The sequence below is a fragment of the Schistocerca piceifrons genome, chromosome X, assembly GCF_021461385.2.
Source record: "Schistocerca piceifrons isolate TAMUIC-IGC-003096 chromosome X, iqSchPice1.1, whole genome shotgun sequence".
NCBI lineage: Eukaryota > Metazoa > Arthropoda > Insecta > Orthoptera > Acrididae > Schistocerca > Schistocerca piceifrons.
Genome location: NC_060149.1, coordinates 450,889,975 through 450,962,063, shown reverse-complemented (window position 1 = coordinate 450,962,063; position 72,089 = coordinate 450,889,975).

The following is a 72,089-nucleotide window of genomic DNA, read 5'->3' as shown; positions in this document are numbered from 1 at the left end:
CGCTCTTTTTACGTATGGAATCTGCTTGTGTCGCCTATAATCTGAAACCAAGTGCCAACCAGGACTGGTCATCTGTTGGTAACGCGGCATCTCCTGTGGCCAGTGTGAGGATAATTTCGGGTAACCAATGGCAGCTAGAAATTACACATAAGTTTTACCGTTAAGGCTGAAGTTTTGCTGCGGAAGACGGCTGTACAAACAAACATATTATGAATTTTTTTTGTCTTGGGCTTGCTCGTAGAGGTTAGCCTTAAACGATCATGGTTTTAGTTCTGCCGCATATAGTTGCGCCGTTTCTTCGGATACATTGCACATCACAAGGTCATTTGCTGCAGTTCAGTCCTTGGCCACTTAAAATCAACTGTCGACAGAGCACCACCCATTTCCGCCATACCTCGAGAGCACATGAAGCAACACTGTAGCGGCAAGTGATCGATGTCAACTGTAACACAATTTTAATCGGACTATAGTAAACGTGGGCTCTAAATTGCATGAGTTGAGAGCTAAGAGCACTTGTTCAGTAGAAGAAATGTGTTTTACAGTACCGAAGATGAAAAAGTGCTTACAGCTCTTAAAGGTATTCATTTTAAAGCTCGTACCTACTTCACATTTTTTCCCTCGTTTTGGCCCATACTATCTCTTCCAAAACATGGAACCCAAAGAGCTTGCAGCAAAGGTCTGTGTTTCACATTATCGAAGATGAACAAGTACTCATAGATTTTATGGTACACATTTTAGAGTCCACTTTTACCAGACATTTTTTTCTTGTTTTGACCCATACTACCACTTCTGAAAGCTGCCTATCCTACAGTGTTAATAACTTCAGTACTGGTACGTGTATTCCACTGTCTGCGGTATCAGAGTAGATGACAACTTTTATATCAGGCTTGTAACAACTAGTAACCATTGCGAATTATCATGGGATTTATTTAAACCCCTTTAGTTGGCGCTGTACCTGGACCAGGTGCTAGAATGTTTGCACGTTCTCGAATGTGAGAAAGCGAACTGTCTTAGTAACACGGGCTGTAACATAACTGACTGCATTCTAATATCCAGTCAGTTATGTTATTAATAATGGTCGCATACCTCTATCGAAAGTTGCAGACCGATATACATAAAACCGGCTATAATATTTACCTCTCGACAGGCAGGCCGCCACAAGAGCAACTTTTTCTTACGACATGTGTAAGATTACAAGTGTTTCCCTAAAGGTAAAAATAACAGTAAGAGAATGTAGCGCACAGCGTTTCCCGTGACAAGAGCTGGAAAAGTCACAACACTTGCTAATCATTATAATCTTACCAAAAAATCGATAAGTAAAAGGGGCAGGGTAACTTATCTCTTGAAGGATGTACACAGTCTTAGGCCCATGATTGCGACTATAAGGATGTATATTAATGACAGTTTGGATCAACGTACTGTCACTGACTTATGTACGATAAGAAGATGCCACACTGCAAGATCATTACTGTGTCCAAACGTACCAAACAAAATGAATAAGTTTATGGAGGTGACAAAGCGCATCTCCTAGAAATAAATCAACTGCGAGTCCCCTAGACCGTAATCCTACCGTATATTTGGCATAGCCTCGGTGAAAGCCTGTATGGTTCTGCGAACTTCTTCATGATTGGAAAACTGTACCTCGGAAATAATGTGTCACAAAAATTAATCAACATGGTTGAGGTGAAGTACTCACGATACGGCATCATGACTACCTACAACGTCGAAGAACAGTTTCTGATGGAACACTAAGCACGAGTGAATGGTAGAGCAAGGGAATAAGGCCAAAAAAATACGCGCAAACCAGATACCGGAAGTAATATAGAACGATGATGCTCATTATTCTATAATCCAGCATCTGAATGCCATCGCAGATAGGCATGCATTCTTTGCATGTATAGCGGAGAACGATGCATGAAAAAAATAAATAATATAAAAAAACGATCAATGTCCTACATTTTTCATCGTGCTATATAATACATTTTCTTGACATGATATACAATTTCGGATTCCTGACAGAAAATCGCAGATGTAATATGTAATTAATTTGTAAACGATTTTTCATTCAATCAGATTTTTAGCGGCACTAAATGTTCAGATGCATAGTGGCAACTCTTATGATCCTGGTCCACTCAGAGGAAATTAAGAGCCTCTTAGCCAACTGTTGTGCTCAGGGTGAGCAACAGAACTTCGATCGCAGTTAGTTAACATATTAAAAGGCATAGGAGTCCAAGTCATTTAGAAAGAGCGTTTAGATAATACCGAACATTATAGTGCTAATTGTGTTAATATCCATCGTTTTTCTTTTAACCAAGCGCGGATTACGTGAGTAACATTATCTAACAGTAATCTGCCATTGTCTCTTCAGCGACCCTTGAAAAATGACGAAATTTTTGCTCTAGTTTATTGAAGTTGAGGATTAGGATCCTCGTTGTTGTTTATGAAGTCAGAACGAAGAGTAAGTAGCACAGTGCTAGCATATCATCCTATTCGTTGCAAAATATCGTGATCTGTTAACAAAATTATTCCGGAACAAGTGGCTAACGATAAGCAATTCTTTGCCTTAATGTGTAGTGCTGGCGGCTTCTAGATTTATAAGGTGACATTAAAAATTATTCTAACACCTTGTTCCCCCCACTCCCACCTCTCCTCCCCACTCCCCTATGGTGTCAGAGTAGATATCCTCCATACCCTTAGAGTGAGCACGTGAAATGGCTCTGAGGTAGGCATTGAACCTATATTGACTGTGAGCATTTAAATGCTCGCCTGGCCATCTACATTTAGGTTTCCGGCGTCTCTCTAAACCACTCGAGTAAAGTGTTCGCATGGTTTCTTAAATAAGACCTCAATCTCTTTCGTCCCACATTTCTGTTTACTTCGATCTTGCGCATTACTCGTGATTACATCCAATCATGTTGGACTTTAAACAATAATCTTCCATGTGCTCGGATAATGTACCGTTATAGGTTCATTGAATATCTTTTGCAAAACGTAGCCGATACCGTATCTACGTCCGTTTCTTCTTAATGCAACAGAACAGAAGTTATTGTACAAGTAGTAAACAACTGCTCAATTGAAAATGGAAAGTTTATTAAAACCCCTTTACCATGGTTTCGACGTTTATGAAAACATCTTCTTCAGCAGGAAATACTGACAACAGCATTACATATTGTGGCAGAGGTACTTTAAAATACAGTCGAAAGGTTGTAGTCGCTAGGCTACACTCAAGCTCCGGGGATGAACAACTGAGCTACAACATCAACTGTAACATGTGAGTTCAAGTTGATTTTTGAGGTATTATGTATTCAAAACTAAATAATTTAGTTAAGGGTTAATTACAAATTTCTTATTAAACAACGATGGGAAGATGTGACATGTAAAATAATTCATTCAATCACTCATATTTTTTCAGTGTGCTCAACGATGCCAAAGACGTTTTATGAAATGTGACAGCAACGACTTAAAAATAACAAAAAAAATTGTAGTTCACTTAACTAGCGGTGACTAGTACCTTTTCAAAGCAATTATGCATGAGTGCTGATTTGAATGCCAATTCTGCATACCTTTCTATGTAAAAAGCAAACATTTTCAAGTTAAATCCATATGTTATCATCAGTAACACATGACACGTTTACAGTTAAGTAACTATGGTGTATGTACACTTTCCAATAAAAAGTAGAATCATTGTAGTTACATCAATGATTATTGAATCTGACATGCTGCGCAGGGTAGCCGAGCGGTCTAGGGCGTCTTGTCACGATTCGCGCGGCTTCCCCCGTCGGACGTTCGAGTCCTCCGTCGGCCATGGTGGTATGTGTCGTCCTTAGCGTAAGATAGTTTAAGTTAGATTAAGTAGTGTGGAAGCTTAGGGACCGGTGACTTAAACAGTTTGGTCCCATAAGATCTTACCACAAATTTGCAATCTGTCATGTTACTGACAACTTTTCCATCGGTATGTCATGAGCAGTCAGTCCACAATTTGTGCGCTGTAGTAGTTCTGTACCGGTACCGAATGAGATACGTTTGACTGTTACGCAACAAAGTTAGCGTAAACTTCGAACAACACCGCATTCTACGTTCTCCTCATTTATGAACATTGTTTTGATAAGGATAAATGCTAACTTTAGTGAAGGTTCTTAACAGATTAAAATATGGTATTCGTGAGAATGGTATCTATTTCTGGAGGACCTAAAATCACGTCTTCGTCTAGCCATCCTCGTCTAGGTTTGCCTGTACAGCCACGGTCGATTCTTACTTCATCGTTGCCTATGACTTTATGGTCTCTGGTGACCTATTCACTAACAGGACGTTAAAATACTACGTTGCCTGTCTTCTTCTCACAGACTGAGACTGTAACACCAATACTCATAACAGTGCATTTGGAAAATGAAATGTTTTAATTTCCTCTAGGGAGATATTCTGGTTGATCAGGTTGAAATTTACTTTTTGTTTATGCGCGAGTACCGTAAAATGAAAAACTGAATTTTACAAAAGTTCATAAGCGTTGAGCGTTGTCCAGCCTGTAACCAGCTAATAGCATCGTAGCAACAGAAATGGTTCAAATGGCTCTGTGCACTATGGGACTCAACTGTTGAGGTTATCAGTCCCCTAGAACTTAGAACACATAAACCTAACTAACCTAAGGACAGCACACACATCCATGCCCGGGGCAGGATTCGAACCTACGACCGTAGCGGTCGCGCGGTTCCAGACTGTAGCGCCTAGAACCGCTCGGCCACTCCGGCCGGCATCATAGCAACAACATACAGCAATGGCTACTTCCTCATATTTCAGTAGATACTGCCATGTGAAAAGTACTATTTATTTAACTGATGAGACATTCCACATATTTTAGTTTTTCTTCATTTGTAAGTGAATCTTGTACACCTAAATCTTTTCTACTGACTCCTTGGATTATAATCAGGAGAAAAGTAACGAACACCATTGTTAAGGGACGAGACTTAACTACAAAAATTTAATTTTTATCCCTGCCATTAATGCTTATATTGCCCTCGAACTTAAGTTCGCAGATATGACTAAATTTACATAAAATTTGTGAAATAAGCTTGCTGGATTCCGGTACGGTCATGTAAACACTACAGAAATTGCAATTTCAAGTTATGTGTAACTGTAATTCGCTTTTTAACGGCCACTGTACAGTTACGATTATTAATTTTTGCACTACATGTAATGTAATCAAGTATTTTCTCCCCAATTTGTGTAATATTATAAAAGGGAATCACTGTAATAAAATCGGAATCAACGCTTAGGGCAAATGACATCTCTGATTATGAAGAAATTTAATCGGAACCGTGAAGGCAGTCGGACCATGTGATCATCAGTTTATGGATAATCATACATATTTGTTTGCCTATTATTTTTCAAGTGATACGTTTGCACGGACATATTAAATGGGAGAAAATGACTCTCTTACAATGTGCGCAGTTAGAAAATAATTGTTCAAGAAATTGGAAGTGAATCTCTTGACATGAAAAGACGTTGACATCGGCGTTTCACCAACTCTTGTAACAGTAAAAATAGACTGCTTAATAATGCTGTAAATTTGCTTCTTTTTGCTTCTTTTTAGTTACCTACTTGGTTATTAACTGAGTTGAGTTAATCGTAAATTGATACAGATTCATATGTATTTGACAGAGAAGTGTATGGTAGAGAATGGGAATAAATTTAATTTTGTAAAATAAACCAAAGATAGTGGTTCACACAAATACAACTATGCAACAAACGACATAACTTCGTTCTTTGATGAGCTATCAGTATATGCATGATTTTTGCGTAGTCAAGTAATTTAAATTTGATGGGTAAGATTTGGAAAACTCTGAGACAGACATATGTGGGCATCCTAAAAGCGCTTATGGTCTGTATCCAACCATAGCTACACTGGGTTGGTCAGATGCCCATTAGAAACATATCTCACGTATATAAAACTGGAAAATATTTAGAATGAAAAGTCTAACGGTAACGTTAGCATCGCTTGCTCATTGCACTGACTATTGCAGTAGCTATTCGCCAGGCAGTCTACAACGAAGGCGAGTCTTGCCTATATTGCACTTGGCGCTAAATTCGTACCATTAGCGTATTCCATTAACCCCAACACGGCGTCAGAGGCAACCGGGGCTAGACTATTCTACAGAGTAGGCTACCCGGTGAGCTTTTGCAGTACTCCATACAGATTATCAATCCACAAGAGTGCAAATGTATTTCGATTTGGTTAGTCAGCACCAGCAGAGGCCAAGGATGTTTTGCTGTAAACTTCATATGATAATAAACAAGTATTATGCTATTTTGTCACTGAGAAATACTATTTTACGTGATAAGAACTCAGGAAAGAAACTCAATGGTATGAGTATGTTTTATTATTTGTAGAAGCGTTGGATTATAGTGGTTCTAATATTGAGACAAAATATGTTGTAACACTGAATGTGATTCTACGATTATATTCAGAAGTGTTACACATGTATGCTGGTTTGTTAACCAGTCCTGTTCCGAGTGCACATTTCATAACAGTAGTTAACGAGGAGTACAGTATTACAAATTGAAACGCATATTACTGTAAGACGTACCTTTCGGTAGTTAAATTTTCATAAAAAAGTCATATACTTACGTAGTCTTGAAAAATTTCCACCGTAACTGCTCTGACATTTAACCACGGTATGACTTGTTTGATTCTAATATCTTAATGTGCAAAAATCTTGAATTACGTTCCGGGAGAAAAGCGCTAAGCAGTAAGAGAGGAAGTCTGGTTGGTATCATACTTTGTTCTCATTCGTGAGAGTTAATTGAAAAGCTCATTCCCCTGGTGTGATAGCTTTTTGTCATTGGTTCTGACTATAGCACAATTTCCGATCTCTTTAGTTACACTATTATGTCTAGTTTGAACTTTAGAACATGGTGCGAAGTGGCGTGATGTTTCAGTTACGTTCAGTCACCATTCGCAGAGCCCAGAATGGCTGGCGGTAAGGCGTCCGAGCGGCGCACTCACCTCGAGGCGGAGCGTGGCGGCGCCGTGTTGCTCGCTGCTGTGCTGTCTGTTGCGTGGGTGGTACGGTACGGCTCGTAGCCACCCACTCTCCGCGCATGCGCAGTTCTGTCACCCTTCCCTTCCCTTCCCCGACCACTACCACTGCGTCGCCACACGTCTACTCATTACTGGATACCATCAAGCCGGGAATCCCCACCGCGGAGTTAACATGCTATTGTTTAACCCAACACGTCCGCAAAAGTACTTAGGGCGCTTGCCGTCATCGTTTGTAGTTCTGGGAATTATGTATGCGTTAGGGCAAACATACTGAAACTTCGCTGCAACTACCAGAGCTTCATAAACTTTTCTCGACTCAAAAGTAACATAATTACGAATTTTTCTTAAATCCGGTTACTCGGTTAACATCACATGAATTACTCACGAAAAACTAGCCGTAAACTGCGGACGTTCTAAAATTTTGTGCCACATGAAAACCATCCGCAGGATAACTGTTGCTAAAAGCATATCCCTTTCAACGCATGGTTTGTGACATTCATAAGAGCGAAGTGCGCTTGACGTTTCAAGCGACGTGAATTGTGTCCACAACACGTGCCACGTTCGTAGAGCGTGAGTTATTAAATCTCTCTCTCATGGAAATACAATGAAGAGCCAAGAAAACTCGTATAGGCATGCGTATTGAAATACAGAGATATGTAAATAGGCAGAATACAGCGCTGCGGTCGGCAACTCCTGTATAAGACAACAAGTGTCTGGCGCTGTTGACAGGTCAGTTACTGCTGCTACACCGGCAGGTTATCAAGATTTAAGTTAGTCTGAACGTAGTGTTGTAGTCGGTAGCGATGAAGTGGGGATTTTTCCGTACTACCACCACTTCACTGATGTACTGTGAATATCAGGAATGCGGTAAAACATCAAATCTCCGACATCGCTGCGACCGGGAAAAGATCCTGCATGAACAGGACCAACGACGAGTGAAGGGAAACGATCAGTGTGACAAAAGTGCAACCCTTCCGGAAATTGCTGCAGATTTCTACAACTGTCAGTGTGCGAACCATTCAACGAAACGTCATCGATATGGGCTTTCACAGCCGAAGGTCCACTCGTGTACCCTTGATGACTGCACGACACAAAGCTTTACGCATCGCCTGGGACCGTCAACACCGACATTGAACTGTTGATGACTCGAAACATGTTGCCTGGTAGGACGAGTCTCGTTTCAAATTATATCGAGCGGATGGACGTGTGCTGGTGTGGAGACAACCTTATGAATCGATGGACCCTGCATGTCAGCAGGAGACTGTTCAAGCTGGTGGAGGTTCTGTAATGGTATGAGGTGTGTGCAGTTGGAGTGATATGGGACCAGTGATACGTCTAGATACGACTCTGACAGATAACACGTAAGCATCCTGTCTGGTCACCTGCATCCATTTATGTCCGCCGGCCGGGGTGGCAGAGCGGTTCTAGGCGCTACATTCTGGAACCGCCCGACCGCTACGGACGCAGGTTCGAATCCTGCCTCGGTCATGGATGTGTGTGATGTCCTTAGGTTAGTTAGGTTTAAGTAGTTCTAAGTTCTAGGGGACTGATGACCTCAGAAGTTAAGTCCCATTGTGCTCAGAGTCATTTGAACCATTCATGTCCATTGTGCATTACCAAGAACTTGGGCAATTGCAGCAGGACAATGCGACTTCTCACACGTCCAGAATTACTACAGAGTGGCTCCAGTTACACTCTTCTGATTTTAAACACTTCCGCTGGGCATCAGACTCCCGAAACATGAACTTTATTGTGTATATCTGGGATGCCTTGCAACGTGCTGTTCAGAAGAGATCTCCACCCCCTCGTACTCTTACGGATTTATGGTCAGCCCTGCAGGATTCATGGTGTCAATTTGCTCCAGCACTACTTCAGACATTAGTCGAGTCCATGCCACGTCGTCGCGCGTCACTTCTGCGTGCTCGCGGGGGCCCTACACGATATTAGGCAGGTGTACCAGTTTCTTTGGCTCTTCAATGTACGTTGTTTTCACACACCTTCGCACCCATTCTCTTCACGCGTAGGCTCTTGTCTTGAAACCATTGTGTATAGATTCGAACAGTGTCTCTTCCATTGCACACCACCTCATTGTAACACACGGTCATATCAGTGAGCTGAAACAATTAACAGTCCATGAAGGGCCCAGAGCTTCACATCTGAATAACAACTGGCCAGCCACACTAAAAGCTTAAAAGCAGATAAACTGCCAACTCGAATGTAGAATGTTTTAATCTCCTGAGATACACCGTTGTGCCAGCATTATCTCGCTTGTTGCTACGTTTCTCCAGAACCCAAACTGATCTTCTGCTAGGCTGTTTCCCATTCTTCTACAAGTAATTAATGTCAGAATTTGCAGTCATGATTTATTAAACTCAAATTTCGGTAATATTCACACCAGTGAGCTTCTGTTTTCTTTTGTATTGGAATTATTGTGCCCATTCTGAAGTCCGATGGTGTTTCGCCTGTATCATGCATGTTGCACAACAGGTGTAACAGTAGTGTCATGGCTGGCTGTCCGAAGGGTGTCAGTAGTTTTTAGGAAATATTGTCTACTCCAGGGGCGTTGTTTCGACTTAGGTCTTCCAGCGCTTCACTAAATTCTACTAGCAGTATCGTATCCTCCATTTTATCTTCATATACTTCCTCTTCCCTTTCTATAATATTGCCTTCAATTAAATAGCTCCTCTGTATATTCCTTACCCTTTTCAACTTTTACTTGTTTGCTTAGTTCTCGTTTCCCATGTAAGCACTTCATATTCATACAGCTGCTTCTCTTTTCTCCGCTGGTCACTTTGACATTCCTGTCGATGGTATCTATCATTCCCCTAGTTACATATGCTTACAAAGCCTTGCATTTGTACCCTAGCCATTCCAACTTAGCCATTTTGCACTTCCTGAGTATCTCATTGTAAGACATCTGTATTCCCTTTTGCCTGCTTCATTTTTATTGCTCTGTCGACGGGGCATTAAACATTAATATTCCTTGCTCCTTCTTCATTTGAATTTAAGTAATGAAAGGGAAAATATGAAAATATCTTGTGACATCAAAGTATTTCTAATAGTCCTAGTCGTTTTACTAGTCTGATCCTCTGTCTTCGTTATTTCATCTCTCTTAGATACCCATTCATCTTCTCCTGTATTCCATTCCGTTTTTGTCAATCGCTACCTAATGATCCCTTTAAAACTCTTAACAGCCTCAAGTTCTTTTAATTGATCCACGTCTCACATCCTTAATTTCCTACCATTACCCAATTTTTTTCAGTTTTAATCTACGATCCATAACCAATACATTATGGACAGAGTCCACATCGGCTCTGGAAATGTCTTACAGTTTAAAATCTGATCCCGAAAACTGTTGTCGGACCATTATATAATGAATATGATAATGAATTGAAATGTTGCAATGTCTCTAGGTCACTTACACGTTTATAATGTTCTTTCATGACTCTTAAACCAAGTGTTGGCGATGAGTAAATTATGTTGTGTGAAGTCAGCTTCCTCTTCGATTCCTTCACCCCTCCTCGCTCCACCTCCCTCCCCCCCTCCTCCCCTCGCCTCCTCGCCTCCATATTCACCTTCGCTTCCATTTCCTGCTGTCAAATTCCAGTTCTTCAGCATAACTATAACACGCAACTTCCGGAATTCAGGGAGGTGAGTCTGCCCCGGATCGAATCCACCTCGCTGATTAACGACGATGGCTGTTGAGCTGGCTAGCCTCGATGTGGTGTCTAAGGCTATTTCCCTCAACCAACTATGTAAATACTGTGTTGGTATACTCATCTTGCCTAGGAAACAAGCTACGCAAACATTTCAGAATCGTTCTCACACTTGAACATGAGGTTTAGTCTAGACGCAGACAGTTGGTGTACACAGATTCCGTCCTGGCGGGGGGAAGGGGAGGGGGGGGGGGGGGGAAGAGCGAGGAAATTGGGCCACTGCCTCTATCACTGGTAAAGCCCTTATAACAATGACGAACCCGCAGAGGAATGGGAAAATGTAAGGAAGGAGGAAGATCACATATCAGTTTTCTGTCCTTCGACTATCCAAATAATTTCTTTTATCTCATCCTTTATTCTCTTTCCACGATATGCAGTGCTAGCTAGCATATAAGCTAGTACTACTGTTTTGGGTGTTGATGTCATGCCTGTGTTTGCTACGATTCACTGTATTGTTCATGGTGGTTTACCCGCATACCTAGTTTCTTATTCATTATTGGACCTACTCCTGCGTTAGCCTTATTTGAATTTGTATCTTAGAACCTTGTGCTTGTAAACAAGCCAAGTGGATTCTATCGCGGGACCCTTAACTGATATGCAAGTTAGGGGACAGAATCACAATGTTACGCAAATCATACCCATTTGGCTTTATATTGAATCTGAACGAGATGTGTTACGCAATCTTATAATGGCCCTGATATAAATCTTAAGTAGAGTGGCTAGCCTCTCACATCATTTATTTATAAAATGGTGATGGGAAAGGATTCTGGTGAGAGTGACCGATTAACAGGTAAATACCGTCCTATAAATTTAGAATTACATTTGCTTTCTTTAACTGGAACACAAAATTGATCAAGAATTTGTACAATAAACAATCATATACGTAAACAGTCATGTAAACAGACATGTAAACAGTCCTCACTTGATAGAGATGTTGGCAAGAACCTAGTACAGATGACACTGCAAAGAATCTAGCGTGCTTCTCTACCGCGAGAAGAGGGAGCAAAGAGAACAGGTGAAATGTATAATATAGATAAACAAATGGGTAATGTGATGCAGTACCCCAATACCACCTAAGGAGGTAGAGTGGTTCTAAGTACCCACCGCTGAGAAACCTCAATTCGAATTTTGGGCTGCTGAAAAGCCAACTGAAACCACACAGACCAGAGCCGGCAACCAACTCTCTTTCCATTCTGCCCCGCGGTGCTGAGAGCGACCGCTCCCCTTGTGCAAGAACTCGCCCAGTCGTCGCCGATAAACTAAACTTTCGCTAATTATGGCCTTCGTCTAGCCTCCCATTACCGTACTCCGTCAACCTGGGCGCCAATACCATTCCTTCCCGCCAATTCCCAACTGTGGCTGCAAATGTGTGCTGATTTAACAGTCCAGCAGCCTATCACAGCCTCCCCCAGAATTTTGCGCAAGAATCTTCCTGATGATGGGCGCCAACGGAATACGATAAATGGGATGCTACTTGTAGCGCTGTTCTGTCAACCATGTCCCAGAAACGTCCCAGACAGTAGCATACCCATGACACCCAGCTAGCGTGTACTATCCCAAAACATGAGGCTGCCCCCAGCCACTGCAAAAATATCTAATGCCCGTCGGTCTGACCTGTGAGACCCAACATCAAGAGAGAAAACCAGAAACCAGGGGTCTGGACTTTGTCCACAAATCTCAGTGACCGGATGACACTCCATCTCTTCACACTCAAAAAGTTTCCTACCCATCTTCTACGCCAAAATAACAGAATACGATATACATGCATGCTGTTCTCGATCTTGTGAATGCCGATACAGTTGATCCAATTACCCATTTTGCATGGTATTAATTTTCACGTATGCAAATTCAGATTTTGGAAATGCTGGCTTAATGGCCCTTAATAAGTGTATGAAGAGACCAGAGGACCTGCCATCTTGCATACCCACCAGACCAGAAATCATTTTCACCCTGCCACTGACTTTCACTAATTCTCACTACAAATTAACCCCAGTTCACCCGTTTCTGATCTACTTGCCCGGTTAAGGAATCTAACATTTCATGTTCCGACCTGCAGAACGAAAATTTTTCTTTTCATGAGGACATAACGGTGATCCGAATGGGAGATTGTTTACCTCCAGAATATTTTACAAACGAGGATACCATCATTTAACTATCCAGTACAGCTGCACGACCATGGGAAATATAACGTCTGTGGCTTCCCCTTGCTTCAGCTATTTGCAGTACCAGCACAGAATGGTCATGTGATGTTATGATGCCAGATAAGTCAGTCATCCTTACTGTTTCTCTTTCCACTACTGTAAAGGATGATGCGCCTCTTCAGGAATCACATGTTTGTCTGACGTCTCCGCAGATACTCCTCCATTGTGGCTGTAACTACTGTACGGATATCTGTATCTTTGAGGCACGCAAGCCACCCACCTCGGCAAGGTCCATGATTCATTTCTGTTCAGAGCAGATATAAGCTACACCATAGACATAACGTTCCTTGAGCTTGCAGACTATCAGTGATACAGTTTCCAAGAGTTATAAGACTCCATTAATAGTTATGTGTATCTAGCAGCACATTAATTGGCCAGCGGACACCACGGCCACAGTTAATGTAATGTACAAATGGTTCAAATGGCTCTGAGCACTATGGGACTTAACTGCTATGGCCATCATTCCACTAGAACTTAGAACTACTTAAACTTAACTAACCTAAGGACATCACACACTATGTAGGCCCTAATGTACAGCACTTACGCAGTTGAAATGCAACACTTCAGTTGTACGGTGAATGCCGAAGAGACCATGAAGAGGAAAGATTGCTTGAAATACTGCGCAAAAATCACCCAGTCAGAACTGTTGACCTGTACCAGGAAAATACTTACCTACGGCACGTATACGCTGCTACTGTGGAAAGATATGCTGCTAATAATGTTGTGTCTATAACTAAGTGGGCAACTTCGAAATGTTCTGCAAATTCGGTTTCAATTTCAATTCATTTTTTCCTTTTTTTTTAATTAAACGAGACATTCTTCTGACGCCACTAAGCAGCGTCTGTGATGGTCTCTGATATATTACATGAAACATACTCATCGTGTTCGAAAATGTGGGCTCAGTTTTCAGCGATAGAGCGAACGGTGGAATTAGTACAAATCGAAGAACATCACTTCTGGAGAAAGGTATGAAAAATTATCAGTAACTTAAACACTCAATGACAACAATGTTGTCTGTGTGGAATGGCTCCGATAGATACAAGGAATAATAATAGTAGTATTATACTAATCATGAAAGAATTACATCACGGTCAAGCAGTAGGTAGACCTGATATCTCAGGTTTTCTTGGCTTTACTGATTAATGGTATAATACTTTGGATATTCAGCCATTAAAGACGGTAGGCGACTGGCAAAAGACGGAATTCAGATTTCATAACAACAGCAGAACTAATAAGTAGAATCTTCCCGAATTTCGTTCAGACCATTTACCGCATGATTACAGAAAAGTGAATAAGAATTATTCAACTGATTATTACTGAAGCTTTTCCATGCCTGGAAAACTGCTATAGCACATGTCTAATGAGACACTGCTAACATGGACATTCTTTCATTTATCTAATGGTCGTTAAGATAGGCAGAAAGTGACATGAAATATAAGAGCACTTGTAATGTTAGTGTGGAGCCAACTCTGTGTCACATTTCAAGTCTGAATCATTCTGATGGACATGGATTTGACAGGAGACTACCAGTTGAACTAAGCAGAAGAGTTTTGCTCCGCACCAGGAAATCAATTTGGCGATAACACAGTTGCCGAACATTTCCAGTGCTTATGCTAAATTTCACCTCACTATTGGCAGAAAGTACATGTTCCCGCAGCGAGTCTCCTTCGTGAGTGGAACCGCATGTTCAGCGCTGCTAAGCGCAACCCACGCTGTCCAGGTGGGCGTCGAGGACCAGGAGCACTGAAATGGAGAAGGATACGCCGTTGAGTCTATTCCCGCTCATCAGCAGAAGAGTTTTGCTCCGCACCAGGAAATCAATTTGGCGATAACACAGTTGCTGAACATTTCCAGTGCTGATGCTAAATTTCACCTCACTATTGGCAGAAAGTACATGTTTCCGCAGCTAGTCTCCTTCGTGGCTAGAATTTGTGTTCAGATTCAAGCAGGACTAAAGTGGAGAAGGATACGCCATCGAGTTAAATTCCCGTTCTGTTATTACGACATGAAACAAAAGCTTGGCTGGGGTCTGCGTCCGGTTTGAAGCAGCACTGAAGTGGAGAACGGCAGGCCATTGAGTCTAATCCCCGTTCTATCATTAGAGGCAAAATCTTGGCTAGAATTTGTGTTCATATCCACTCACGGCAACCAACACCGAACATTTTGAAGATGGGGATTAATAAACTGAACTAGAAGCGCAGTTTCTGTGCAGAGCACTGCGGTTCGCACCGTTTACTCCTAATTTAGTTCCAGATAATTTCACAACTAACGGTGGTTTTCACGTTATCATATAATTTATCTAAAATTATCAAGTTTTAATTATTAGAGCAGGCTTCCTTCTTAAGCAGTGCTCTCTCTGTGTCTGAGCATAACTCGATGGGTAACCATAATGTTAATCCCAGACAATTTGAGCAATGAATAATTTCCTGTGTACAAAGTATACATCCAACCTGTTGTATGAGATTAACGTAAATACCGAAGGTTATCTTCTTCAGAAGGAAGTCTTCTTTAATGTTTTAAACATATTATATTTCTTTCCTTTACTGTTATTGTTGTCAGCGGTACAATACTCCGCTCTTCAGCCAAGAGCATTCATAAAGATAAACCAAAGACGATAGTAAATAAAAATATGAGGACTTATTAGTTTGAAATAAAAAATATTAATGACAGACTGCTAAGAGGATAAACATATATACAATTTAAAGAAATATAGTTGCAATGATGTGATATTCTTTTACAAAAGAAAAACACTAGAACACTGGACTTTCAGTTAACATCTGAAGGACCTGCACTGGGCGAGATGTATTGTGTGAGGAAAGAATATGTTCCTTAGAAGTTTGGGCATGTGAGTAAACAGATAGGTGTCTGTTAGGTGTGGAAACTATGCACATAATAGGTAGGAGGTGAAGCAGAGAGTGGGAATACGTATGGTAGGAACGACAGAGAGTGAGGAAGAGTAATGGTGTGTGGGCAGGGTAATAGTACAAGAAGAAAGGCATAGGGGTGTTGCAGAGGGAAAAGTACAGAGGAATCCAGATGCGAAGTGGGATAGTTGGGGTAGTGTTAAAGTCGGTAGGAGGGATCAATATCGAGGTGGATCTCATTATCTGGAAGAGGGAACTGATTGAAGAAACACATTATTTTTTTCTTTATTGTTATTTCATTCACCTCACCTCATGTAGCAGGGAGGTGGGTGGGTGGGGAGGGGTAGGAATGGCAGCGGTACAGCTAAACAACTAACCATCTCTTCAGCCAGCAGAATGTAATACTAACATAGATGCTAAAACCAAAAAGAAAACGAGGAGGCACACGTACTATGAATTTAAAAATAATTGTAAAGTTCATATGAATGGGGGAAATATAAATAATAAAATGCTGTCTTTACGAATCATTTTAAGAACAGTGATTAAAATGTGTACAGACAGCACAGATAAAAACACTTGAGAAATACTTGAGCATGAAAACAGTTGAGAAGGCAGTGGAAAAATACTGAACGCGACAGAAGAGTCATTGACCATTAAAAAACGAGAAACGTGCACTTTCACTATAACTGGAAAAGTACCTGCCCTTGGTGGATTGTAGAGGAAAAGAAGAGGGTATGGAGGGAAATAGGGGAGTTGTGATGAGGATGGTGAACTGGGAAGTGGTGGCGACAAAGACAGGGTGGCTGTGGGGGACACACAGAGAGGGACAACTGCTATTGGTAGCTGTAGACTGGAGAGTAAAAGCGATATGGAAGGGGAAAATGATGAGGCGTGGTAGGGGGAGAGGAGGAGGAGAGAGCAGTGGAGGGGGGGGGGAGGGTGGATAGGGTAGGATGGATTTGAAGTTGGTGATACAGCTCTATATTGGGCAGGGTTCTTGGTGCACGTTCAGGTGAAGCGCTGGTGAGATGTGCAGGTAGGGGTGCGGCAGCACACTAGGATAGGAAAGGAAAGGGGCCACAGTAGGATTGTTGGAGCTGAATTTATGGGTGGTGTAGATTACTCAGAGGTGTTCAATGTGAATGAGGAGAGGTGCGAATTTGATGAGTTGGTGAAGGATTCTCGTAGGGGAATGTAAGCGGATGTGGAAAGGGTGGCTGAGAGCATGACGTTCGTGGATCTGGAGGGACTTATAGAACTTAGGAGGGGAGAGTTCCATGCAACATTTGCATTCCAAAGGATGGGGCAGATCAGGGATATGTACCTGTGAAGGACAGTGGAGGGGCATACTCCTCATGTTCTGCCAGTTAGTAGTGTTAGTCTATTGCGGGTTTTCTGTGGAAGGGTTAGTAAGAGAGGCTTCCACGTTAGGTGTCGGTAGAACTTTAGTCCAAGGTATTTCAGGGTCTTAGTTTTCTGGATGGGACGTTCGTAAATGGTGAGGTAGAAGTCATGGGGACAGAAGGTGTGAGTTGTGCTTCTTATAATTATTGCCTGGGTTTTGGAAAAGTTTATCTTAAGGAGCCAACGCTTACACAGAGAGGTAGGACCTAATTCTTTTTCTGTATTGGATATCGATTCCCCCCAGAGGGGAGCGGGATGGCAGCAGAGTAATATGCCGGTCTGCAGCCTACATAAAAGATGAAAACATGATTATGAGATATCATAACAATAAAAACAGGCGATAAAATGGTGACTGTTTAAAACTGGCACATGGGAAAAGCTGCGCAGAAAATATAAAAAGAAAAAATTAAACTGGCGCAACTGAAAAACACGGTGACAGTCTGGCTTCTGTTCGCAAGAGTTAATAAACACAGTTAGCGACAGTGTGGTGACTGTTCACAACACATAAAAAAGGGGTCGCACAACACTGAACACTGACAGAAGCACTGCACTATAGAGTACGAAGGCACATGAGGGGGGGGGGGGAGACCGACGCAGATGAGGGGAAAAGGGGGGAGGAGAGGACCCAGGATAAAGGGGGCGGGGGCAGGGCAGACACGAGAAGGAGTGGGGAAGGCAGTGGAGGGAAAAGCTAAAGGACTCTGGAGAGAGAATGGAGTAAGAGAGACGGTTGACAGGGAAAAAAACAGGATGGAAGGGGGGGCGAAGGAGCCCAGGAAAATGACAGAAGAAGGGAGGGGGAGATGAGGATCAGAGTTAATAGGAGGGATAAATAGAGGGAGAGAGGGCATCATCCGTGAGGGGGAGTTGATGGGAGCCACCTTCGGAAAGGAGATGAAGAATGTAGAGGTGGAGGGTAGGGGGGACATAACAGTGAAGGCGCGACAGTGGGCGGGGTTTGGAGAGGACAGGAGCAACCAGAGGATGAGGGGGATCAAGTCGGCAGGAGGTGTACAGGACGCGGATATGTTCAAGGAAAAGGAGGAGATGGCAGAAATAAATCAGTTCATAGAGGATCCACATGGGGGATTGGTCCGATGCGGAGTGCATGGCTCAGGAGGATCTGGAGGGACATATAGAATTGGGGGGGAACGGATATCCAGGTGGGCAGGTGGGACTGGCATAACAGAGGAGGGGATGAATCAAGGATTTGTAGGTGTGGAGGATGGCAGAAGGTTCAGCGTCCATGGCTGGCCAGGGAGGAGTTTAAGGAGATGGAAGCAGTTGTGGGCTTTGGATCGGATAGAGAGGAGATGAGGGATCCAGGTGAGGTGATGGTCAATGGTGAGTCCAAGATAGATGAGGGTAGTGGAGAGGCGGACAGCATGGGTGCAGATGGTAAGGGAAAAGTCAAGGAACCGAAAGGAGCGAGTGGTACGACCTACGATGACTGCCCAGGTCTTGGAAGGATTGATCTAGAGGAGCCGCTGGTCATACCATGTGACAAGTAAAACCTTATATAAAATAAACGTCTACAATACTTAATACTTGACAACAATTAAAACGAGAACATGGAATAAAACTGGTATTTATATAAATTATAAATGGCTCTGAGCACTATGGGACTCAACTGCTGTGGTTATCAGTCCCCTAGAACTTAGAACTACTTAAACCTAACTAACCTAAGGACGTCACACACATCCATGCCCGAGGCAGGATTCGAACCTGCGACCGTAGCAGTCGCACGGTTCCGGACTGCGCGCCTAGAACCGCGAGACCACCGCGGCCGGCTATATAAATTATATTTCGTTAAAACTGTAAACATACATCATGAGGTACGGAGCTCAAGTCAAACAGTAGAAAATATGGGGTAAAGTCCTCCATGGAAGGAGCTAAAATTGTTACAATAGATCACATTGGTAAAAGAGCAGACACAAGACTGAATATGTGGCAACAAGCTACAGCACCAGGTAAACAAGTTATAGAGCGTGCCACTTGCCGGGAGCCAGTAACGTGATAATCGCTCAACTGTATGAAATACGCAACTGTCAGAGTAATACATGAGCGTGATACATATTTGGAAGTTTTAAATAAAGTGGTACAAAAACAGGATATATGAAAGATACAAAAGGAATAAAATAATTTTTATGAAAATGACTAAGACAAGATGTAGCAAAAATGGGTAAAACTGTTAATTACAAATACATGCTGAGAATAAAGAACGTACTCTAGCAAGATTTTATCAAGATGTTACAACACGCAAAAATGGGGATGGGGAATGCTTTACACAAAAGCTCTTCAAAGCAAAATGTGGACGACGATTCGAACCCGCTCCCGGCAATTCTGAGTTAGGATTTCTGTGATTCCCCTGAATGGCTTTATGTAAACGCCAGGATGGTTTCTTAGAAAGGGCACGGCTGACTTCCTTCCTCATCCATACCTAATCTGATGGAATCGATGACCTAACTGCTTGGTCCACCCCGCAAATCAAAGAATCAACCAACCAACCAGCAGAATGTAGTGCACAGTGCCGTTTGGCGAGCAATCAATAAGGAAGTACAGAGTCAATAAAGGAAAGGGAGAAACACCGGTTCCGAAATGGTAGCGACGAAAACACGAAAAAAACCATCACATAGTTTCGAGCAATGACCGAAAGTCGTGAAAGAACATTTGTTTCGTAACTCTAGTTGTTCGTTTAAGATTGAGACCATCGTTGGTGACCATGCGTTTAAAGTCTCAAGTAACACCACCTCCTCCGTACTTCACAGTTGGCAATACACACGATGGGACGTAATGTTCTCCAAACATTCGCCAAACCCTAACACCTTAATCGGATTGCAAAGGATATAAAGTGGTTCTTCACTCCGAATCACTTGTTTTCACACTTCGTCTGTCCAGTGGCGTCTCTCGTTACACCATAACTCCCTACGCACAGTCATTGAGCTAGCTGGCCTTCTGATGAGCCCTTCCGTTTAGTTCGTGCAATTTTTTACAGTAACCCTCCACAGATCTTGATGGTCACGGTCTGTCAGTACACGAGGTTTGCCTGGTACTTGTTTATCTGTGGTTTTTACTTGCGTTTCCACTTCATAATCACATCACCAACAGTCGACATGGGCAGCTTTACTTGGTTTGAAATGTCCATGATGAATTCGTTACTCAGGTGACATCTACGTTGGAATTTCCAGAGCTCTCCTGGCTGCGCCATTCTGCTGTTACTGCTTCTCTACTGAGAACGCAATAATCCTCGCCTCTTTTTATACTGGCAGGCACCGCCCTTCGTGACAGCTAGTGATCAATTCTGTATTACACAGGTGTGTCGGGATACTTTTTATGAGGTATTGTAAAAGTCTAGGAAACCTAGGCTGAATACCTTATATACATGAATTTTCATTGATTTGTCTAGTGGTAAAAAGCGTTCAACGTGCACAACTACAAATTCTCTCATGTAAAGAGTTGCTATACTCACTTTTTAACATATAGATTGATACTGTGTGTTATGATGTAATTTGTCAGTTAGGTTTCTTTATACGTCTTTTCTCATTACAGCATATTTTAAAAGTTTTGTTATTATTCTCAGCCCCTCCTAAAATCTGACAAACACTGCACGTGTGTGGAATTTGCTTTGAGGTCCAAATTGTGCAACATTTTGCTGATTCATGACGTTTCCTGTAAGCACCATCTCCAGTTAGCTAACAGTGATAAATACGTAAGTCATTAGAAATTCTAGGAAAATTTTAAATCCCGAATGCTGATCATAAACCATTTAAAAACAGGTTTATATGGTCATATGGACAAACGTGTAGCGACAAAAGTGCTATGATTCCTTACAGGGTCAACTTAACCTAAATGGATCGTCATGCTGTAACAGATTTTCTGTACAACAGCGTTTAACGTTAGAATGTACCCGACACCCGATGGACATATTCTGCCATGATGACTTGTGTATATCAAGGACAGGGATAAAACGATGGAAATGAATAGCAGCGAGAGTATCCCCACGGTTTCGTTAGCTATTGACTCCAATAGCCAACATTAGCATCTGCGATCCTACAGCCGGTGGTGCTGCGGAAGGCCACGTTATCCTAGGGAATCATAAAGTGGACCAATCAACATGCAGCCAGTCAGATACAGTAAAGGACCTGGAGGAGCAGCTGCATGTAATAGACACTGTATGTTCTAATGTGTGTGAAGTCTTATGGGACTTAACTGCTAAGGTCATCAGTCCCTAAGCTTACACACTACTTAACCTAAATTATCCATAGGACAAACACACACTCCCATGCCCGAGGGAGGACTCGAACCTCCGCCGGGACCAGCCGCACAGTCCATGACTGCAGCGCCTAAGACCGCTCGGCTAATCCCGCGCGGCGATAATCGAATACAGTCGAATTAAATCAGGGGATGCTCAGGTAATTAGCTTAGGAAACTAGACAATTAGAGTAGTACTGTATTTTACGGACTATAAGATGCACTTTCTTCTTCAAAAAGTTGCCTCAAAAATTCAGGTGCGTCTTGTACTCGAAATCAATATAAAAAAATCCAGTGTTTGATTTAAAATTCCCGCCAGTCTTAAAAATTGCCATATATTTGCTGCCGCGAGAATTCTACTTCTATCTGGCAACATTGGATTCAACTGCAAGCAGCGGTGCATACATGCGGTGATTGACAGGCTTCCTAACACTGTCTCCCTATCCGTTGTCTAGCATAGGCGCGTTGTTGTAGTCTATGGTTTCAGTGATTTTGAATAGAAAGTAATTTGTGTTATCGCTAACAGTGCTATATTTTTATTAGCTAGTTTTGTAATGAAAAAATGTTATTTTTATGATGTGGGCAATAAATTTAAAGTAATAGCTTAGACAGAAGAACATGGTAACAGATCAGCTGAGCGGCATTACGATCCACCAATAGCAGAAAAAAACATTCGCAATTGTCGGGCTAGTAAAGAAGAGCAGAAAAGTATTACGAAGACTAAATTTGCTAAAAGAGGACTGAATGCAGATTGGCCAGAAATAGAAGATGACGTATTGAAATGGATTAGAGGACATTGTCAAAATGGCACTGGAATTAGTACAGAAGTGATTCAAATACACACTCGTAAACTACCACTACAGTGGAACTTAACAGACTTCAAGTGTGAAGTTGGTTGGTGCTACAGGTTTATGAAGCGTCATGGACTTACGATGCGAACCAAAACCAAAATACCTTAGAATATGCCAAAAGAGTATGGAGAGAAAATATTATATTTCTATCGCTTTATTATGCAACATCGCAAGAAAACTAGTGTGGAGCTAAGCGAAATAGAGAATATGGACGAAACTCCTCTGACATTCGATGTGCCGAGTAATATAACTGTTTACATGAAAGGTGCTAGAATTGTAGCTATAAAAATAAGTGTACATGAAAAAATGCACAACACTCTTGTAATTTCACGTTGCGGTGACAGTACTACATTTAATCCAATGGTCATTTCCACAGAGAAAACAATGTCAAAACCTGAAATACCGTCAGGTGTTATGGTTCACGTACATGACAGGGTTTTGATAGACAAGGATGGTATGGAATTATGGATTAACAGATTGTGGGAGAGAAGGAAAAGTGCTTTACTTTAGAAGAAAAAATGGTTCAAATAGCTCTAAGCACTAAGGGCCTTAACATCTTAGGTCATAAGTCCCCTAGACTTAGAACTACTTAAACCTAACTAACCTAAGGTCATCACACACATCCATACCCGAGGCAGGATTCGAGCCTGCGACCGTAGCAGCAGCGCGGTTCCGGACTGAAGCGCCTAGAACCACTCGGCCACAGCTGCCGGCTACTTAGGAAGATTTCTCTTCTTGTGCTAGATCAATTTTGCAGTCATTTGAAAAATTATGTGAAAGAGAAACGGAGAAAGAGAAATACAGAGCTTGCTATTATTCCTCGAGGACCTACTTCACAATTGCAACCTCTTGATGTCTTACTACTTACACCATTTAAAGTATATGTAAGAGAGGAATGGAAAAAATGGATGACGGATGAAATCCAACATGAATTCACGCTGAAGGGAGCTCTAAAAGAACTACAATCAAAAAAGTGTGTCAGTGGATAAAATAGTCGTGATCTAGAGTGAGAGAAGAAGATACTGTTAAATCTTTCAAGAAGTGCGACATAAGCAACGCTCTAGATCTCAGTGAAGATTATCTTATATAAGAATAGAACAACGATGACGACGAAGAGGAAGAAGAAGAAAGTTCAGATGACGATTTTCAAGGATTTAGAAGGTCATTTAGGTTTCATAAACTAAAAATTTTTTGATCTGGCGTTGCAGTGTAACAATAAAAATTGTGCAAATGTAATTTTTTTGAAGAACTGCATAAAAATTAAGGTGCCTCCTATAGTCCGTAGCGTCTCTCAGTCCGTAAAATACAGCAAATGAGTCTTGCTATATGTGCAACAAAATAACAGACGATGGCCGAAGTAGAGATGACATAAAACGTAGACTGGCGATTGCAGGAAAAGCGTTTCTGAAAAAGTGTTAGGAAGACTTTTCTGAAGGTATTTGTCCGGAGTGTAGGCCATGTATGGAAGCATACACAAAAACAAACAGTTGAGACAAGAAGAGAATAGAAGCTTTTGAATTGTGGTGCTACAGATAAATGCTGAAGGTAAAGTGGGTAGATCACATAACGAATGAGGAAGTACTGAATAGATTTTCGGACAGAAGAAGTTTTTGGCACAACTCGAGTAAAAGAAGGGATCGGTTTATAAAACCAGTTTAGTATTGGAGGGGATTTTGATGGGTAAAAACGTACACATCCACAATAATTACCCTACAACTCAAATATTTGAGGTTACACTCGTCTGGTATGAGACCTTCCCATGGGGGTGCACTGGGGGCCTAACCGCACAATAACCCTGGGTTTGGTGTGGGGCAGCGGTGGGGTGGGTGGACTGTTGTGGCCTGTTGTGAACCACTGTGGGCTACGGCGGGACGAAGCCTCTTCGTCGTTTCTACGTCCCTTGTTCAATACACAAATACACACCAGGACGAACGGCTCCGATCAAGGTATTGGCTCTTCCTGTTACTAGGACAGTTGACGAATCAGACGCAGCCGAACTGGATCAGCTGGTAGAGCTGTCAGGAAAAAGTCTGAGAAATTCATTGTAGCAATTGTAACATATCATTTCTAACCACCCATGTGTGTTAGCTCTGTTCAGTAACGAAGTCCCCTGAGCCAGTATCTGGCAGCCAGGGAAAGAGGTTTTCTCCAGCCTGGAGGGCACCGAGCGAGGTGGCGCAGTGGTTAGCACACTGGACTCGCATTCGGGAGGACGACGGTCCAATCCCGTCTCCGGCCATCCTGATTTACGTTTTCCGTGATTTCCCTAAATCGCTTCAGGCAAATGCCGGGATGGTTCCTTTGAAAGGACACGGCCGATTTCCTTCCGCATCCTTCCCTCACCCGACCTTGCGCTCCGTCTCTAATGACCTCGTTGTCGACGGGACGTTAATCTCCTCCTCCTCCTCCTCCCAGCCTGGAGATAGTGGGCTAGTCTTTCTTAATCCACTTAAATGCGTAGGGGTCGGGCCATACGAGTCTCACTCCAGAAAGAGTGATTTATCCCGCCGGCATTTGCCAACACTGCAAAAAAAAAAAAAAAAAAAAAAGAGCCATGAGAGTCCTGTCAGAAGGCTGTACCTTAAATATGCGCTGTAAGTACTGGCAGGAAATGGTGAGTGAGAATGCCAGCATTCTTCTCGTGCTTCTGACTAGCTGGAAGGTTTATAAGTTAGATAATTTCGTGGAACAGTCTGGAGTTCGTGAATTCGAGGTGTCATCGTGAGTTGAAGAGGGAAGTCGTGGGCCCTCTAGGCGCAGTTTGTGTTTTAACGTACGAGGACATGTAGAAAACTAATACCTCCGATTTTTTTTTTTTGCGAAAACTCTTAAAGCCTTTGAAATAAAACCAACTATGTTAATATTCTACGTCCTTATTCTTCATATCTCTATATGTATTTATCAATGTTTCACCCAGGCGACGAATATATTTGTCCCAAAGAGTTGCCAGTTTCTTGAGACCGTTACTGTAGAATGTTTACTCTGTTGACAGAGCGACAACCTCACCTTTGCTTGCACCTTTTCATCACTGTTAAAGTGAAGTCCTCGAAGGTGTTCCTTATGTTTTGGAAAAAAGATGAAAATCTTCTGTCATAGTCTCGAACTTTTTTGGTGGAGCTGACCCTTTGTCGCGGAACTCTATTAATGCTCGCCTGATATCGAGTTCAAACTGGTCAACCTTGCTTCCGTCAACTGTCACAGTGTTATTATGAACTCATCACCCTCTCACAGTGTTTCATGTCTGTAGTGAGCGTTCGAGGCACACAGTTTTCTGCACCAGTGATGTGGCCTGTACACACTGTCGTGACACGTCACCCTTACGTAAGAGCTGTGTGTGTTATCGGCGATTTGCTCTTATGAGTTCATGAACCCGCTTCTGATGACACTCAGCGGTTGCCGTACGCGATCGTCCACTCCGAGCTCTGTCACAGAAGTTGAGGTTAGCACCACTGTTTTCTTTATAACGAGGACGAACGACTCAACGTCGCACATTACCGATGTCGATACAGTCATTCTTCTATAGATATGAATGATACAAGTTTTCTGCGGTTAGCAAGCTGTTTCTCACAAACCGACATAGTTACGTTACACACTGCATGTTATACGCTACAGTTTCGAACCCTCAGCTGGCAGGGGGTTACAACTTGGGGTAGCGAAGCGGGAAAGTCAGCCGAGTATTACGCATGTCATATAATATCAAAAAACCGATATTGAGAACAGAATAAAAAATTAGGAGGCACTGATTTGCTGTTAGCTCCAGTAACTATCATTTCGTAGTTCTCAAGTTAGTGATCATCCGTGATCTACGAGGGTAGTCGTTCGGTGCGACAGCCTACAAGTAGATTTGCGCTCTATCAAAACTATGGTTCCAGTCTGGAACCGCGCGACCGCTACGGTCGCAGGTTCGAATCCTGCCTCGGGCATGGATGTGTGTGTTGTCCATAGGTTAGTTAGGTTTAAGTAGTTCTAAGTTCTAGGGGACTGATGACCTCAGAAGTTAAGTCCCATAGTGCTCAGAGCCATTTGAACCAAAACTATGGTTCCGTAGTTTTGGTTGTTGTTGTGTTCTTCAGTCCAGAGACTGGTTCGATGCAGCTCTCCATGCTACTCTATCCTGTGCAAGCTTCTTCATTTCCCAGTACCTTCTGCAAACTACATCCTTCTGAATCTGTTTAGTGTATTCATCTCTTGGTCTCCCTCTACGATTTTTACCCTCCATGCTGCCCTCGAATAGTAAATTGGTGATCCCTTGATGCCTCAGAATATGCCCTGTCAACCGATCCCTTCTTCTAGTCAAGTATTTTTGATACACTTCATAAATGAGGTAGAAAGTGGTAGGATTACCTGAAGTACTGGCAGTATTGGTAGGGAAAGGAACTGTGGTGTCACCGCCAGACACCACACTTGCTAGGTGGTAGCTTTAAATCGGCCGCGATCCATTAGTACATGTCGGACCCGCGTGTCGCCACTTTCAGTGATAGCAGACCGAGCGCCACCACACGGCAGGTCTAGAGAGACGTACTAGCACTCGCCCCAGTTGTACGGACGACGTAGCTAGCGATGCACACTGACGAAGCCTCGCTCATTTGCAGAGCAGATAGAATAGCCTTCAGCTAAGTCAATGGCTACGACCTAGCAAGGCGCCATTAGCCTTACATAGCTTGTATCTAAAGAGTCTCACTTGTCTCATCAAGAGCGATGTACCACAAGGATGGATTAAAGTTAAGTATTCCAGAAGCTACGTACTTTTCTTTATAGCATTCATTACGTATCCTGTTTCAGACCTCACGCCATCCTGCGTGAGCTTATAGCGCGTGCCTTTCGGCTTCCTCTCATTGTGTCTAGGCTGTCTTGTCTAGACACAACAGAAACATTAATGAATGTGTAAGAGAAAGACTGGGAACCGACGACTTCCTCCGTTTTTATGTTCGTATAGTTATTTGTTTTGCAGATAATTAGAACCGCACGTCATTTAGTGATAGTCCATTATGTATTTTATTTTCTTACAGAATGTAAACTGCATTTTATGAGTACTAAAACTTAGTTGATCGCATAACTTCTGCGCTTTTCTGTAACCAAAGAAATTGCTTTTGATGCAAGTGTAGTTTCCGTGCACAAACACAAAGATATATATACAATTATTGTTGTTATTATGTACTCAATAGAACGATCTTTCTCATGATCAAAGACAAGAGTTTCCTGTTGTTATTGACAAATGTGAAAGTTGTTTATGAAAAAAAAATGAATGACATGATCGTGTGGTAGTGTAGGCCGGGAGGCCCCGTCCGGGAAGTTCTACCGCCAGGTGCAAGCCTTACTTCAGGGGACGAAACATTGGGTGACTTGCACGACGGTGATGGTGAGATGAGGATGAGGACAACACAACAGTCAGTTCACGGACGGAGAAAATCTCCAACCCGGCCGGGAATCGGACCTGGGCTCGCTGCATGGTAGACAAGGTCGGCTAAGCAGGCGGACTAGATATTTATAAGTGACAGAAACATGTTTTATGTAAGTTTTGACGAATATTGGAGCGATGTTTGATATACTTTTGTTCCGATATCTTTTTCTTAAATTTTACTTTCTCTTGAGGAAATTGCATTTCCTAAAATCTGTATTGTGTTCTTCAATTTTACTACAACATCCCTCTGTTTCATGTTACAGATCAACAGTTTTCGAATAAAACCAGTATTAAACACTGACAATTTCAGTTTTTCCTGTAAATACTGTTTACAGATATGTAACAGACAGGAAGATAAGTATGTAGAACAAACATGTTCCGACTGAGCGAGGTGGTGCAGTGGTTAGCAGACTGGACTCGGATTCTGGAGGACGACAGTTCAAACCCGTGTCTGGCCATCCATATCTAGGTTATCCGTAATTTCCCGAAATAGTTCCAGGCCAATGCCAGGATGGCCACTTTGGAAGGGCACGGCCGACTTTCTGCCCCATCTGTGACAAAATACGAGGTTGTGCTCAGCGTGTAATGTTCTAAGTGTCGGCCGGATGGTAAACCGAATCTTCCTTCCATTCCTTTCAAAAATGTTCTGCACGTTTCCTGGCCCTTTATATATCCTCACTCAGTTTCTAGACGGTTCGCCGCTTCTAGTTTTCAAGGGAACCTATTAAGACACTGATCGAATACATAAAGAAAGCGATCATTATGAGGTAATGCCTCATAGATATGCAACACACTCAACATACATGTAACGCTGGTGTGTCCTTAACTGACAAAAGCTACTGGAAAAAGTACCGTAGTCTACGCTTATTTATGATAATCATCGGTAGCGGCCGGCCTAAGTGGCCGTGCGGTTCTAGGCGCTACAGTCTGGAGCCGAACGACCGCTAAGGTCGCAGGTTTGAATCCTTCCCTGGGCATGGATGTGTGTGATGTCCTTAGGTTAGTTAGGTTTAATTAGTTCTAAGTTCTAGGCGACTGATGACCTAAGAAGTTAAGTTGCATAGTGCTCAGAGCCAAGCCATCGGTAGCAGATGATAGTTTTGCGATGCTACCTACAAAGCATTCGAAAGTGCGTTCCCCTGTGCGGTACTTGAATTCTGTTTTGTTGTTTTCCAGCTTTCCTCAATGAGTGTTGTATGTTAATTAACATGGTCTTGTTCGGTAGAGAAAGGCCACAGAGCTGAAGATGAAGCCATTAGCTACCTGAAGTCAGTGTTGGATGAAAGTAATGGACTTGGTTAGGGTTAACTGATACCTGTATATGTCATTCGTTTTTGAGAAAATGTGAGCGTGGTATTTTTGAATGATTTTTTCCATGTTGACTTTGAACTGTATTCCCGTTTATCATTATGCTAAATGTCAACGGAGATACCTGATAATCAGTTGACGACGGTGTTTGGAAATGTTGACGGTGATCAAATTCCAGTCCAGCGGCGGGACCTCGGAATCTTTCCTGAGAGTGGTTACGTAGGTACAGGGCTTTTAATTATTGACTTTTAAGTTTCGACGTTTGACCCTCTCTCCCGGATGAAAGCGAGGTCAGCATCCCCTATTTATACTAATTTTACATGTGTAGCAGTGCAGAGAATTAATCCGGGTCCGTCAATAAACGTTTCCAATTAAATCCATGGAGCAGTACGTCGGGTAATTTGTTTCGAGCGCCGCATATCGCCTATTGTGCGTGGATTCCGTCGCTGCCGTGACTGCGATTTCGCGCTAGGCTACAAATCTTCGAGGCATGAATTTATAGAACATGTCGCATTCAGTGCTTCAGATTGGTGAATCAGAGTTGCGCAGAAACGCAAATGCAAATCTTGCGAAGCAACGGTAGTGCACAGCCTAAACAATGAAGATACTGACATCTTGGGTTGTCGGGTGTTCTGCCGGATATCAGCGTCGTACTTGCACGATATTTCGGTCACGTAGCTCGTGACCTTCATCAGGTGCGACCTGAGACTGCTCCTCGAGTGGACCTGGTCCAGTATTTATGCCTATGGCCTTCCCCCTCCACTAACGGCTGCAGGCGCTTCCTCTGTGGTCCGCGCCCATTCCCTGCGACCTAGAACCGCAGCGGACGGAAAACGGAGCAGCAACGCTCCAGCAGGTCGCAGGGAATGGGCGCGGACCACAGAGGAAGCGCCTGCAGCCGTTGGTGGAGGGGAAGGCCATAGGCATAAATACTGAACCAGGTCCACTCGAGGAGCAGTCTCAGTTCGCACCTGATGAAGGTCACGAGCTACGTGACCGAAATATCGTGCAAGTACGACGCTGATATCCGGCAGAACACCCGACAACCCAAGATGTCATTAGATCGCCGGGAAAGCCTGAAGAGTTACAATGAAGATACTACTGCTCTACGTCAGTATTGCAACAGGCTACTGCAGTCTGTGCATGACAGAGAAGTTGGTCCAGAAAATTTCTCCTTATTCCGCATCAACCACAGCTGCATCTGTCGGAGCATGTGGATTTCTAGAGCAATCAATGTTGAAGTTCTGAAAACTCATCAACAGCTACACCAAGAGTCTCGGCACTGTGTGAGAACAGTAGTGTGATGTGCTATTAATAAAACAACAGTTACTGGACTGATATTTTTCCACCACACATTAACTTCTGAGAAGAACATAATCAACGTATTGTAACAGCTTGCTCAGAGAACTAACAAGTAACGGAAGCCTTACGGTTATTTTATGCAGGACACCGCAAGAGTATGCATCGACAATGCGTCTCTGTCAGTATTACGAGGTGCTTTTGATTGTAGCAACCACACTAGTAATAAATTTAGGAGGTCTACGAAGATTTAACAGAAGTGTCTAGAAATTACAGTAGGACTCTGAGTGGTATTAGCAAATGCTAGATGTCAAGTGTTATCAGAATATGTGTCGAATGTCTATTATAAACATGTTCATTTAGCCAACAGTTGAGGAAACCAGCAATTAGTTTAATGAACTCATTAGGTGCAGATAATGATCAGGTATACAGAAATATGGAAGAGCAACCACTATGATAGGTCAAAAGTTGCTAACATATAGCTTCAATTTCTGCAATTTTAATATATAGTTATTAGCCAATTAACATGTTGAATAACGCTTCTAATTAATGCAATAACGAGCTAACGGTTTATGGTAGCTGTATTTTGCACGTATCATTAGAAATGTAATGGAAAATCGTACAAAGCAGATACCGTAATTGGGTAAGAGCTATTCTGATCAGAAACTTTATATACTACGCAAAACAATTAAACGGCCACTTTTTCGAAATCAATAGTTGTTATTTGAAATTTGGCTAAAAACTGCTTTCAACATTCCTCTGTAATAATGTAAAAGCGTGGCTCCCTGCTCAGTCAATATTTGGCTCGGCGACACTTCAGATAGCAAGGCGTCGAAACACGCGAGAAAAGCCAGGGTTCAGAAGTTCATCTGAGACATAAGGGGTGTTAATGATGTCACATTGGGACCAAATTTCTGCATAATTCTCCCCAAAGCCACTATCCTTGTGTCACACGATAGGAGGATGTCACGCCATTTCTTAACTACATTTCACCCCCTCTTTTGCCGTCTCTGAGATGTACACGATATGATCAAAAGTATCTGGACACCTGTATGAAAATGACTTACAAGTTCGTTGTGCCCTCCATCGGTAATGCGGGAATTCAATATGGTGTTGGCCCACCCGTAGCCTTGACGACAGCTTCCACTCTCGTACGTATACGTTCAGTCAGGTGCTGGAAGGTTTCTTGGGGAATGGCGGCTCATTAACCACGGAATGCTGCACTGAGGCGAGGTATCGATGTCGGTCGGTGAGGCCTGGCACGAAGTAGGCGTTCCAAAACATCCCAAAGGTGTTCTTAAGGATTCAGGTCAGGACTCTGTGCAGGCCAGTCCATTACAGGGATGTTATTGCCGTGTACCCATTCCGCCGTGCAGGATTAGCCGAGCGGTCTGAGGCGCTGCAGTCACGAACTGTGCGGCTGGTTCCGGAGGAGGTTCGAGTCCTCCCTTGGGCATTGGTGTGTGTGTTTGTCCTTAGGATAATTTAGGTTAAGTAGTGTGTAAGCTTAGGGACTGTTGACCTTCGCAGTTAAGTCCCATAAGCTTTCACACACTTGTAACCATTCCACCACAGACCGTGCATTATCAACAGGTGATCGATCGTGTTGGAAGTTGCAGTCGCCATCCCCGAATTGCTCTTCAACAGTGGGAAGCAATAATGTGCTTAAAACATCAATGTAGGCCTGCACTGTGATAGTGCCACGCAACAAGGGGTGCAATCCCCCTCCATGAAAAAGACGCACACACCACAACACCACCGCCTTATAATTTTACTGTTGGCACTACACACGCTGGAATATGACGTTCACCGGGCATTCGCCGTACCCACACCCTGTCATCGGATCGCCATATTGTGTACCGTGATTCGTCACTCCACTGAACGTTTTTCCACTGTTGATTCGTCCAATGTTTACGCTCCTTACACTAAGAAAGACGTCGTTGGGCATTTACCGTCGGGATGTGTGGCTTATGGGCAGCCGCCTGACGATGAAATCGAAGTTTTCTCACCTCCCCCCTAACTGTCATAGTACTTTCAGTTTGGAATTTCTGTGGGATGATCTGAATAGAAGTCTGCCTATTATACATTACGACCCTCTTGAACTGTCGGCGGTCTCTATCAGTCGACAGTCGAGGTCGGCCTGTAGCCTTTTGTACTGTGCGTGTCACTTCACGTTTACACTTCACTATCACATCGGAAACAGTGGACCTAGGGATGTTTAGGAGTGTGGGAATTTCGCGTACAGGCGTATGACACAAGCGACACCCAATCGCCTGGCCACGTTCGAAGTCCGTGAGTTCCGCGGAGCGCCCCATTCTGCTCTCTCAAGATGTCTAAGGACTACGGAGGTCGCTGATATGGAGTACCTGGCAGTAGGCGGCAGCACAATGCACTTAATATGAAAAATTTATATTTCTGGGGGAGTCCGGATACTTTTGATCACATAGTTTAGGTTAGAACAGCGAAGCCTTGAGTTGAAATCACTCGTTTTTCTTATAGGTGGCCGAGGAAAACATTTCAGACACATCGCCGCTCAGAATAAACATGAAAAGGCCGTAGGCGGTGGTAGAAAGTAATATCGCCCTTTCACATGGGCCGGTGATTCCAACACATTTCCTGGTCGAAAATGACAGTTCTCAGTTCGCAGAGCGACAGGACGACGTTCTTGACAACCTTTGACACTGCTGACATTATTCGGACGCTTCACCTTCTTTAAATACATCATCGTGCTCCAACCACAATGAACGTGATCACACCCCTTTAGAGTGAAGCGCGACCGCAATGTTTGCTTTGGTGTACACGGTGGAACCATCAGGGACCGTTAAAAACTATTCCCCAAAATTTGAAAGTGGATTGAAGCAGCAAAGGGTGTTTTTTAGTCCTGCTGTTTAGAGAGCACTCTGTGGTGCGATGACGGGGGAGGAGGTAGGAATAATGAACACATACGTAGATGAAAGGACAAAGGATTCCTCTAAGTAAGACCTAGTGCTAGAGTTAAGCAATGTCCTCGGTGCCATCATCGCAACATTTTTGGACACTTTAAAAGTATCCGTGTAGAGCGACAGCTATTCACAAGATTCCTAGGGACCTATGTGAACTGCAACCATTTCGATATGTTAAAAAGTTATATGTTCGCGTAGTATGACATTTCTAGAGACAAAAAATCTCCTCTGTACTAATCAGCATGGGTTTCGGTAACAACGATCGTCTGAAACTCAACTCGCTTTATTCGTCCACGAGACCAAGAAAGCAGCAGAACAGGGGCACAGATAGATACGGTGTTGTCTGTTTTCCGGGAGGCTTTCGACAGACTTCCGCACTGTCACCCAATGAACAAAATACGAGAGTACGAGATATTTGACCAAAAGTGTGATTACATTGAAGAATTTGTAGAAAACAGAAAACAGCATGTTGTTAAAGGACCTAATTGATAACGTCGGAAGTTCCATGAAGTTTCTCGCGGGTGATGTTATTGTATACAGATGAGTTGCAACGTCAGAAAATTGTAACAAAATGCAGGAATATCTGCAGAGGATGGACGCTTGGTGCAGCGAGTGGCATTTGATCATCATCATAAACAAATCTAGCGTATTGCGAATGCATAGAGAGAAAGACTCTTAAGTGTATGATTACACGACAGCCGAGCCATCACTGGAAACAGTTACTTACATGAAACATTTACGAGTAAGAGGACTGAGCGATTTGAAGTGGAACATACACATAAAATTAGTCGTGGCCAAGACGGATGCCAACTGAGATTCTTTGGCAGAATCTTCTGGAAGTGTAGTTTATCAACAAAGGAAGTATCCTACAACACACCGTTCGATCGATACTTGAATACTGCTGATCAGTCTGGGATCCGTACCAGATAGGTTTGATAGAGGAAATAGAGACTATCCAAATAAGAGCAGCACGTTCCGTGGCAGGTTCATTTAGTAAATGCAAAATCGTCACCGAGTTCCTCAGTCTAGTCCAGTGATAGACTCTGCACTATAATCATCCCCATTGACATGCAAGTCGCCGAAGTGGCGACAACTAAAATGACTTGCACCTGGCGGCATATACACCCTACGGAGGCCCTAGCCATACGACACTTCATTTCATAGTCCCGAGAGTGTACTTATATCATGCGAAAAGATCATGAAGATAAAATTAAAGAGATTCGAACCCATGCAGAGGCTTGCCAGCAATTGTTTCTCTCTCGAATCATACGTGACTGGAACAGTAAAATCGGCAAGTAATATTAGTTCACAAAGTATCCTCCGGAACACACCTACAGCAGGGTGCCTTGCGGAATATAAATGTAGATGTAGATAAACGGGCTCCACCAGCCACAAAGTAACATCACTCATGTACAGAAAGGAGTGAACTATGCAGCCACAATAATACTAGAACACCTCGCATGTGAACTAGAGGTACTGGCAGATAATGAAAGGTTATAATAGATATTGGAATAATTTTGTATCATCCATAGATTATTTTAAGAATATATATTATATGTAGGTGTCTGGATTATATTTACCAAATTCTGTTGTAGATTAAGATACGAAAACTATTCCTCCCATTTAAATGGGCAGCATGCGTGCGTGTTTTCGCAGATAAAATTTATATTCACACATCAAAAAATGTTTTGCATCATCTCGGTTCGGAGAGTTCTGGAACCTGCAAAGAAAATTGGAATTGAGATATACATAAACCTCATTTCCGCCCCTTTTATTGCTCATGAAAATCACACATTGCGTGTTGTACCAGCATACAGCGAGAGCTTCAGAGGTGGTGGTCCAAACTGCTGAACACACCAGTACATCTAATACCCAGTAGCACGTTCTGTTGCATTGATGCATGCCTGTATTCGCCGTGGCATATTATCCACAAGTTCATCAAGACACTGTTGGTCCTCAATGTCCCACTCCTCAACGGCGATTCGGCATCGATCCCTTAGAGTGGTTGGTGGCTCACGTCGTCCATAAACAGCCCTTTACGCCAGGCATGTTCGATAGGGTTCATGTCTGGAGAACATGCTGGCCACTCTAGTCGAGCGATGTCGCTATCCTGATGGAGGTCTTTCACAAGATGTGGACGATGGGGGCGCGAATTGTCGTTCATGAAGATGAATGCCTCGCCATTATGCTGCCGATATGGTTGCACTATCGGTCGAAGGATAGCATTCACGTATCGTACAGCCATTACGGCGCCTACCATGACAATCAGCGGCGTACGTCGACCCCACATAATGCCACCCAAAACCTCCATCATGCTGCACTCGCTGGACAGTGTGTCTAAGGCATTCAACCCGAACGGGTTGCCTCCAAACAAGTCACCGACGATTGTCTGGTTGAAGGCATATGCGACACTCATCAGTGCAGAGAACGTGATGCCAATCCTGAGCGCGCCGCACGGGATAGCCGCGCGGTCGGTGGCACGTTGCCACGGTCGGTGCGGCTCTCCCCGTCGGAGGTTCGAGTCCTCCCTCGGGCATGGGTGTGTTTGTTTTCCTTAGCGTAAGTTAGTTTAAGATAGGCTAAGTAGTGTGTAGGCCTAGGGACCGAAGACCTCAGCAGTTTGGTCCCATAGGAACTTACCACAAATTCTGAGAGGTCCATTTGGCATGTTGTTGGGCCTATCTGTATCGCACTGCATGGTATTGTGGTTGCAAAGATGGACCTCGCCATGGCCGTCGGAAGTGAAGTTGCGCATCATGCTGCTTATTGCACACAATTTAGTCGTAACACGACATCGTGTGGTTGCACGAAAAGCATTATTCAACATAGTGGCGTTGCTGTCAGGCTTCCTACGAGCAATAATCCGTAGGTAGCGCTCATCAACTGCAGTAGAAGCCCTTACGAGGCCTGAGCGAAGCATCTCATCGACAGTTCCTGTCTATCTGTATCTCCTCCATGTCCGAACAACATCGCTGTGCTTCACTGCGAGACGTCTTGACACTTTCCTTGTTGAGAACCCTTCCTGCCACAAAGCAACAATGCCGACACAATCTAACCGTGTGTATTGACCGTCTAGGCATGGTTGAACTACAGACGACACGAGCCGTGTACCTCCTTCCTGGTGGAATGACTGGAACTGATCCGCTGTCGGACTGGACTCCCTCCGTCTAGTAGACGCTGCTCATGCATGGTTGTTTACATCTTTGGGTGGGTTTAGTAAAATCTTTGAACAGTTGAAAGGACTCTGTCTGTGATACAATATCCACAGTCAACGTGTATCTTCAGGAGTTCTGAGAACCGGGTTGATGCAGAACTTTTCTGATGTGTGTAATTTGTAAACCTACTGCCACGTCCTATAACATTGATAGTTGTCGTGAATATGATTCACAGAACATGTAATAACTAAACTAAAATAAAATGAGAGTTCAAATTAAGTTTGAATAGTACTCGCGTTTCTGATAGAGCGCGAAAACTTTTGATGAAATTTTGAGGGCTTTAGTGATTTCACAAAAGTTCTCAACGCTGATTAAATTCAGTCATTCTGGATTGATTTTCATGATTCCTTTTTTGTCCATGACAGCCAGGTGCTTGACTGCTACAAAGAGCGCTTCTTCTTGGTCAATGGTACAGCAAATGTAAGTCCGCCTCACGTCCATTAAGCGCCCCACCAGGCGATGTTTGCTGTTTATATCCACAACCTTCAATAGACAAATATTTAAATTAAAATACACGTGGCATAATTTGGGACACGAAATTGACCCTTTATAGGTTTTTGGTAATGCGTCTGCCGAGAGCATCAGGAACTTATACGGCGTTTGTGGTGCTTCATAGACAAACACCTATACTGAGTCCGCCTGGTTGGCCCTGCGGTCTAACGCACGGCTTTCCGGGCGGGAAGGAGCGCCTGGCCCCGGCACGAATCCGCCCGGCGGATTTGTGTCGAGGTCCGGTGAACTGGCCAGTCTGTGGATGGTTTTTAGGCGGTCTTCCATCTGCCTCGGCGAATGCGGGCTGGTTCCCCACATTCCGCCTCAGTTACACTATGTCCACGATTCCTGTGCAAACAAGTTCTCCACGTACGCGTACACCACCATTACTCTGCCTCGCAAACATAGGGGTTACACTCGTCTGGTGTGAGACGTTCCCTCGGGGATCCACCGGGGGTCGAACCGCACAATATCCCTGGGTTCGGTGTGGGGCGGCGAAGGGGTGAAGTGGACTGCGGCAGTCGTCGTGGGGTTGTGGACCACTGTGGCTGCGGCGGGGACGGAGCCTCTCCGTCGTTTCTAGGTCCCCGGTCAACATACAATACAACACCTATACTGACCATTTAGTGGGCGTTTTTACCGATAAAAAGACGACCACACCTTATACTGCAAGTAACCAAATGTTAACATTAATCACCAGTGGTAGCGTCTTTGGCTGTTACCCACAGTAATTTATCGAAATTCTCTCTGATTTAGTACATATTTAAAGCTGTGTGTATGTTACTTGCATTAATTCAGATTATTGATATTCTTTAACTGATTATGGTGTTTTTGCTTGTAAAAGGGTCAATCAAAATTTACTGGTTGAGGGTGACGCTGCAGCGTAAATGCAACGTAGCGCTGCATGGATGTGGGTATATAAGCACCGACATATAGGAAAAGAGTTAGTGTGGCATTCGTGTCCTTCCGGTGCGCGTGCGTTAAATGCGGAAACGTGAACTATGGCGACGTTATTGCCAAATGCGTAGTAAAAGAACGAACGTGCTGTTATTTTTTTCTTGGCTGCCGAAGGACAAACAGGACAAACACTGGAAGACATCCATTGGGGTATGAATAACGTGTGTAGGGCAGCATGTCTGTCGAAAACCACCGCTGTGGAATGGTGCGCCAAGTTCCGTGCTGGTTGCGATTCGACACAAGATACCGGTCGATGTGATAGGTCAGCCTTATCCAATACGGTTTTCAAGGTATCTGGCGGCTCCATCACTTGGGAACGGTACTGCACAACGCTGGAGAAATTACAGCGTGCGAATAAATCGAAACGTCCGAGAAAACTGCGACAAGGGGTGCTGCTGATTGATTGTGACGCATGTCCTCATATCGCAAACGTCGTAACGCAGAAGTTACGCCAACTCAAGTGGAAGACACTTGAGTACTTGCCCTATAGTCTTCATCTCTCTCCATGCGATTATCACGCCTTCGGTCTTTAAAAAAGACCTTGAATGGTCGATGAGTCCTGTCGGACGAGAATGTGTAGCAGGCAGTTACGGAGTTCTTCAAGCAGCATGACATGGTGTTTTACCAAACGGGTAACATCAACCTGGTGCGTTGGTGAGATGATTGCCTAAATGCTCAAGCCGATTTTATCTGATTGGCATACCAAATTTGGACGGTAAGGCGTTTGAAAGCGGTAAATTTTTGATCACACCTTATGCATTGAGCGGAGAAAAAATTCCAACACCAAGAACGGAAGTTGGTACGCATGTTTCTACATCTTTTAGATGACGTCTGTTCATATTTAGCACCAGGAGTATAAGAGTATATCTAGTAACGCTACTATGTGGATGCAAATCAGATTTGCTTTAAATATGTGGTATAAGAATCTTGATCGTTAGTTACCTTTGAGTCCGGACGTAGTGAGTTGATGTTGGTGAAGAATGCCTCTTATACGACGAATATGCCATTATCAATGCCTGATTGAGTTTATACGAGGTCGAGCATAGGGTCACGAGAAGCTGTATGTTCCTTCTAAGATACAGAAAGACTTGACAGGAATGTAGCCACTTGTGGCAGCGGCGGATACGGTAAGGTATGCTCGCAACAAGACCGGCCTCCGGAATGTCACAAGACGCTACCGAGAGGGAAGACCAACGTGTCGGCGTATGGCTGTGGCGCATCGTACTGATTCTGCAGCAGCAATTCGAGCAGCAGCTGACACTAAAGTGACACAACCAGCTCTTAAAAACCAGTTACTTCAAGGACAGCTCAGAGCCAGGCGCTCCGTAGCGTGCATTCCTCTGACCCCAGACCACCGCTATTTGGGACTTCAACGGTGTCAAGTGAGAGCTCACTGGAGGGCGCAGTGGAAGTCTGTTGCGATTTTCTGATGAAAGCCAGCTACATCTCGGTACCAATGACGACTTTGTGTTGGTTAGAAGGAGGCCAGGTGAGCAACTGCAACCAAACTGTCCGCGGCCTATTCACACTGAACCGGCATCTGGAGTTATGGTCTGAGGTTCGAGTTCGTATAACAGCAGGAGCACTCTCGTGGTTATCCCACGAACCCTCACTGCGAACTTGTACGTCAGTCTGGTAAATCGACCTGTTGTGTTGCCATTCATGAATTGCATTCCAGGGGGTGTTCTCCAACTGGAAAACACTCTCCCACATACACCTGTTGCAACCCATCACGCTCGACAGAACGTCAACATTTCCTTGGCCTACTCGATCTCCGAATTTGTCTGTAATTGAGCACGTATGGGACATCATCGAGCAATAACTCCTGCGTCTTCTACGAACAGCATTAACCGTCCTAGTATTGGCCGACCAAGTGCAATAGACATGGAAAACCATCCCACAACATCCGGCACCTGTATAATAAATACGTGAACGTTAACATGTTTGCATTCAAAATTCTATCTGCTACACCGGTTGTTAATGCACTTTCATTTCACATTTGCATTAACCTGTGATCTTGCAACGTTAAACACTTAAATATCTTACCAAGGAAAATGTTTTCCTGAAATTTCAGTACTCTACATTGATTATTCATTGGTGTTGAGATTTCTTTCGGGCAGTATATATATCTAACTGCTCTCCGCCGAAAGTCTTTGAGTTTTGTTCTCTTTTGCCTGTGACGTCAGTCAGGAATGTCTCGCTACGTGGCACGTATCGATTTTTATCCAGTAGGTGAGCTATGCTTATGTCATTCAAAACATTTACTGCCAAGTGAAGTACTTCAGCTCTAACAACTAAAGGTGCATAAAATGGTTTCAAAGGAATCATCGACGTGCAAATATGTAGTTTCAACGAAGCAATTAAAACACGGTGGAGTGGAGCAATTCGTTGCTAAGAAATGAGTAATGAAATCGCTGTCTGTTTGGTACTGGGCTACTGAAGTGCAGATACACAGTCCCAACTTGGCCCCATCTGAATTTTATCTGTTTTGCATACTGTTCTGTTCGCTGTGTTTCAAAGATTTTATTGATGTTACACAGTTTTACAATTACCACAACAACACAGCTACTTTCGTTTTCGAGGTTTCCGAGAACATGACCCAGTAAGTATTCGATGCGTTAATACATACTGATTCTACTTGTGTTTAGCCTTTTACCAAATAACACCTATGGTTTTCGTTTGGTCATAATTATCTATCACAAGCTATATTTCATCAAACCATTTGTGTCTCTGTAATCTTTAGATCAGTTAAGCTTCAATCGCCGTCTGTACACAAATACAAACTTTTATATAGATAATTGACCTTGACGGGTGGTAGAACAGACACTCTGCCGTAGTTTAAGATTATTTTTATCATTATTTAGCTCTTCGAGGTGGGGTCCTACCCTAGTGAGATGTCGGTTTCACTGATCGTTGTACCTCAGGACCTCGTCTCTGTTGTGTTCATTTACACTATTGATAGTCAAAGACAAATTACCTCACTCCATTTACGAGGGCGTGCCGAAAAGCTATCCCTCTGAAAATTTCATGAGAAACCTTTTGAAGCTTTTTAGGAAAACAAGCGTTATTAACATTCTAGCTCTTTATTATTTGTGTCTACATTTTTTCAGCCTTCTGCTGTTGGAGGGCTCCGAATTGTAGCGTGTAACATTGCTGTGTATAACGTAGTTATGTCGGTGCGTCAGAAACGGTGTGCTGTAATCGAATTTCAAATTCGACGAGATCGTCTGCACATGGAGTACCCTTTCTTTCACCATGACAGTTCTAGACGACACACAAGCGCTGCGACATTTGAAACAATCCTACGCTTTTGGTTCACTGTCATCGATCATCCTTCACACAGTCCCGACTTGGCCCCATCTGAATTTTATCTGCTTTGCAAAACTTAAAGAACGCCTTCTAGGGCTTCACTTTGATACGGTGCAAGCATAGGTGAGGTTGTGACTCCGTCAGCAAAGCCAACCATTATGCAGTAACAGTATCAGCAAACTGGTCTCCCGTTGGGAAAAATGTTTTCGCCAACTGGGTGACTAAGATGAGAAATAGGTATGTAGACACGAAGAATAAAGACGTAGAATATTAATAACGTTTTTTCATTAAAAAAACTTAAAATATTTCGTACAAAAAATTCAGAGGTGTTACTTTCAGCGCTCCCTCGTACACTGTGCGTATTAACGTTGTCACTTTGCAGTTATGATCAGTGCGGTACAACCTTTTATCTTTAAAATCGGTTTTCGATATCATCCATTTATCCAGAAACCGATAACGGGAGCTCAAGTCCAGTGCTTTAGTGTTACTTTTTGATTTGTATAGCGGTCCAGCGCATGCAGTTCGGTGCCATTCGATGCAGTGAATTACGTCGTAACTGATTTACAGGAGATACGCAGTAATTGCACTGCATACGCCACGCCTATCAGCGAGGTGGGACTCTGAGCCATGACATTCACGTCAACGCTGCCCTAAGATTACTTTAGCTGGTGGTTTACTTACTGTATGGAAGACAGCAGAAAGTTGCAGCGAACAGCTGATTTTATGAATTCATAGTATTGATCCTGTAGTGTCTAGACGCAACTGAACAATGTTTGAACTTAGAAAGTAAGTTCCGAACTGTCGTGAAATAGAAAACAAAGCGAAAATCGGAAATATTTTATTTGATACAATTGGCTACACCTTCCAGCTATCACTCTCTACATAGTCGCCGCTTCGTCTACATTTGTAGTATCGTTGTACCAACTTCTCCACATCCCCGTCACAGAAGGCAGCCTCCTGTGCTTCCCACCAATTCTCTACGCTGTTCTGCACCTCTTTGTCTCTGCAAGATGTTGTCTTCACATCCAGTGGTTCATATGAGCAGAGATGAAATTCAAGGAAAGCCACGTCCAGACTGTATAGTGGGTGATCAAACACTTCGCATCGAAAACGCTGCAGGAGCATCTTCATTGCCCCGGCAGTGAGCTGCTGAGAACTGTCGTGAAGAAGGGAACGCATGAACAGTTACTTTATGTGGATCTGCATGAAATGAGGCGAAATCTCTCGGCAGGCACCATTACTTGATGAATTACACAATTTTTTGGTATTTTTTGCATGCTCACTGCGACGTGGCGAGATCTATTGGCATACTAGAGACGCTGCCCAACAAATCTGTCCAAAGCTTCGTCGAATGTTCCCAGTGGTTTACACTTTGCGAGCGATCGAAATTGCTTTCTGGACACCTCTCGTAGAACTATAACAAAGCAGTCCACTAAAATTCTCCGACATCTCACTCCCTGTACAGCATTTCTCGTAGGTACAACGTATTATGACAGATGTCGCACAAAGCTACTACGTGCAACAGGAGAGGAAACCCGCGGGACGCAAACGCATTCAGTTGGCTATCAGAGGCGGAGCGGCGGCAGCGGAAGAAGGTATTATCTGGCCGGATTAGGCGTGTCGTGCGACGGACAATGCGCTGAAGCACACAGGCGCTGCGACCTGGATTTGCGCTCGGATTTCTGGCATTGTCTAGGTCTGTGTGGGCTGCTTTGGCAAGGGATACGTGATTCTGCAACACAAAGTACTCTTTTATGTCTCCATTTTTGCCACATGTATTTTTCTCGCGTAGTAGGTGCTTTACCCAGCCTAGCCTTAAATCTACTATTGAACCGACTGTGCACATGCTTTTTGGCAAGCACCGTTACCGGATCGTACTCGCTAGGCTACGCAGATGGAACTACTTTTCCACCGTTCGTATAAAACCCTTGGGGTTTGCCATTCTCTTTCTGTCTCTCTTTCTCTGACCAACTTGTATCAATGTTTCTTAAAATTTTCATCACGTAAATGAATACGAGTGGACTGCATAAATTTGAAACGCTTGGGTATGAAATAGATCCTTCACGTAGCACACTTTTACGAGGCAATGAAGACAACATGAACTGTTACATAGAAGGCATAGGCAGTCTATTTGAAGCCTCTGCAGCCATTGCAACAGGAACTAACTGTTTTGACGTATTTGACTTAAATCATCAACATTTCCGGGTTCTTAATATCCATGGGTAACTTAACTTCTTGCAGACTGAAAGCATAAAACGCCGAAATTCAGGCGACACAGGAAGTGTTTTAAGTATCGTGTTGATGTTACCTAGATATATACAATGACGGTGACATTTCTGATAGAGGAAGGAGTCCAAAACCGACCCATATTTTGTTTTTGATTTTTAAAAATAGGAAATACCAAATTGTAAAAGTTGATTTAAAAGTACATAATATTTACTTTATAATGGCATGCACCGTTTACATTTTATTGTTAGGTGATATAATGAAAAGTTTTTATGAAAAATAATATATTTTCAGATATCTTACACATAGAAAGATTGAAAAATAGCTGCAAAATCGCACCACTTCTAAATATCACCAAAAAAACACTGAAAATAAATTGGAAAAGGGTATTACCGAGCCCAAGAATCTTACTATAGGATGTTCCTGTAGGTTTTGTTTCTGACAGTTTTGCGAGGTATAATAAGAAGACTAATCCACTTTTTTGTAGCAATATCGTTTTTAAAAGTGTGTTCAGTGTCATATTTCTCTGCCAATTGTACGGCCATTCTTCAAACATAGAAGCTTCCACAGTAAGACAGTACTAAACCCGCTCTTCTTCTAGACCTTTACCCAAATTAGTAGGTGCACCTATTCGACTCAGCAATAGAATTTCAAGACAATAAGATTGTACTAATGCAGGCAGACTTCAAACATGAAATAAATCAACAAAACAAGTTTTAAACAAATATGTGAATGGAACGGTTTATTCATAAACGTTGGTCTTAAATCTTACTGTTCAAGAACACATATAGGCTAAAGGCATTAACTGCCGATGTCTGCCGGCCGCGGTGGTCTAGCGGTTCTGGCGCTGCAGTCCGGAACCGCGGGACTGCTACGGTCGCAGGTTCGAATCCTGCCTCGGGCATGGGTGTGTGTGATGTCCTTAGGTCAGTTAGGTTTAAGTAGTTCTAAGTTCTAGGGGACTTACGACCTAAGATGTTGAGTCCCATAGTGCTCAGAGCCATTTTTGCCGATGTCTAACGGAAATAACGAATAATGTACAACGAAGTAAAACATTGCTATTGTCAAAGACTCTAATAATGAACTGATAAGTAACAAGTGAAGAGGACGACTTGTTCACTCGAATTGAGAGTGGTGGAAGCCTAATCTACCATTTACACTTGGTTCCACTAGAGTTCACGGAAATGGAACGCCTAGAGAACAGGGGGCGCGGTTTAGGATGGGAAGGCGAGAAGAAGGGAGAGTCCAGTAGAAGTACTTTCCTCTACTATGGAAAAGTAAACAGATTGTGTCATACAAACCCCGATTCCAGCGTAAAAAAAGAAACAAGCAGAAATAATCTTTCAAATATATGACAATTAACTGAAACCCTCAGCTGCCGACAGGTGTTGTGGATATACCGCGATGGGAACAGCTGAAAATGTGTGCCCCGATCGGGACTCGAACCCAGGATCTCCTGCTTACATGGCAGACGTTCTATCCATCTTCTTTTTTAGCGTTGTGTTCGGTCGTTGCGGACGTCACATGACATCCGTTCAAGTTCGTTTGTTGATCCTCCCACTCAGTTTTTTATTACAGAGGCCAACCAGCTCTCTGACCGAACACTATGAGCTACCGTGCTGGCTATCCATCCGAGCCATCGAAGACACAGATGAACAGCACGACTGCAGGGACTTATTCATTGTACGCTTCCCGTGAGACCCACATTCCGAACTGTCCACAATCTACATACGTAATGTACCTAATAGATATTTGCCCATGCACTCATTACTCCCGCACACTAAGGTGACGATTCCCGTAAGAGTTCGGGCAACCTGTGCGCATTCGCATACATTACGTATGTAGATTACGGACAGTTGGGAATGTGGGTCTCACAGGAAGTGTGCAAGGGATACGTCCCTGTATTCGCGCTATTCATGTGTGTCCTCGGTGGATAGGGCGTCTGCCATTTAAGCAGGAGATCACGGGGGCGAGTCCCAGTCGGAGCACACATTTTCAGCTGTCGCCATCGAGGTATATCAACAACACCTGTGAGTGTGTAAACAACCTCCAGGATGATGTCTCCCGGGCAACGGGCTGCGTCAGCAGCACGGCAGAAAGTTTACACAAACGGCGACCTAACTGGAATGAGAGTCCCTCACGGTCAACAGCAGCAAGTGCATCCTCAGCGAAGAAACCGTCTGAGTGCTAAGACAATTAATATCGGACCATCAGTCCATATTATGCAGTTAAACATAGAAGGCATCAGTCGCAGTAAATGTGAGCACCTAGGTAGAATGGTTAAGGAACACCAAGTTGACGTAATTGCACTGTCAGAAACACATTTAGCTGAGGAAACAGATATCTTAACCAGGGCCAAAATTCAAGGACATACAGTGGTGGAAACAGTTCTCTCAGAAACGTATGGGTCAATTATATACATACGTAATGACATCAATAACTATGAAGTGGTAAAGAAGTCCAACATCTGCAATATTGAAACGATAACAGTTGAACTTCCCAAGCTAGACTTGTTGTCAGTATATAAACCACCAAACACAACGTGGCCAAATCCTTCACTGCAAGTTGAAGATAAACCAACAATCTTCCTTGGGGACTTCAATAGCCACCACACCAACTGGGGATACAGTACTAATGACCAGAATGGTGAAGCTTTACAGCAGTGGATCGAAGAACAAAATTTATACCGCAGCTATGACGATAAAGACCAAAAAACCTTCCACTCAGCACGCTGGCAGACAGATACTAATCCTGACCTATGTATTGTGACCACCAACAATGAGGGAATTCCTATACTCCACACGAGAAAGGTACTGCCCGGTTTTCCCAATACCCAACATCGTCCAACCTTAGTAAATGTGGGCATAGAATTCCCACTGATGGAATCAGTCAAGAAGCCAAGATGGAACTTTAGAAAAGGAAATTGGACAACTTATGAAACAGAAATTGATACCAACATACGGTTTATTCCAGCAAAGAGAGATAATTATGCAAGATTTGCTGGCCTTATAAAAGCGACGACGAAGAGAAACATACCAAGGGGATATAGAAAGCAGTACATACCATGCTGGAACTCTGAAACCGAAGAACTGTACAGAGAATACCAGGAAAGAAGTAACCCACAACTAGGAAGCCAATTGCTAGAGTCGCCCAATGAGCACAGGCAGAAAATATGGGAAGAAACCACTGCAAATATGAACTTCACGCATTCTAGCCGGAAAAGTTGGTCATTGTAAAGACGTCTGGGGGCAGATACTCATACACCATCCCCGAAACCACCAATATCACCAAACCAGATTGCCTCACATATAAAAGAGAGAGCTGAAAATGTAATGTTGAACCAAGAGAATAGAACATTCGCTAAGGAGTCACTCAAAGAAGTAAAGAGCACCCTACAAGAAAACAGACAGTTTTCAAAACATTTTACTATCAGGGAGATAAACCAAGGTATAAAAACCCTCAAACTACGGAAAGCAGCTGGAGCTGATAATATATTTCCTGAATATATAAAATATCTGGGATCAATAGCAAGAACTTGGCTTAAAGACTACTTCAGTGACATACTAAAAACTGGAGATATCCCAAAGGAATTTAGAATGTCTCTTACTCTGGCCTTCCTTAAACCAGGGATATCTGGTGAAAATCCGGCAAACTACCGCCCAATAGCATTATTGAGCATTTGCTATAAGTTAATTGAGAGACTGATCTACAGTAGGTTATACCAAACGATAGACAAACACCTGCCTCACGAACAAGCCGAATTCAGAACTAATCGAAGTTGCTGCGAACAAGTATTAGCCCTCACATCATACATAAAATCGGAATTCCAAAAAGGATTGAAAACATCAGGAGTCTTTGTCGACCTCAGTGCAGGTTATGATACGGTATGGATAGATGGTCTTATCCCGAAATTTGCCAACATGATTCCATGCTTGAAATTGACAAACCTGTTGGAAAAATTGCTGAATGTCCGATATTTCAAAGTAAACCTGGGGTCACAAAGCAGTAAGTCAAAAAGAATGAAAAACGGACTCCCCCAAGGATCTGTATTGGCTCCACTGCTTTTTAATGTTTACATCAGTGACATGATAGACACTGAGTCAAGTAAGTTTTGCTACGCTGATGACATGGCTGTAGCTACTCAAAGCAAATTGATAGAAGATGGTGAAAGAACTCTAACTGCTGACTTAGAAGTTCTAAACCAGTACTACAAAATATGGATACTGTACCCAAACCCAAATAAAACAGAGACCTGCGCTTTCCATTTAAATAACAGACTAGCAGACAGAGAACTAAATATTGCTTTCTGCGGAAAACGAATTAAACATAACAAATTTCCCAAATATTTAGGCATAACTCTTGGCAGGTCGCTTACCTTCAAGAAACACCTGGAACTAACTAGCCAGAAATTGAAACCCGCAATAACATCATCCAGAGATTAGCAGGTACCACATGGGGAGCGGATGCAAATACACTACGTGTTGCAGCAATATCACACGTCTGTTCCGTGGCAGAGTACTGTGCCCCTGTGTGGAGTAGGAGTGCCCATGTAAAGAAGATTGATGCCATGAGGACAATAACAGGGACACTAAAGTCAACACCTCTAGCATGGCTTCATGTCCTCTCAAACATCACATGGATGTGTGCGATGTCCTTAGGTTAGTTAGGTTTAAGTGGTTCTAAGTTCTAGGGGACTGATGACCTCAGATGTTAAGTCCCATAATGCTCAGAGCCATTTGAACCACTTTTAGTACTACCGATACACCTAGTACTAGATGACCGCTGTCGATATCGCCTTAAATCAAGAGCGCCAATATGGGAAGACAGAACACTTGCCCAAGGAAGTACCTATGACTGCCACAAATCCTGGAAAACCAAGTGGAACGATAGTGACATTAACCGACACAATATAGAGGACCCCATCCAACAACTCCCAGGAATGCAGCTTCCTCGTAAAATCTGGTGCCAGCTTAACCGTGTGAGAACTGGACACTCGAGAACTAAATCCATGCTGTACAAATGGGGCACCAATGATAACCCAATGTGTGACTGTGAAACTGATGAACAAACATTACAACATCTCGTGCAAGATTGCCCACTGCGAAGAGTCTGTGGTGACTGGAGAGACTTCGTGGAGGCTAGCCCTGCTGCCATTAAATGGCTGTCACATTTGGACATAACTTTTTGACGAATTGTAGCTGTGATTATATTTCAACTTTACTCAGATTTAATAATGACTGATGTTTGTTCTGTTTATATTATTATGAATGTTTGTAAATGTATATTTGTATTTATATGTTATGTTATGGAAATTTACGATGTCAATACCGCACTCGCACTGGTAAAGCCATACGATAAAAAATAAATAACAACACCTGTCAACAGCTGAGGATTTCAATTAATTATCGTTTATACTAAGAGAAGCTGCACGGTCATCAATGGTATCTGTTCTTTCGAGAACAGTTACTGTCTTCATATATATATATATATATATATATATATATATATATATATATATATATATATATATATATATATATATATATATATGTTTGTTTCAAAAGTGTCGGAATTAATAAATGGCCTAAAACAAACTACGGAACCTCGTTGCAAATATATTAATTTTTCCGAAAAATCTACCCTTTCATCTCTTGATTGCTGGCATGTGCCAGCGATATAGTGGTGAATGATGCGCCATACAAAAGTGTGTGCATAGGGCTTGAGGCCATTTTTTCCTGCAATCGCCCGCACTCCAATAAAAAAAAAATTCTGAAAAGGCCGCACGCAAAGCTGCTGTTCAGGGGGTCTTGGAGCTCGGTTCCTATTTGAGCCAGGAGCATGCGGTGAAAAGTTTTTGGTTTAGCCCGTACCAGCGGTCATTTTTACATCCATTCGAACATGTCATACTGTAGTTATGTTACAGTACACTAAGTAATGTTTGAAAGACGGTCCAGAGCGGCCACGCAGATAGTGCGAATCGATTAAGTCCTTTTTCAAAAGATTTAAATTAGGCTGAATTTAATGCTCAGCTAATGACACCATTTGTATGTGCACCGTTCCAGATATTACGTGCAAAAACAGTCACCTGTAAATAATAATTTGATCCACCAGTGCATAGGACCTTTTTCTAAGAGAAGTTCTAACTGTTTGAAAAAATCTTGCTTCGTTTGAACTTTACGTGCAAAAGACACGTTTTTCTCGGAGGTTTGTGTCGCACATCACATCTATACCTCGAAGTTGTACGAATCGGTTCAATTTTCGCACGAAGGTAGATGAATGGATAATGTCAAAAAGAATTTTTTTTTATTTAGTTATCTTTATACGTTGTCGAGATTCGATGGTTGAAATTCGAGCAGCCGGCCGCGGTTGTCTCGCGGTTCTAGGCGCTCAGTCCGGAACCGCGCGACTGCTACGGTCGCAGGTTCGAATCCTGCTTCGGGCATGGATGTGTGTGATGTCATTAGGTTGGTTAGGTTTAAGTAGTTCTAAATTCTAGGGGACTGATGACCACAGATGTTAAGTCCCATAGTGCTCAGAGCCATTTGAACCATTTTTGAAATTCGAGCGAAATGCTGCAGTAAAAAATTCATTCATTCAAGCGAATACGCGGAAATGGTTTTAAGCGAACCATATAAATAAAAAATGCAATCCTACGTTGAAATTTATACCTCCCTTTCAAAAATCTAGCTTTAATCGGATGTTACGTAAAAAAAGACATTTTTGTGTCTTTTTTTTAATGTGTGTTTCAGACTTTTACGAATCAGTTCAAATATTATAAAAAGGTAGACAAATACATGTAATCAATTGTTGTGCTGTTGTTTTGTGAAAACTTCATCTGTCTCCACGATATAAGCGACATTGTTCGAAAGACAATAACAAAAATCCTCTACCGGATCAGTCATCGTCCGAGCCAAACTATAACGTCGTAATGTCAAACTAATGGTTGTATAGATGTTGGGAAACAGAGTGAAAAATGCTCATATCCTAGCACAGAAGAATGCGAATATGTCCTTTGCAGAGTTACGGATGTAGAAGTAGGGAACTAGTTTTCGACTTATCCGCCAGCTTCAAAGATATTTAAATCGAAATATCTGGACATATTCACCCTTTTTTACTAGTTAACCCTACTGCCCCAGCGTAGACGCGCCCCCTGTTACATGCACGGTGTTGGGTTTAAGCACAAATAGACACAAAATTTACGTGCTTCTGGAGAGTGGGAGGCATCTACAGTAGAAAATATACGAGAGTGGAATGGATCTATTATAGGAAGTATGCCAGAGTAGGGATGTATGCATCTTAGCTTTAGTGAGACGTTGTCATATTGCACGACATGACAAATGCCATGTTGGATGACTTGATGGTATGTATCATGTTATACGACATGACACCATGTGTCATGTTCTTTTACTTGACACGCATACTAATACCACAAGTAGTATGCGCGAATTTATCAAAATGTTTTGATTTAAATATCTTTGAAGCTGCCAGATAAGTCAAAAAGCTAGTTCCTTTCTTTTATAAGTGACCACTGCCTTTTCTTGCTGCAATCGCGTTACCACTTTTACTTTAAGGCATCTTCAGTGCGATCTAGAGTGATACATCTTGGTTTTGATGTAGATTATAATACAGTTCACGACCAGATTTTTACGTAAGTAAGTGATTATTTACATTTCTTCGCGTTTTCGGTTGGCCTCTGCATTTCCTCTCATTTGGTCCCATACTGGAGGTCACACTACAACATCACTTACGAACATAAGCACGACTTCATGTTTCGAACCTTTTTCTTCAGAATGTTCATAATTTTTGCCCTTATTGCTGTGGAGCACCATTAGTTTTCTGTCAGTATTAGTAGACAAAATAATGGTTCAAATGGCTCTAAGCACTAGGGGGCTTAATATCTGAGGTCATCAGTCCCCTAGACTTAGAGCTACGTAAACCTAACGAACCTAAGGACATCACCCACATCCATGCCCGAGGCAGGATTCGAACCTGCGACCGTAGCAGCCGCGTGGTTCCGGACTGAAGTGCCTAGAATTGCTCGGCTACAGCGGCTGGCACTTGTAGACATTTGATCGAAAACTGTGGTTTACAAGTGCTCGCTGTACGTCTCAGCCTGTTTGGTTTTTATATGTAGATGCTGCCAACCTAAGGAACCATGTGCTGAAATCTAAGGTCTGTTCAGTTCTGTTATGTTTGTGTGTGTGTGTGTGTGTGTGTGTGTGTGTGTGTGTGTGTGTGTGTGTATTTGTGTGTGTGTGTGTTTGTGTGGCTAAAGTCTGTGTATATTATGCATGTGTGTGTGTGTGTGTGTGTGTGTGAAGGGGTATCCAAAAATAAATTCCAGAACTGACGAAAGGAGGAGACATATACCAGAAATCAGATATACATCAATTACAGTTTAACACTTGTGATGGCAGTTACATGGGATAAACAGGCAGAAAATTTGATGTCAGATACAAAGAACACATGAGACCCTGAATGTATGGGACAAACCACTCCACATTTGCAAAACACCTAATAGAACACAGTCAAAAACCAACCTCTATAGAAAAAGACATGAAAATAATCAGGATCAAAAGTAAAAAGACGCCAAATAATCCAGCAAGGAAATCACCACATACAGAAAACCGAAGCAGAAAAGGAAACCCTGTTGAATGATCAAGTAGACATGCCAAACATCTCACAGTTTACATTAATAAATGAAATAAGAGAATAACACTCCAACAGAGGACTATTAATAATAATAATGATAATAATATCACCCAAACCCATTCCACTCACTTGTCCATTAACCCCTCCCAAAAACATTTAAACCAAAACTCAAATCAGCTGAATCAGCTCAACACCAAAACATTCAACCACTCTCAGACAGCTATTACATTCATATTCAGCCTCCTACAACTTGCACTGAATAACCCACACATGTACACACACACACACACACACACACACACACACACACACACACACACACATGTACCCTCTTTCTCTCTCTTACAGACATACACAACACACTAATCCATACACTTGCTCTTTCTCCACACACACACATACACACAAACACACACACACACACACACACACACACACACACAGAGAGAGAGAGAGAGAGAGAGAGAGAGAGAGAGAGAGATACTTGCATGACAGAAATGAACTGACGTTAGGTTCCAGCATATAGTTCCTTAGGTTGGCAACATCTACGTATAAAAACCAAACCGGATGATACATACAATGAACTCACAGTAGTTACGTCTTTAAACCACAGTTTTCGATCAAATGTCCACAGGTAGAGACAGAAGAGTAATAGTGCTCCACAGCAATGAGGACAAACAACATGAACATTGGTAAGAAAAAGTTTCGGAACATGAAAATGTGCTATGTTCGTAAGTGACGTTATAGTACGACTTCCAGCATTGGGCCAGATGAGAGGAAATGCAGGTGCTAACCAAAACCGTGAAAAATTGTAAGTAACCACTTGTTTACGTAAAAATCTGGACGTGAACTGTTTTATAATCTACTTTAAAACAACACTGTATTATTCTAGATCCAACTGAAGATGCCTTATAGTAAAAGCCGAAACGCTTCTTGGAGAAATAAACTGGACTGCAGCAGGAAAAGGCGCTTTATATTTACAAAACAAAGATTTCTGTGCTTGCTGTGGATGATGGTCACGCAAACAAACTTGCTATTTACCTTCTTTTACATCACTAATTCTACCCAGGACATATTCACTTTATCTTGTGCTACGACTGGAGCTTTTTTCATTTTGGTTGTCTTACACTCTATTTCATTTGTTACCTTCACATACAACGACAGGTATTAACGGCTACCTAACACGCCCAGCCCTCTATCATCTCAACCAATGAACAAGTTTGCAATATAGTTAGTCGGGAGCGCATTTGTTACAACGCAACAGGAACCACTCTTCATGCTTCTTGAACTCAAATAAGCTAACCTGGAAAAAGTATTATTCGTATTCATAAAAGAGCACAGCGGTCGATTTCAAGAGGTATAGCTGGTGTAAAACTGATACAAGATTGTCACGTGACTCTCCACCGCTGAAGGAGGGGATTAGTGTTTTACATCCCGCCGACAGCGTGACTATCAGGGACGGAGCACAAGCTCGGATTAGGGAAGAATGGAAAAGAAATTCGTCCGTGCCCAGTCGAAGGAACTATTTCGGAAGTTGGATTAAGTGATTAAGGGAATTACGGAAATCCTGAATGACGATGGCCGGATGCGGGTTTAAACCGTCGTTCTCCCAAATGCGAGTCCAGTGTGCTAACCACTGCGCTATCCCGGTCAGTTGCACCACTGCGCTAAGTGATGGCGGTGAAGTGGTGAGTGTGTACCAGTCGGATGTATAGAAATAGATGGGTGGACGTAGAGATGTGACAGAGCATGGTCTGGTAAGTCTGGTAAATTTCCATGAAAAAATGGAACATTTATGTTGCGCCTTCGTGGTTGGTGAGCTTGATTATTCCAAGGGTCATATAAGGAATTTCAATAATTTGGAGCGTCAGCTTACAGCTCATTGTTGACGGCCGACTGAATTGATCAGTATATCAAGTGCCATCCCGGCCGCTGGTGGCCGAGCGGTTCTAGGCGCTTCAGTCTGGAACCGCGGGACCGCTACGGTCTCAGGTTCGAATCCTGCCTCGGGCATGGATGTGTGTGATGTCCGTAGGTTAGTTAGGTTTAAGTAGTTCTAAGTTCTAGGGGACTGATGACCTCAGATGTTAAGTCCCATAGTGCTCAGAGCCATTTGAACCTTTTTCTTTTTTCAAACTGCGATTGAAAATGGAGACTACCAGGTTTCTTGTTGTTACCAGGCATTTTCATTTCATGGGTTAGACTACAACACAAATCAAAAATGAATTGGATGAAGTTCACGCGGAGTCTGCATCATCATTGAAGACCATTTACCTTTGGATTAAGGAATTTAGACGTGGTCGGAGAAGCACCAAAAACGAAGAGCGCTCCGGACGTCCAATCGAGGTCACCACAAAAGAAACAACTAGGGAAATCTATGATATAGTAATTCGAAATGGTTCAAATGGCTCTGAGCACTATGGGACTCAACTGCTGGGGTCATTAGTCCCCTAGAACTTAGAACTAGTTAAACCTAACTAACCTAAGGACATCACAAACATCCATGCCCGAGGCAGGATTCGAACCTGCGACCGTAGCGGTCTTGCGGTTCCAGACTGTAGCGCCTTTAACCGCACGGCCACTTCGGCCGGCAGTAATTCAAGCCCGCCGAGTAAAAATTTATGAGATTTCTGAGACTGTAGGTATCTCATCTGCGCGAGTGTATAATATCCTCCGTGGATAATTGGCTATGAATAACCTGTATGCGAGGTGGGTGCAGCGATTTCTCATAGTTGTTCAAAAGCACATACGACACAGCATTTCAGTGCAATGTATGACGAGTTTTAATCGCAACCCGCGAGACTTTTTGATTGTTAATGAAACCTGGACCCGTAATTACACACCAGAATAAAAATGGCAGTCAAAGCAATGGACAAAAGGGAATGAAAGTGCACCGAAGAAAGCAAAGACCGTGTTGTCAGCTGGTAAGGTATGGCTACTGTTTTTTGGATTACCAAGGAATAATCAGCATAGATTATTTGGAAAAAGTGGCGTCATAATTGAACCCTATTACGCGTCATAGTTGAGTTGGCTGGAAGAAGACCAACAATGGCGCGCAAGGAAGTGCTCTTTCACAAGATAATGCACCATCCCACATATCAGCAATAACAATTTCCAAATTACATGAATTGGGCTTTGAATTGGTTCCTCATTCACCCTCTTCACCAGACGTACCTCCACGTGGCCTCTTTTTGTCCCTTAACTTGAAACTTCGGCTTACTGGGAAGAACTTTTCGTCAAATGAGGAAGTGATAGTTGCAGTCAACTAGTATTTTGCAGAGTTTGACAGAACCTGTTTTTCAGGTGGAATGAAAAACATCGAGAATCGCTGGATCAAGCGTATATCCCTCAAAGGAGACTATGTCGAGAAGTAAGGTGAGCTGTTGATTGTTTCTTGCTTTTTCAGCAGACTTATCAAACCTCGTAACAAGGTAAAATGGGCGGACATAGAAGCGTGACAGAATGACAGAAGGAAGCTATGGTGTTTGGATATGGCCGTAACCACACCACAGATGAAGTTCTGGGATTTGTCGGTGTATCAACGTAGAATGGCCAACTTATCTTCAACGAACGGTGTATCAACCACAGCCATGTAATACGGTGGGGAACGGTGGTCGTAAAATGATCCTAACCGACATGTTACGAGAAAGTGTGTCACCCCTTGTGAATGACAATCGGTTTCAATATCGACAGGAATTACTGCTGTCAGTGAACGCAGGTCCATCCCAACCAGATTCATAGCATATTTGGCGGAGGAAACTACATGAAATGAACATTTGGAGTATCACACCTCGCAAAAGGCCATTGCTCACATCGGCACAAAAAAAGATGTTCGTCTTCACTGCGTCAAACAACACAAAAATTAGACAGTAACTGACTGGGGGTCTGTAACGATGTCCGATAAGACACAGTTTAGAGTATTTCCAGATGGTGCAGGGTGCTAAGCGCGCCGACGGCATAATGAGGTGTTTAACCGCAGTGTGTCGAAGCTGTAGTTAGGATCGAAAGTGGTTTTATCAAGTTTGGGGGGTGTTTTTCGTAGCATGACTTTCACCTACTGATTTGGTGAAAATGAACCGAATATTTATTTTAATATCGTCGGTTATCAAGTATATGGCTACTAAGATTACTGATGGGCCGAGTTTAAGAAATAAGTCACCCTAATTTCTGACCTAGCAGACTTTTCGCCTTTTCCGCCACCCAGCAATAGAGCGTTACGTTCTGATTTGTTATCTCCCAAGAGAAAGTGGCCGAAAAGTGCCCTGCCTCTGACTGTAAGAAGCCAGTAATACATATCCTTGTTCTGATCAAGAATTAGAGCCACCTGCTCAGCTCACTGTACTGTCGGTTTTCTCGGCATGTGTGCCCACTCAAAGAAGTGTTAGCACAAGCCCAGTGACTTGTTTCTTTAAAACCAGTTATTTAGAGATGATAGAATAATGGAGAGTGGGTATTGTAGTTATCGGGGACACCCTTATTGCTTGGCTTAATAAGGATAAATATCTATCGCGACAGGGAGAGTTGTACGCTTTTGTATCTCAGGCAATGTCCGTACTGAACAAGAACGAAGACACTGAAGACATGCATGTTATCTCCATTCTCTGCCAGACATTCGGCAAGCGCTCATCAGAGGATATGGTTGACAATAAAGACCAGTGCCCTCCACTGCTAGTAAATTACTGAACAAAGTTGACGACATGAAAACACAAACTGTGTTGCGATAAATTACCACGCGCTCAGTGATAAGAAACTGGATGCATTGTTTTACAAAACGTAAATACTTTCACACTTCTACCCTACAGTGTTGCATTACTTACAGTAGTAGAAACAGATTAGTGTACTTTAAATTTAAAAATAAGCTATACAAAGTCGATTCGCTACGTTAATTTTACATTTACATCGAGGGAATGGCCAGGCATGTTGGCAGTGTCCCCCCGATAGCATTAGGAGAAACTGTATTTGAGGAAATCCCGTTCTCAAAAGGAACACAGCAAATATGTGACATGTAGGAAGCAAAGTGCGACGGCGGCGGAATGGAATGAAGCTGACGCTCCTGCTCGCTGGCTTTCGTTGTCTAACTCGAGGATGATCTCCTACTCTTTCTACTGCCAGACAGTAGCGATACTGAACACATAATAAATTTTAATAAAAATTGTAGAATGCTGAAGAACATCGATTGATATTTAATCCCGATGATCTAAAGTTCACTCGACACCAGCGAAATTTCTAAGCGTCGGATTCTAGAAAATATGCAAACCACTGACTAGTTTAAATACAGTTAAAGTCCAGAGGCACTGTTTCAGAATAAATCACCTAAATGTGGTGAAAATAATTAGATTCTAACCTGTCCGGATCAGAAACCATGTCCCGTTGCAAGGTGGCGTCCTATCTGGGTCATGACTGTAAGTACAAGGCCCACATTACGAGCCAATTTACATTGTTATAACTGAATCGATGGTTGTCATGGCTACAACCAAAGTGTGGAGATGAAGTTAAGGGTTCCGCACGCATAATTATAACTAGCACAGGCCTATTAAAATGCACAATGAGCACAAGCTGCAGTGCAGTAAAAATCGCGGATTATGAAGAACTTTCCCGTAGCACAGTTCTCTGCCGGAATCAACTGCAAGTAGGCTTGGTGCTGAACAGTCGGAAGGAGATTTTATAACATCCACAGAGCGGGCCGTCCAAGTCGGTATCTTGTGCAGAAGCGTCCTTTGATCTTTCCCGAGACGGGATCATTGGTGGCACAGTCGCCGGGCAGCAGAGGAACCTTCCGCGAATTCTGAAACGGCGCAGGTGTGGTGCTCGGGTCAGTGACATCAGACAACGGGTGCCTCACAAAAGTACTGGACAGCCGCTGGGCATCTAGAAAACGAGCAGACGTGATCGTGATCGTGATCGTGTAGTTAATAAGAAAATTGTTACTACTGGACGGTCCGTGTCGCAGAGCGCCAAGTCCGTCTGATAGCTACAGAAATTACACATTTGAGTTCTGGCTTCGAAAGGAAGCGATTGCTTTCGCTCCGGTACCTGTGACGGAGTGATAGCGAAGTTTTGTATTTCGTCCGGCAGCTAGGGCATTAGTTTTGCACTTACGTGATCGCGTGGGCAGTCACAGTTGCAACAAGACTCTGATCCACATCTCGACACCACTAGGCGGCCGGCAGCTATGGTTTCGACGTTGCAGAGAACATCAAAGGGTAAATATCCTCAGCTTCGGCCGTATTCAAATCATTATTGCTGAGATAGGTACAGAGGAGCTAGTTGTGGGCTACACAGGGTGAGTCACTAACTATTGCCACTTAGACAAACTCCAAAAGTATGATAGTAGTTGAAAAGTTTGTGGGCCAAAGGTTGCATGGGGCAATAATATGACGTTGGTTTTTTGTTGCTAGGTGAGATAGCGTCAGAGATATGAAGGTCAACTATTTTTTTAATGGGATGCTATAGTTTGGTACTTATTTTCTGACAGCGGATATCGAGACGAGTCCAATGATGTGTAACAGTAAGATCTTTGAAGGTCAACGAAGGTCAAAAAGGTGGCATGAAAGCCCATTTACAGAAGGTGTTTGAAGTGACGAGCAGTGCATCAATGCAGTGCTGCAATCTTCTTATCATAGACTGAATGGTCTTCCTTATCAAGTCGGTATTTATAGAAGCACATGCTCTGACAATTCTCTCTCATATATCGTGCAAGCAGTAAATATTCGCCGAATACAGAGTATCCATCTAACGTGCCATTGACATGTAAACACCATTCGACAGTTTCTCAATACAACACTAATAGGAACTGTAAGACTAGTATCGTGGAATGAAGCGAATGCGAATGACGCATTCCTTCGAAGAACAAGTCGATACGTTTCTCATTTACGGAGAATGCCAACTAATTCAGTGACAGCTAGAGACTTTTACGCTGAAAGATATCTTCAACATACTCACCCCACACGTCGTACATTGAGAACAACTGGACCTTTAACATATCGGAAACATATCCAGGAAAGTTAAGCTACTGACGAGGAAACGGAAATTGGTACTCTTGAAACTGCGGTTCGAGATCCTTGTTTAATTCAAATCAAACCGCAAGGGAATCTGGCATGAGCCAGAGTAGTGTTGTCTGTGTTCTGCATCGCCATAAATATCATCCTTACCACATCAATGTCCTCCAAGAATTAACTGGTACGGATTGTATGCGTCGCATCGAATTCTAGCGGTGGGCTCAACTTCAGATGCAGAGGGATGACACATTTATTAATTTGATTTGATGTACTGACGAGGCTATATTCGCGAACCATGGAATGTTAACTTCCATGGCCGGCCAGTGTGGCCGTGCGGTTCTAGGCGCTTCAGTCTGGAACTGCGTGACCGCTTCTGCACGCAGAACTCTCCCGTGAAGCTTTGTGCCAGGTCCGCTTAAAAAGCCTCTATCCGAAATTCCCCTAGCTACGTCACGTAACTGCTTTCCACTGATCACCACTACTTTGCATAACTTTTAACATAGAAGAGCAGTCTTAATTCTGTTTGCATCATTATATGTGCGCTCCAATTCGCTTCAATAATTTACCGAGAATTAATGTTTTAATGTTTTGCAATTATCTTTACAGAGTGCGAAAACAGTTTTTGTCCATTTGTGTCACTAAATAACATTATAGTTTTTTACAAAGCACCACTTTCCATACGGATTTGCAGCGCTATTTCTGATGCACTGGTCACAGTTTACATATATAGAAAGGTTAGACAAATATCGGCAAAACCGTGCAAAAGTTATTAACAAACCAAGACAACATATAATAATTACAGATATTACAGACTAAACACGTTGAAATGTGTGTAAAGAAACCCGCTATCATACTCCGCCTTCTTCTTCGTGTATGTGTATTTTATTATTTGTTTTAATAAATTATTAGTAACAAATTAATAAAATTGGTGATTTACCAGTGAAATATTAATGCTGCAAATTATACAAGTAAATCAGTCATTGTGTGTCGACGAGACATTTAAATTGAGCACTCACTCTCCTCTGTAACTGCTGTGGTTCAAAACTTATAAATTATTCACTAAATTCCACATATTGCAGATTTGTTTATTTTATATCTTTTGGTATAAAATTAGTATAAATCGTCTCAGCATCTAGGGTGATTCGTCTCAAACTCCTCTTTCATTTGCAGTAATGTGCTTTGTTGTATTAATTTGCGTCTGCGTGTAATCAATGGAAAAGTCGGTAAATCGTTGTTTTAAAACCGTGCGTTGGAACGGAGTAAACCCTCGTGACGTCACGTAGCGGCCAGCCGTTTGAAACTGACAGGTCTATGTGGAGCGATCAGCCGCTAGCAACTCGCTCGCGGCCGTCATATTTCCCTCTGTCGCCTGGTATGTGGCTTAACCGACCTCACTGGTCACCGTGCGCGCGCCCTTCAAGCGCTACCGGTGATCAGTCTTCTCTCTCCAAATAACAACAAACAACTGTCGTGTCACAAACGAATATAGAATAGACTTAATTTCCGTCCAAAACGCGAATGACCTGTTGGAATCTCCACAGTTGCTATTATGTTGTAAGTTCAATCCCACAGGGAACAACGTTGCGTCGGCATGAACTTTGCTGGAGAGGCAGTATATCGAGCTGTATAATACGAGAATAAAAGGGTCGAACATCACAGGGATGACGAAACAAGTTTAACCTGTGTTCTTCCAAAAATGACTTAGGGCAACCTGTGCGCATTCGCACAGACGAAGGTCAATAGCCGGGTATCTATTTAACTATATATGAAGACAGTAACTGTTCTCGAAAGAACAGATACCATTGATGACCGTGAAGTTCCCCTAGAATAAATGATAATTAATTGAAACACTGCCGACAGGTTTTGATGATATACGGGAATCGTCATCTCAGTGTGCGCGAATAATGAGTGGATGGTCAAATATGTATTAGGTACAGTCATGCTCAAAAGTATCCGAACGACCTGAATTGCATTTCGCCTGTTTCGCAGACAACCGGCATAACGCAGTTGTCTAGCAGGTCTTCTAATAGCTCCTTGGTACAGTCGTTTGACTATTGAAAATGGTTCCAACATGTCACCACTAGAAAACACTGCTCTGTCTCGCAATAATGCATGATGTAAAGTAATACCACTATACTGCAAATATCAGGGAACACCTTATCACAGATAAGACTGTCCTTAAGGCTTGTAAGCTCACATTTATTACAATAAATGACATACCTGAAATGTTACCACTCTCATTATTACGTCAGACAGGTAATGCACGTGATAAGTTCGTCGCATTCATGATTTCCTCTGCTCAATTTGTGAAAAATTCAAAATGGCTTTACTTCAATGCTATGATGCCTAGAAGAGCCTTTACATTCTGCAGACATGAGAATAGAAGCTTACTTCTACTTAACCATTTAATAGACTCGCATTTTTTCCACCGTGACTAAATATGTAAGCTAAGCACATCATTCGTTTCAGCACACTCTTGAGGTTGGGAAATGTGGCCACAATGGTCTGGTGGAACGAATTATCACAGGTGCACTGCGTGGGTTCAGGAATTTACTTTTAAGAGGCAGAATCATATTAATTTTACCTCTGGTAACCTCAAGAGAAAGACATTATAATCCATGATCCGTATTAAACATCACGTTCCTTCATTACCAACTGGGTAGAGCCGGTTTACCTTGGGAAATGACATAGCGGAAGTCATAGCAAATAGAAATACAGTCGCCAGTAAACTCACTTACATTAGAAAATTTTATTTTATTTGATGAACCGATAGCCATTTAAAGGAACAGGTTTCTTATTTTACTTGATTGAACTAGTGACGTTGAAAAATTTGGTGCTGGACTGTGATTCGAATTCGTATCTCCTCTTTCGAGGATCTGAATCTCTCACAACAGTATAGTTCAATTATTTCGTTCCTTTTCCCAAGACTGCAATCTTCTCTAGGTCTCCTCCAAAAGATCCAGTACAAAAATATTCATAATTTTATTTCAAGCCCTATCAAGTGCACACCCACCTGCTAGTGAAAATTAACGTGCATTTTTAATGTCTGTTCATGTGTTGCCAACAATCACAATAGGTGTCGTTATTTCTGGTCAAACACGCACATATCTTACTGTTGGTGAGTAAGCAACTGATACGTAAGCTATATTCGTGGATGCACCGTAGGTGTGCAGTTCGATTGTCGCTTAGGCACAAAACTTTGTATCCTTATTTTAGATTCAAACACCTAGCAGCTCGTAAGAAAAACTGATACGTAACATTTGATTTTTCCTAGTTAACAATCCGATTACGTGTTGGGTTCGTATCTCCGTCACAGAACTTCACATCTTGCACTTCATCTTTAAATGCATGCACACTTTCTTACTTCGGAATGGAAGTACATCAGAAATCTTTCGTGGTTAGCTAACAGGGACGAAAGGGACTTGATAGGGGTCCCAGTTTATTACAAAAATTGTCGTATTGGCAAAAATTTCGGTAATTTATGACTCTTCATGGCTAGTCATCAATATGATGTGCTTAGATTAGATTAGATTAGTTCTTGTTCCATAGATCATGAATACAACATTTCGTAATGATGTTGAACGTGCCATTTTAAATGAAAGATTTCTTTACATACCATGATTCAATTTCTTTACAACAATTTTTTTACACACACTCTCTCCATCTCATTCTTTTTTATTTCCTTCTCTCTCCCTCTCTCCCTCTCCCTCTCTCTCTGTCTCTCTCTCTCTCTCTGTCACACACACACACACACACACACACACACACACACACACACACAAACACACATTATTTTTTTATTTTTGTTTTTTTTTGTGCTCGACTATCGGCGAGGCACGAAAACGGCTGTGAATGAGTTTCTTAGTTTTGAGTACACTTGCGAAAGAAATATAAAAGCAACTATGAGAGTTACTGATTTATGATGCTTAGTTGCTTAGTTTGCAGTCAATTCAGAGTATTTTTAGTAACTACGCTGCAGTCCCTAAACCTAGTTACAGAAATGCGAATCAGTCGCAATACGTATTCCAGGCCGTAGCAGCTGCGACTTGGAGACACCAGCAATGGTCACTTCCCAACCCGCTCTAGGATCACATCGGTTCCTCTTCTTCCTGCTGGTACTGTAACTGAGAATTGGCAACAAGGCAACGTATGTTTGGCAATTCTGTGATCGACGAGTTACTTCCTTGTGTGCACGGAATTAAGCCTCAAAGTTCACTTGATTTTACCTGTCATTTCCATTGAATAATCTCAGTTATTATCGCTTGAGGTGTAACAAAAGACTGTAAACTTACGGTTTTCAGCCCAGGATAGTCGTTGCAGGTAGAAATCGCAACTAATCTCGTCCTTTAAATAGCGGTTTATGGGTTCTAGCTACCATTGGCCTCGTAAGAGGAAGGTCACACACATACCTGTTCGCCAGCTCTGTGGTAACATGCTGACCTGTGGAAAAGCGTCTGTTATGGTTCGCAGATCCAGTCTCACAGACTTTAATGTTTTTACCCCTTCTGTGATAGAGCTACAAGCAGTCAGATCAAACATCAATAAGGAAATCGCAAGAAACTACTTTCGGCTCATAGTGCAGTGGTGAAAAACTTACAATGCTGCACAGCAGGTAACCCCTCTTTCCGCTGCTGACAAGCAAATTTTGGGTTTCTAGAAATATATAACTATATTTATGAAATGACACATTTGCATACCTCTTGAGTATGACACAGCATACCAATTAAACACAGACACAATCAAAATCTAAGTGAGTAGTATTTTACTAATTCGTATCGACAGAGGCATGCTTGTGTACAGATACTCAGTTTTATTAAAACAGGCTTTCGTCGTAAGGTTATCGTGGGTAGTTTTATTTCATTTCTTATAATACAGTGCATAGTTTTCGTAAGGCTTCCTTTAGTGTTGGTGAAACAATAGCAAACATGAGAGCGAAATTAATCATCAACGATATATGCGAATTCTCTGATGTTATCTATAACAGTCTGACGCTGCACATGCAGTTTAGTGATTACATGCATGTAGAAAACTTATTCTGAGTTAAAGCTGTGAAACAATGTTTGAAGAAGAATAAAATGCCACTACCACACGACAGCCAATGTAGAAAATACTTTTCTGACGTATTTGGGTACGATGCGCTCTCCCCATACATAATACAAAAGCTTCGAGATGCATCTGCTGCCTGGCTGTCTATTAAACCTGAAAAGAACAAAATGTCACAGAAGTTAGCCCTTTTTCCACATGCGACTATTTTGGGTTGAGAAGTAAAGGGAATTATGTTCAAAGTTCCATTAGATTGGTAACTTCAGCAGACAGCAGAATTGCGTTTTTAAAAAATTTAGTGGTAAATGTAACCGAACTCGCGACATCTGATCTATGGCGCACGACATTTACCATTACGCTACTAGCTCACACACATCTCCAACACCTCCAGAGCTGAACAATAAGTCCTCCAGAACTTCTGCATACAACAGTGCTGCGAGATAATGCAAATGGCCGGCTCTAGACTTCTGACAATGAGAGAAACAGTTACAGCTTTTCTTTTGCGCTGCACGACGTTTTTTACAAACAGATAGCGCAATAGAATAGGTCAAGTGGAAAGGAACACTTCCTATTTAAATTTCTGCATCCTACACTGTTGGCAGTTCTGTGTAGGTGGCAGTTACGTGATTTTATTTCGGTGATTACAAAACAGAGTCGAATGTATGCACTGGGTAGCCGAACCAGCTAGTTCATGGCGATTTGGTAAACCAAGTAAATGAATTTGCTGAACATGCTGCAATTTACTACAGGGAGTCTGTGTGTCAGAATTCTCATCCAGTGTGGCGCAACGGCGTTACAATAGAAAAATGCGTCCCAGGAAAGAGGGTTTGGTGGTCTGTTGGACTATGGTAGGTTCTTGTAACTACGGTCTGGGTTCGACTCCCACTTTTGTCAATGATTTTAGATAAGGAGAGAAAGATTCCATTCTCTTCTGACTACACCAAGTGAAGAAGATGTAATGGCAATGTTGTCTTAAATTCACCTTAAAGATGATATACCTTCTCTGCCAAGTAGACGTTATGTTGAACCACAATAAAGTCTGGAGTGGCGACATGTAGAAACTCTATCACCAGTAACCTTTCTTATACAAGTTATTTATTTCTAGTGACGAAACAAACACTATGTAGAGTCATTGGACACTTATTCCATCTTTTATCTGAGCTTCTGTATGTCGATAAAATTGGTTCAGAACTGAGAAAGCAACTCAGACCGCCCTTAACGCGGAATTTGATCCCTTCGTGGCAATACAGCTCGGTTAAAATTTGTTGTTTGTTCAAAACTGCACATTCCTCAACATCTCCACATATTACGTGTGAATGGGTTCGAATCCTGGCCCGGTACTAAAGATTTCATTATGTATTATCAAGCTCTAGCATGAGAACACCTATCTGCTGGTGGATAATAATTTTGATTTTTAATGTTTTTTCATTCGTTGTCAACACTAACGATATCTGACGTTTTGGCTCCCAGTGGGACACAGAACTATTTGCGAGATCACTGTAAGTTCATGATGTTATTCCGAGCTGCTGATGGACAAAAATTCGGTAGCTGACGTCTCTTTGTGTGTAGTCAACAACGATGTGTGGGGCTCTATTCCCAGTGAGCACTGAACTCTTCGTCATATTATTTCTAGTTCAAACATGCTCACATGTCGCTGATGGTGCAACAAACCCATATTTAACGTTCGTTTTGTCTAGAATATAACAGCGATAGGTGCCTGGTTGGAGTCCTGGGAAGGAAAAAATTGATGTTTCTTCTCGTCATTTCAGTTAAAACATCTATCTTCTGGCAAGGAAATCCGATATGTCACAGTTGGTTGTGATTCGATATCAATCCGATTAGGTTCTGGGGTCGAATCCCTGTACAACACAAAGCTTTACCTCACGGCATTTCAAGTAAGTTACTTGTGAAGAAGCAATATTTAACATCTCTCGTAGTTCGTTAACGGGGATAAGAGATACTGGGGAGGAATTCGCGTCCGTTGAAAATGTTTGCGTTATGTAATTTAAAGTTGATATTTGCTAACTGATACTGTCTAAAATCGAGGTATATCACTCTCTGTATGCCTAATCAGGAATGATTGTTAGTTTGCGTCGGTCACGAAATCTTTGCTTAGTCTGCCTGACCTGGGTTTGAATCCATATGCAGAACGAGACGGTTCGTCGTGTCATTTGAAGTTCATACATATTCTCAACTAGCAGCTTGTCGATAACTTAAATTTTTAATGTCATGTTGTGTTAAATAATAAGTACTGTATGTTACTTTGAAGAGGAAATCATGAATACGACGAACTTACTACGTGCATTACCTATCTAACGAAATAATGAGAGTGGTAACATTTCAGGCATGTCATTTATTGTAATAAATGTGAGCTTACAAGCCTTAAGGACTGTCTTATCTGTGATAAGGTGTTCCCTGATATTTGTAACATCGTGGTATTACTTTATGTCTTGAGTTACTGCGATACAGAGCAGTGTTTTCTAATGGTGACTTGTTGGAATCACTTTCAATAGTCAAACGACTGTACCAAAGAGCGATTAGAGGACCTGCTAGACAGCTGCGTTATGCCGGTTGCATGAGAATCAGGTTCAAATGGTTCAAATGGCTCTGAGCACTATGGGACTCAACTGCTGAGGTCATTAGTCCCCTAGAACTTAGAACTAGTTAAACCTAACTAACCTAAGGACATCACAAACATCCATGCCCGAGGCAGGATTCGAACCTGCGACCGTAGCGGTCTTGCGGTTCCAGACTGCAGCGCCTTTAACCGCACGGCCACTTCGGCCGGCGCTGAGAATCAGGTGAAATGCAATTCGGGTCATTCGGATACTTTTGAGTATGAATGTACATTACGTATGTAAATTGCGGACAGTTCGGAATGTGGGTCTCATGGGAAGCGTGAAATGGGTAAGTCCCTGCAGTCGCGCCTTTCATCTACGTTCTCGGTGGCTCCGATGGATAGAGCGTCTGCCATGTAAACTAGCGATCCCGGTTTCGAGTTCCGGTCGGGGCACACATTTTCAGCTGTCCCCATCGAGGTATAACATCAACACCTGTCGGCAGCTGAGGATTTCAATTAATTATCATTTAAATAAAAAATAAATTACGTAATATTCTATTTTCGAGGTGATACTTAAAACTGTGACCATATCTTACTAAAGTGTGTTAGGTCTTATGGGAACAAACTGTTGAGGTCATCGGTCCCTAAGTTTACACACTATTTAACCTAACTTAAACTAACTCATGCTAATGGTGACACACACACCCATGCCCGAGGGAGGACTCGAACCTCCGCCGGGGGGAGGGGGGGGGGTCGCGTAAACCGTGACAAGACGCCCCAGACTGCGCGGCTACCCCGCGCGGCAAATCGGCATAGCATGAAGGAGTAGGCAGTAGTCTTGCTAATAAACGACGCTGATTAAACCTGCTCGTATATAAGCAACAGCAATCAAAATCTTCGGTGACACTTAGAACCGATTAAGGAACTTGTTGTTGATGTATAGAGCGAACTTCAAATAAGATCTACTCAGACACATCAGTTCTTCAGACGTGCAGCACCAAGGCTCTGTTTAGCCTAGTGTTAGAGACCGGTGACCGACTAAGCAGATACACGTCACGACACGGTGGTACGAGTAGCCTCAGTGTTAGTGTCCTTGCATCAGAAGCCCTGTTCAGACTAGGCTGACATTGCAGAAGTCGCCGCCCGAGTCTCCTCAGGATCGACGTTGCGACACAATCACATTACGCCGGGGTTAGAAGGACCTCTGACATGGTAGAAGGACCGGTGCACAGAGGCGGTGACAAATTAGCAGCTCAGTGACTACACCTCTCTACACAGAACTGCTGGATAGAAAGCGATGCCACTTCAGAAATAATGGCGAACCAACCTCACACAACTGGCCATTTTAGGCAGGTGGTTTCAGATGACCACCAGGAGCCAGCTATTAGAGAAAGTCTATGATTGTCAACTTTCCGAAATGAATCATCGAGCTGTTGCCACTGGACGCTGTCTTCACTGGCTGTGAGTCTGATATCAACTTCTGTCGAGATACTATGGAATTGGTGCCTCCTAGCCGGCGGGTCACCTGTTGGCTCGCTTCCTTTCATCATGGAGCACCAACTTTGGGGGTCCACGGTTCGTTCCTAGACCACTTTTCTATCCAGTTGCCATCGTCGTGTGTGGGGAAACCCTGCAATTGTTCGTCGCCCTGTGCGGACGAAGTCTGTTGCTGTTAGTCGTCCTGTGCCGGCAGACTCCACTGCAGTTCGTTCCCCCATGCAGACACACTCTTTGGCTGTCAGCCCTGACGCTGCCGTCCACACAAGAGCCGATGGCTCGAATTTTCACGCCTTAGTGCATCCCGCATAGAGTCGCGCTTCTTCCCACCAGGAGTTTCACTCTACAAAAATTACGGTTCGGTAGTTTTAGCACAGTACACAGATGACTTAGTAAGTGGTAGGATTACCTGTGGTACTGGTAGTATTGGTACGGAAAGAAACATAAATGAATATGTAAGCGAGACATTGGGAGCCGACGACTTCTCTTTCGTTTTTTGTTTGTTTGGTTGTTTTTTTTGCTCATAATAAGAACCGCACATCATTCATTGATAGTCCATTGTGTATTTTATATCATTACAGAATATATATTGCTTTGTAAGTAATAAAAATTAGTTGATCGCCTAACTTCGGCGTTTTTATGTAACTGAAACAACAAGAACAGTTTATACACACAAACATAAAAAATATACAGTTGATACTGTAATTTTGTACTGAATAGAATCATCATGATCAAAGGCTAAAGTTTCCTGTTGTTATTGACAGATGCGAGAGTTGTTAAGAACGACAAAGATGTTTGTTATAGGGTTGACGAAGTTTTGAAGTGAGGATTAAAAATCTTTGTTTTGTCTTCTTCATTTAACTTTTTTCTCTGGAAATCTCGTTTTCTTGCGCTATGTGATAAATCTGTAGTGTTTTCTCTACTTTTACAACAACATCCCTCTGTTTCACATTACTGATAAACAATTTTCGATTAAAACCTGAATTAAACACTAAGAATTTCAATTTTGTTATTCATAATGTTTATTCTTATGTAACAGAAGGGAGGATAAGTAAATAGAACAAAAATCTTCTGCAGGTTATCTGGATCTTTGTATGTCTTCTCTCAGTTCCGGTTTTTAGGAGAATCTTGTAAGACACTGATCGAGTACGTCAAGAAAGCCATCTTTAAGAGTAAAGCCCGTTAGGTATGCAACACACATTACGTACAGGTAAGTTGTTATGACCTCTACTGACGAAACCTACTAGGAAAATTACCGTACTCTATGCTTGTTTATGGTAGCCTACAGAGGCTTCACAACTCCCAGTTAATGCAGCCAGCTTTGCAGAACCTATCATAAAGGATCAAGAGTGACTGCCTGCTAGATGACGTGGCACAATTATTCTGGAATGTTGACCACGTAATCTCTCCACCTGCTGGGCGAGGTGATGCTGTATGCGGGCTGTGACAGGAGGCTGCTTGGCAATCTAAGCATGCTTTACCTACTAAGAACAGCTTACTCCTTGAGGGCACTGACTGCACCCAGCACAACCTCGACTTACGTGTCCTGACTAGAAATAAAGGAATATATTAAATTAAATATTTCTGACTGCACGTTGGGCATCCACCCCGTACCTACCCATCGCACCTATGAAACCGCGTCCAGGATGAGGTGCTGAAGGTACTTCTGGCCATTAAGAGCCCAGCTCCACCACCCATCATAGTGTTCATTGAACCTCGATATCTGTAAGTGGTGTCGTAATTGTTTCTGCCACAGACAACTGGGTTGGGGACCATGTCAACAGCAACAGTGTACGTCGTCGTTGCTGCAGTGTCGTCAGCGCAGTGTTTCTTTGGTGCTTGTTTTTCTTACAAGTTTCATGGCGAGTCGTCAGCCACCAGATGTTCAGATCCACTTTCAAATTCAGGTTGTTGCAAGTAAATTCGTACATTGTTCTGATAATTATAAAAACGAACGCTAGTTCGCATCCGGTTAGCACGGACAATGAAATTGTGATCAAGGAGTATGGCCCATTTATCACTTACATTGTATTCTGAAGTAATTGATCATGAACTACCATTCACTTGGAAAAAATGAGTTACAGCAAGAAGCGTTATGATAATATTACGTTAAAGTTTCCTTCTCACACCGATGCTCGAAATATTCTTTAGGTTGCTTGAATGGAAGCACATTTCTTAAGTCTACTTGATACATAATAAACACATCAAAAAATTATTGCATCACCTCGTTTCCTAGAGTTCCCGAACCCGTAAAAAAATTGGAATAGAGATAAACATAAGCAACATTTCCGCCCTTCTTATTGCTTATGAAAACCACACACCGCATTTTGTACCACCATACAGCGAGACCCTCAGAGGTGGTGGTCCAGACTGCTGTACACACCGGTACCTCTAATAAACATTAGCACATCCTCTTGCATTGATGCATGTCTGTATTCGCCGTGGCACATCATCCACAAGTTCATCAAGGCACAGTTGGTCCTGATTGTCCCACTTCTCAACGGCGATTCGTCATGGGTCCCTCAGAGTTGTTGGCGGGTCACATCGCCCTTTTCAATCTATCCCAGGCATGTTCGATACGGTTCAAGTCTGGAAAACGTGCTGGCCACTCTAGTCGAGCGATGTCATTATCCTGAAGAAAGTAATTCACAAGATTTGCACTATGGGGCCGCGAATTCTCGTCAGTGAAGGCGAATGCCTCACCAATATGCTGCCGATGTGGTTACACTATCGGTCGGAGGATGGCATTCACGTATCGTACAGCCGTTAAGGCACCTTCCATGACCACCAGCGGCGTACGTCGGCCGCACATAATGCCACTCCAAAAGAGCAGAGAACCTCCACCTAGCTGCACTCGCTGGACAGAGTATCTAAGGCGTTCATCCTGACCGGGTTGCCTTCAAACACGTCTCCGACGATTGTGTGGTTGAAGGCGAATGCGACTCTCATCGGTGAAGAGACCGCGATGCCAGTCCTGAGCGGCCCATTCAGCATACTGCTGGGCTTATCTGTACCGCACTGTATGGTGTCGTGGTTGCAAAGACGGACCTCGTGATGGACATCGGGAGTGAACTTGCACATCATGCAGCTTATTGCACACAGTTTGAGTCGTAACATGATGTCCTATGGCTGCACGAAAAGCATTATTCAACATGGTGGCGTTGCTGTCAGCGTTCCTCCGAGCCATAATCCGTAGGTAGCGTTCATCCACTGCAGTAGTAGCCCTTGAGCGGCCTGAGCGAGGTATGTCATCGACAGTACCTGTCTCTCTGTATCTCCTCCATGTGTGAACAATATCGCTTTGGTTCACTCCGAGACGCCTGGACATTTCCTTTGTTGAGAGCTCTTCCTGACACAAAGTAACAATGCGGGCGCAATCGTACCGCGGTATTGACCGTCTAGGCATGGTTGAAGTACAGACAACACGAGCCGTGTACCTCCTCCCTGGTGGAATGACTGGAACTGATCTGCTGTCTGACCCCCTCCGTCTACTAGGCACTGCTCATGCATGTTTGTTTACATCTTCGGCGAGGTTTAGTGACATCTCTGAACAGTCAAAGGGACCGTGTCTGTGATACAATATCCACAGTCAACGAGTATCTTCAGGAGTTCAGGGAACCGGGGTGATACAAAACCTATTTTGATGTGTGTACATGCCTTTACTTTCTTAAGAAATGCTCTTGCATTCAGGCAACTTAAAGAGTTTCTGGTGCAACGGTATGTGAAGCAGAAGAGCTCCAGATTCTTTCGTGAACAATTAAATGTTGTATCGCTGAGGCGTAACGAGTCAGTAGAAAATTTTGTGGACAGAATAAGAGAGATTGATGCCAATATATATGGGTTGACAGGTAATGTCTAAGCAAACAC